The following is a 72,089-nucleotide window of genomic DNA, read 5'->3' as shown; positions in this document are numbered from 1 at the left end:
TCATCTTGCTACCATCACATCTATTCCTACCTTCATAATCAAACCATTCCGAAAGGTCTAACTCGAAATGAAAAATGTTACCTAATCTGTAATGCTTCACATTATGTCATTATTGCTGACGATCTATATAGGAGAGGTCTCGATAGAACACTTCTTAGGTGTTTAGAACCTAAAGAGTCCAAATGTGCACTAATTGACATTCATGAGGACATTTGTGGATCCCATTCTAATGGCCTGACACTAGCTCGCAAACTCCTTTGTGCTAGTTACTACTGACCCAAAATGGAGCAAGAAGCTATCTAGTATGCTAGGTCCTACAGTAGTGTCAATTACATGAGAATCTCATCCATGCTCTAGCTAGAGAGCTGATTCCCTCTACTACAACATGGCCATTTCAACAATGGGCCTTTGATTTTGTGGGATAGATCCACCCTACCTCCTCTAATGAACATAAGTTCATTATCATGGCTACAAATTATTTCACGAAGTGGGTAGAGGCAATACCTCTCACAGTTGCTAATGGAAAAATTGTAGCACTTTTCATCACAAAATACATCATCTATAGATATGGTGTATCGTCCTCAATCATTACTGACAATGGAGGAAAATTCAAGAATAAATACCTCAAGGAACTATGCAAGAAATTCAAAATCACACAACATTGGTCTTTCATTTATTACCCCTAGGGTAATGGCCAAGCTGAGGAATCCAATAAAGTGATCCTCAAAATTATTTATTGCATAGCCAAAAAATTAGGGAGAGACTGACACCTCCAGATTAATCCAGCTCTGTGTGCATATAGGACAAGCATTAGAACTCCAACGAGCACAACTCCCTTTGTATTGGTGTATGGGGCAGATGATGTGCTTCCAATAGAGGTTGAGATTCCTACCTTGAGAATCTCTATGAAGGGCCTTATCACTGATGATGACTACAGGATAGCTCGGCTTCAACAACTTGTGTTACTAGATGAATTTCGGCAAGTGGCATGTGATCATCTGTGAGCATATCAACAAAGAATGGCACAAAGCTACAATCGAAGGGTCAAGCCATGTGACTTCCAACTGGGTGATCTCGTCCTAAGAGAGAACCCCAAGAATCAACAAGAGTGAGTAGAAAAGGGAAAGTTTGAACCAAACTGACTTGATCCATACATCATTACTGTAGTATATGGATCTGGCACCTATCATCTTTCCACAACTGAGGGAGAAGTACTAAAAGAACCTGTCAACACTCTACACCTGAAGCGGTTTTATAGTTAATCTAATATTAGTAAGATCTTTGTACATATTTATATGTCCTGAAAAAAAAATTAAAAATAAAAAAAAGTCCTAAAAAAAATTGTTACCCTAGTGAAAACCTAGCAATAGGTGCCTTGGTAACACCAAAAAAAGTGAGAAATCTCAAAAAAACAAAAAAATCAAAAAAAGAAGAAGAAGAAAAGTGCCATTGGTGAAAACTTAGAAATAGGCATCATGGTAGCAAAAAAAAAGAGAAGCTCTGCCAAGAAGGTGAAAATCTAGTAAATAGGCACCTCTTGTTCCCAATGCTCTATCCTACAACACATCTTTTGGCTATTGTATACACTCGCTTTCATGCTTTCACTTTCTTGCTTTTCCTTCTTTCCACTCATGTATCCATGGATTGAGTCTTGTCATAGGTCGGGGGCATTCCCCCGTAGTGTCACTCTTTTTGAGATTCTCCTCATAGGATCTCCTTCACGACAGTCACCAGTGGTCCTCACTATGTCTGCCTACTGTCGCCAGTGTCCCTCATTTTAAAAGATTCTCCTCATAGAATCTCTTTCACAACAATCACCAGTTGTTTCAACTATGTCTACCTACTGTTTCTTGGGTTATGTCTCCAGATTCCTTTATGGGAGATCTCTCTTGCGTCAGTCACCAGTCATCCTGGCTGTGTCTGTCTACTGTTGCTCAGTCCCTCTTAGGTTCTTCATCATGAAGATCCCTCTTTGACCTCAGTCACCATTCATTCTGATTGCGTCTGCCACTATTGTCACCCTATTGAAGAGATTTCTTTCAAACATGTTCTAGATACTGACACTTGACATCAATCCCAAAAACATTGAACTTAAAAATGATATACTTGTTTGGGTATGTTGAGCATTTTCCTTTTTTACTTTGTTTTTTTTTATCATATCTCCTTGAGAAACTCAATGATGTCATCTTCGACTAGAGAAGTAATGACTAGGAGCATGATCTTTTCTTTGCTTTCTATTTGTGGTTTAGTTCCAATAAGTTGATCTATTCCTATAAAAGGGTTGTCCACTATAAGAGCCTCCATCTCATATTGGATGGTCGTGTGTACCTCCACTCCTTTATATGGATGTGTCACTAATGTTGGTTCTTCTCCTTGTTTGTTGGAGTGAACTCTTCATGCTATAGTAAATATTGATACTCGTCCTGCTAAGTGAATGTACGGGTCACTGCGAGTATACCTAGCACACTTCTGTCTTAAGTTACAAATGCAAGGGTCATTGTGGATAGAATACTTATTGAATACTGAGCATGAGATGAATCTCTCATATGTTTGGTGTGCCTGTCATGTAAGAAATATTCTAGTCATCTTAGCATTTATGCTTTGATGCTTATGTTAACTTGCTATATTAAAAGGGACAAATGTTATGGTCATTCTGGCTTCTTGTGCCTCGAATGCTTACATTTAATCTTGACAAACCTATAAAATATGTTCTATTCATATTCTCATGATTGCAATGTTAGTGGGAACTGTATAACATACAAGCTTTGTTCTATGTCTAGTGATGATAAATTGTCGAGGCTCAGTAACCAGACCTAGGGTTGCATTTAACATAGTCTTGCATTACATAATTCACTTGCATATGCACACAATTTAGTTGTGATTCTATTTCTCCCTTGTGTGATGAAGTATTGGGGGCATCTTCAAACATGTCAGGTTTCTTCACGGCTGCACAAGTGTTTGGTTCATCGATTTGCGCTCCTCAATGGAATACCTATCACTATAAAAAAACAAACACACAACACTACATGAGATGTCAGTCCATTTCCATGTGCATTGCATCCATATAAATCATGATATCTATGCTACATAATCACATCATGTCACATCAACATACATATGCATTCTATCAAAGTACAACATGTATCTCATCATCATCATATTGACATCCCATGTACATCAAAGTAAAGAAACATAGACAATGACATGTACATAGGGATACTCATCTCAAGATCTCGTATATATATATCCAAAGAATGGATCAGTACAAAAATGGGTGTTACTCAAGCGCAATTGATTAGAAATGATACATGTGGTGCTAGCACACTAGTCGATACATATCCAGAGATCAAAATCAACATTAAGCATAGAGCATCTAACTCGATCCTGTACCCTCACCTCTAGGAGGAGGAGGAGCAGTAGGTGGCGAAGGTGGCGGTGGCATATCTAGTCTGGCAGGAGGTCGTGTGCCTCTAGACTCTCATGCATAATGAGAAAAGTGTTGAACCTAAAGTGTCTCATTTGGTACTACACTCGTATATACAACATAACAGTAAGCTACCTGAGCTAACTGAAAGTGGATCTCATCTTGCACCAACTCCAATCTCTGCTTTGTAGTCTCAGCATGCTCTCTCCATCGATCTATCTCCCACTGTTTCTCCACTAGCTATGCATCCTAGACTGCCACTGAAATTTGTAGGTCCCGAAACTGCTGGGAGGCTTGACGAATCTACTCTCAGTACTGCCATACTGTATCTTGTACCCCAGCTGTAGGCTAATCCAACATGTCCTCATCCAGCATCTTAGTGCCTGCCGTTGTGGTGGTGCCTCCTATTGTGGTGGTGCCTACTATTGTGGAACTTCTTACTAAGGGGCCTGCTCCTCTATCCTCTATCATTTTTCATTGACTATGTCCTATCCCATTGCCCTCGGCACCTGGGTTTGATCCCATCTGATGTGGAGGAATTTACATTTGCTATAGCTAGTGTCAGACCTATGTCAAAATTTATGGCTACACCTGTGGCTGTAGTTGTGCCTACTGCTACTGGGGCACCTGCCTTTGTGCCTATCCTACCATCCCCAGTGGATCTGTAAAGCTTGGGAATAGATGGATGATAAAAAATGCCTGATACATAGGCATCAACCCTGCATCTACTACCTCTGGCAGGTAGTCCCACTGAATTGCAGCTAGGCTATGAATATCTATCATGGACCACCCTAGATCCATCCATGGTGGCCATCCCTGCTTAACATCCTTCTGCAACCTAGCATAGGTGCAGTACTCATGGGAAATGTCTTGTGATTGGCCATACTGCCATCACACTCATGAAATCACAAATCTCTCTATAACTGATGTGGTCTTTCCCACTAGCGGTCGAGAACTAAACATCCATGGTAGCTCTCTAGGGGCATCATCCCAGTCCTCTGTCTCTCGCCAGGGTCGCCATACAATGGAGACTAGGTCATCAAGACGTATCCTCCAATTCTTAGTCTTACCTAGGTGGACCTAGTAATGTGCCCTTGATAGCTACATATATAGGGCTCCATGGGCTCTCAGGCATCCTCATAAATGGGCCTGCATACGGGAAGATGCTCCCATGCCCATTTCTATAAGACATATAGTCCAGCTGCCATCATCTTCTTCTCATGGAAGACTACCTTGTGCATCTCATCAAAAAGGTGGGCCAACATGCACTAACCCCACCCAAAGATCTCTAGTGCCTCCAACATCCTGTGGAGCATGACTCCCCACCCACACTCCAAACCATGTTGTCCTCTACTAGGACATAAGAAACAGCTCAAAAATATAGCCAGCATAGATGCCAGCCTATGCGTCGATCCATAGGTGTGCATCAGCTCATCCCAACTGATGGCCCTACCCCTCAGTAGCTCTCTCCCAAACACAAAGGATAGTGCCTCTGTCCCTACTCGGGGCACTGTATCATAAATGATCCGGGCACCATGAAATGGGATCTTTAGTATCCTTCATATATCCTCTGAGGTGATCGTCATCTCACCCATTGACAAATGAAAAGTGTTCATCTCCGAATGGAAATGCTCCACCAAAGTAGTAAGAAGGTTGTGATTCACCATCAGGACTAGAATCTGGCACAAAGAAGATAAACCCAACCGCTCAATATGTGCCAAATCGGCAGCATCGAGACTCTCGAGTAACTTATCGTAAGGTGGGTAATGTGATCTAAATGCAACATCACCAAAGACCTCCTGCATGCACAACAAAAATGACAAATGAAACAATTAGTATCAAGTCGAAATGATACACCAAAACAAATTAAAATGCAATTTTTGAGCATGAAAGTGAAACTTTTAAACATGACTGTCACAGGATTTCGCATGAAGTTCGTGAAATCTAGCGCAAAGTTCTCAAAGTATCATGTGAAGACCTTAGATCTCGTGTGAAGAATCACATTGTCGCATGAGAAAAGATCCTTATGCATGAGAAATGAATTGGCTTCACGCGAAGAATCTTGTTCTTCGCGCGATAGATGAGTGCCTCCTGCATGAAGATCCTCCCCATCGTACACAAAGAAACATCACACCTTGTTTCTTCACGTGAAGAAAGAAGATCTTCACGTGAAAGACAATAGGTTTTGCACGAAGATCAATTGGACCTCCTAAAAAATGCTAATAAATGTAATAAATGACCTAAAAATGCATGAAAGCAAAAGTAGGAAGGCAAGGAATCAACGACTCACTGGTGGTCTGTAGTCAACTGGCCGACTGTGATGTTTGGAGCGCTCGAATTGATGATATCTCACATTAACTGTCATGTCTCTCTCAGAGCTCAAAATCACTAGAAGACAAGCACAAATGAATTTGAAAATGATACCTTGGACCCTGATATAGGGGTGGACCTAATTTTTGAAAGTGCTCGAATTTGCGCAAAAATCACCTCCCTAGCTAATTGGATCATTCTGGATCCATTTTCGAGATCGAATAAAAAATTTGACACACCTAAATGCCTCAAAAACATGTTTTAAAATTTTGGGGACCGACACGATCAAACACTTGTGCAGCTCACATCTTTCTGATACTTTACAATTCTTGGAATTCTTCAACTCTGCATTCTTCATATTTTCAAAACTCATTTTCAAAATATTCAACTAAAGTCAACTTTGGTCAAATATGGGTCAAACTTGGTCTTTTGGACCTTAGAAATATGATAAATTGACTCTGAATCATCTTCTAATCATTCTGATCTCTTTCATTTTCTACTAAATCTTGAATTTCTTTCCTATATCTCATTTCTAGTGTGTCATCTTTCGATTTCGCTCTCGAGGGGACAAGATGATTACATCATTGAATACTTATTGCTTGGGGCTTCTCATTCCTATCTTATGTCCTCGTCACTTGGGGCATTTCATCACTCAGGACATCTTGCTCCCTCCTATCTAGCGTCTTTGCTATCTATCTTATCTTTTCATCAACTGATCAATCTTATAACACCTCTTCTTAGAGTTCGATGGACAGGTATTGGGACAATCTAAACCCTAACTCCTAAGGATCAAGCCTCATTCTGGGGATGATTCTATGTCTCATAATTCAATTTTGTTATTTGTAATCAATTTCAGGTATCTAGGTGTTCTATCTGGATCCTTGAAGGTTAAGCTCCGTTCTGGAGATAATCTTCTAAATTCTTTCAATTTTAGGTATCTAGAAGTTCTGTCTAGATCCTTAAAGATTATGCTCCATTTTGAAGATAATCTTCTAAATGCTTTCAATTTTAGGTATCTAGACATTCTGTTTGGATCTTTAAAGATTATGCTTCATTCTAGAGATAGTATTTTAAATGCTTATCAATCTCAGGTATCTAGGTGTTCTATTTGGATCCTTAAAGGTTAAGCTCCGTTCTGGAGATAATCTTTTAAATGATTATCAATCTCGGGTATCTAGGTGTTCTATCTGGATCCTTGAAGGTTAAGCTTTGTTCTAGAGATAATCTTCTAAATACTTTCAATCTCAGGTATCTAGGTGTTCTATCTGGATCCTTAAAGGTTAAGCTCTGTTCTGGAGATGATCTTTTAAATGCTATCAATCTTGGGTATCTAGGTGTTCTATCTGGATCCTTATAGGTCAAAATTTGTTATGAAGAAACCTTTTAAATGCTTATCAATTTTGGGTATCTAGGTATTCTGCTTGGATTCCTTAGGATTAAACTCTATTCTAGAGATGGTCCTTAAAAGCTTATCAATTGGTCTTCATATCATCAACTTCGAAACCAATCTCATCTTTGCATCATGCTTTTTGATTTTCTTTGAATTGAATGTGTTGCTCGCACATTCATTCAAAGAGGGGCAAAATGTAATACCCCAAAATTGGCTCATTGCCATGATACCAATTCTGGTCTATTTTGATCAATCCTAATAGGCAATTCTTATTCTACTACTCGCTACTTGACTTAATTGTCAGTTAAAAAAAACCCTAATTTTTATTCATCATACTCATTATTTAATCTATATAGTACGCACTCATATTAGCCATATTAAACCTGTTTGATTTCGATTTAATTTAATCTAAAGTGTCTATACTTTATTAAATTAAATTATCTCCTAAGGATAATGTATTATGGAATTAAATTTATTTAATTTAATAAATATGCCTATTTTAATTAATTAAACAAAATTATTTAATTAAATGGAGAAGCTACTTCTAATTAATTAAGCAAAGTTATTTAATTAAATGGGAAGTCATTCCTAATTAATTAAATGAAGTTATTTAATTAAATAAGAATTATTTAATTAATAAGAAAATATATTTATGAGAGCATATCTCATTTTATTAAATTAAATATCTCTCCAAACTCTCTCTTCAATTTAAAAAAGGGAAATTCCTAGTTCACTACTGATCAAATTGGAAATGACTTAGATCACTTACTCTGACACTAAAGTCTATCTTAGTTGACTGAATCTTACACTCAGATCTGAGCTAGTTAACTCCCTTTGATTTGGGAATCTTCCTTTATGATTGAACTTCATCTTCAATCCTGACCGTTGATTGAAATCGATCTCAACCGTCAGAGGTTTTTAGGTAAGTCTATTTAAGAGACCCTCATCTCTTCATTTTCAGAAGATGAATTATAATTTGAATCGAATTACTGCCAAAATTTCATACTCATTTAAGCTTATTACATTCCCATAGATTTTCACTATTGACTTAATTCTCATCTAGATCTAATATGCATACATCTTTAGCTTAGTTTCTTTTATATGTTCTTAGACTAGTTTGCATATCTCATTTTTAGATTAATTTGCATATTCACATAGATTAGTTGGATCTTATTTTCAAATCCTTCATTCTTAGAGGGTCCGGTTGCTAGCACCTTGATTTTGAGGATATCAATGGGAAAAATCCCTTTAGATAGAAGGCAACATGTCAACTTGTTGGATGATTTTCAGATGAACAATCTAATGTTCATTCTGGGATGAATCCTCATATAAAGACTATGTTGAAGTGTGTGTGTGAAGTGTAAGGCCACATTCCACATATACAAGTAATGCCAAAGATTTATTCTAATATATTGACATGGAGACACCAAAATGAGATAAGAATTTAGAGTGTACCTTGAGGATGATTGCCAATGTTTTATCCCAGTTTTCTTGCAATACCTTACATGTATGAATGGCAATTTGAACTTCTGCTGAAAGTTCAATCATGCGATAAGTTTGTATCATGGATAAGAGTCTTTGAATATACAATTTTTTTTGCATATCATCCATGATTGAAAGGATCATATTTTGTAGATCAATCAATGTTGAACGGATCCTTGCTTCTTCTCTTAACAATTCAGTTTGCAATTCTGACAAAAATTTGATCTTCTTGAAATGTGCAAAGCTTGAAATGGGATCAATTTGCAACTTCTGAGCACTTTCTTTAAGATCAATATCAATTTTTGACAATTTTTCCTTTACTTCCTTAGTATATTTAGTGACATCACATAGTTTGCCAAAAAGTGATCACACATGTGAATACGACACCTCAAGATTGACCAAAATTGTTGAAATCTCAACTTTATAAATGGCTATTTGCTTATCAATGTGCTTGAGCACTTTATTATTGAATTTCTTTTCAGCCTTTTCAACCATCTTTTCTTGTCCTTCAATGTCCTCATGGAAATTTTGGACTGCCTCTCCAAGCTGAAAAAAAATAGGTTGAGAAGAATCAACCTCAATTCCAATTGCCTTGGTCAAGATATTCTTGGCATCATCTATTATCGTGTACTCTCTATCTCCTTTGCTCTCTCAATCTTTGTTGTTTGGCCTTTTTTTGAAGGATTTCACCAAATCTCTTCATTTGGTCTAGAGTAAGCTTGAAGATATTCCAATTGGGGATTACCATTTCTTCATCTAAATCTAAATCTTCCTCCATCTCTTTTCCTTTCCCCAAATTTTTTTTACTCAATTGAACCTTAGGTTCAACTATTCTTGTACTTATTGCCTTTGTATCCAGAATGGAAACAATAGTAGACATACTCAGGCTTGCAGTAAAAACTAATATAGTACTGACTAATGGAATACTTATAGAAATGCTAGAAGAATACAAAATTGATGAAGTCAAAACTAAAGTATCCAAAACTAAAGTAGACAAAATTGGTGTGCTTACCACTAATGTATTCAAAACTGAAATATAAAAAATTAGTGAAGTGAAGACTAAAGAAATCAACTTGGTAGACAAGGGAGGAATCTATAGCTTGGTGGATGAAGTGGAAGTCACTTTTGTAAATAATGTACTGAGTTGAGATGGGGCAAATAGTGATTGGACATTTGATGTATCACTAGTAGGCACAATCAAACCTGCTAAAGCTATCTCCATACATGATGTAGTCAATGGTTTTCTCAGGGAGTGAGGAAGTGAGGCAATGATTATTGTAGCTATCTTGACTAGGTCAGTCTCCTCATCATCTTTTTCTTCCTCAGTAGCTTCTGGACCTTGATCCTCTTCATCTTCCTCATTATCAAAGTGAGTCACTTCTTCAACATTTTCTTCCTTATCTTCTTCATCATCATCATCCTTTACATCAACTAGAAATTCACTCAATTTATGAAGATGATAAATATTTTTCCAAGTATTTGTAGCATTTCTAACAACATTCTCAATGTCTTTCATCAAAACCAAGCATGTATTAAACCTTAGAGTCAATTTTTCTTCATTTTTCTTTAATGACTCTTTCACCTTAACATCTGATATGCTCAGTAGTAACTACCTCAAGGTTTGTGCATATATATCTTTGACTATTTGCATAGCATAATCCTATCTTGGCTTTAACTTCTCTAGTAATTCACTGGAGATTTGAGACACAATTTGATCTGGTGAGTATTTCCACTTACCCATTTTACTCAGTAGCAAGTTTTCAACTTGCTTCTGCTCAACCTTAGTTCTCATCTCATATTTCAATGCTTTGAAGTTTGTTATTCATGTTGCTTCTTCCAATAGCTTTAATCTTTCTTGGAAGGTTGATGGAGGTTTTTTGAATACCATGTCACTTCCTTTCTTTCATGACCTCCTTGTGAAGACTATAGTGGATGAATTTGTAGGCTTGCTGATGATCACCTTACCCTTTTTCTTCAAAGGTTCTTCTTCTTTCTCATCCTCTTCTTCTTGCAAATCCTCACCTTGGCCCTCAGTTAACAAGAGAGGTGCACTTGATTTCAACTTGTTTGTCCTTCTCTTCCCCTTGTTAACCATCTACGAGACCTTTATTTCTATCTCAATTTTGGCCTTAGCTTCATCATAAGTTCCAAAATAAGAGACCTTGGGATCAATAGGTTCATTGACAAGGGCTTCAATGATATCCTTTGTCTTGTCAATGTTCACCTCATAGCCAAGAGGTTTCACCCACACAACTCTGGGCTTAACTACTTGGATATAAACTTTGTCACTATCCACCATGAAGAACACATCATCCTTATAGTCTTCAACTAAGTTCTTTAGTATCCTAAACCCATTATTCATTTTTTCTTTGAACACATTGAATTACTTGTCCATGATGTTGCCATAGTTCTCACCCATTTCTGCAATATATTCATTTATTTGGTAAAGCACAGGCACATCTTTTCTCCAGACTATAGTGCCTTTAGAAGGGAAGAACTTTTGAACAAAGAAGAATATGCAGGTTAATAGTGAACCACATTTGCAAGGGTTGTTCTTTGATGTTTGAATACTTTCCATGTTCTTATTGAACTTCCTTAATAATAGGTTAGCAAGGTCATAAGATAAGTTGTTCTTCACCACTTTATACACCAAGTCCATGGCTTCACATGATACACTGTTAAGATGACATGAACTGTATATCTTATGAGCAATAATATGAATTCCAAATTTTAACTCTACATCTATAACACTGCTTATTTTCATACCTCTACCATCCCACTTGGCTAGGTTTTTCTTCTCCAACTCTACCTGACCTAGGGTTTTTGTTGTTTTGGCTTTGGCAAGCATGGAGAGGCCAATGATTTGATGAATCATCTTCTTAGTTATCAAAATTTGCTACTCTAACCACAACTAACCTCTATGCACCTAACTAAGGATAAACTAAATCCATTTAATTTGAAATCCCTAGGGCATATGAGGAATATGTGTCAACCCTTTTGCTTCTAGATGTCAATGCTCAAGTTTTAGGGTTCCATCAACAGATAACTAACCTGAGGTATCATCCATTTCTAGAGTACCAATTTCTTGAATAGCACATTTAAAATGAGTATGAATGTCATTAACAAGAAGTACTATGAGAAGGATTTGGGATTGAGTTCCGCTTGGGTCCAGGGTTTAGGAAACTATAGGTGTGAGGTTGAAATCTAGTGCTTCCCATTCAATTCCCCGAACCAACATGTCATAACCTTTCTTGACCTTGTTGCTATTGGATGCCATTTTCACTTGGTAGCTTGAGAGAACTTCAAAAAAAAACTTTTGCAAGAAATTTTCTCAAGTTGCTTGATTGCATAGAAAATATCTCTTCGCAATATTACTTAAAAATTCATTATAAGAGATGAATTTTATTTCATGCCTTTTAAAAAAAATTTTCCATTAATGCTCGAGTACAAAAGTAGATGTGTCAGTAGACTATCATCCACTATATAGCATTGATTGCTCGGTGGCATCTCCATGATTTGATAATCATAAGTGCCTTTGTTATTCCCGACCTTGCTTGGTAGAGTCTATGACTTGACCTAAATCAATAGAGAAGTTAACTCGGTAGTAACTAATACTAACCTTGCTTAATAATCCCTTTTTATCTTGTATATGGATTTGGATCTTTGTAACCTTTCAACTAGAACTATTTTAGATGTCTTCTTTGATAGCCTAGTTCTAGTTCTTCCTTGAGACCTTAATTAGAAATGGTAGAGTCACCCAATAAGACTTGGGTGACTTGACCATCATTTCTCATATCAGTATCCTCAGTAGACTTAGGAATCCATTACTATCTCATCTACTTTTAGATGTTATTAGCCTTTGCCTTCTTTTTATCTTCAATACTACTAGTATTCATACAATTCTTGGCAAGATGAGAAAGTTTTGTACAAATGAAACATCTTTTAGTGGTATCTCTTTTCCTCATATGATGTTTAACAAAATTCATAGCAATGTGTCCATATTCACCATAGTAATGAAATCTACACCAGGTATTGTAGTCCCAACCAAATATTGCTTTCACAATTTGTTCTATAGGATTCAATGTCTTTTACGTTCTGATGCCTTGTGTCCATGTTTCTTGCATTTATGATAGTTGCCTTCAAATTTTGGTTTCTCTTTTCATTTATTAGCTCAATGACCATGCTGATTGTAATTGTAGCATTTTCCATTGAATTTTTCTTTTCCATTGCTCTAACATTTGTTTGATGTATGACCTATCTTACCACAATCATTGCAAATAGGTCTTTGATTCTTTTGAGCACCTGCTTTGGAGGATTCAACTTCTTCTTTGTATCCAATTCTTGCTTTTCCTTTTTTCCTATAGAGGTTTTTCTCATTCAGTTGATCCATGTCTACTTGAGATTTTATCATTCTCTCATTGATTTGCTTCTTAGAGTTTAGATCTTTCCTCAATCTTTAATTGATTTGTCTTTCAGATTTTAGATCATTTTTCATTCTTTCATTGATTTTCCTTTTAGAATTTAGATCATTCCTCATTCTTTCATTTTCAAATCTTAGGCTCATGATTTCCTCATTCGCATTGGAGAGCTGATCAATAAGGTCTGTTTGTTGAAGGAATTGATTCTAAATTTCATTATTCTTTCCATCTATTTCTTCTTTCATCTTTTTTCTCTATTCTAAGACTTCATATAACCTTACTAATTGAATTTCTTGTACTCTTTTTATCTTTCTTACTTCTTCTTGTAGGGAACTATTCTTCTCTAGGAGTTCCTTGATTGCTTCATTTGCTTCATTTGAACTACTTTAAGGGTGAAGATCTTCAATTCTTTCTTCAATGTAGAGATGATCATTGATTTGATTTGCAAGATCCTTTCTTCTTTTCAAAGACTAGGAAAGTTGCTCCTTAGCTTTCTTGAGTTGGGCAATGGCCATTTTCAAATCCAACTTTTCATTATCAATAGCTTTGTCAAGTCTAAATATCTTCATATCCTTGATCTTTTCTCAAGCTATTAAACTTTCTCCTGAGAACTACAAGGCTCTGATACAAATTGTTGGAAATATTTAGGACTATGCTAAGTTACTAAGAGGGGAGGGGTGAATCAGTAACTTCTAAAACTTTAAAAAATCCAATTCTTAATGTAGTAAACCAATTATCACATAATTCAACATATCTAATCTAATTGCATGCATGAGAAACTAGGAAAAAAAGCATCCATAACACTTGAACACAATGATTTGGTGACCCAAAAACCTTCCAAATAGAAAGTAAAACTAGGGTGGGGATGATACCCACAAACTTTAGTACTGCAACATAAATTTGTCCTATTAAGGCTTACATTGATAACTTCTGATGATCTACCCTATTAGGAGCAATTAGGACTACTAGGTCTACCTTGTGAGAGGATTTACAAACATACAATGAATTATGCACTTGGTAAAGAGATTTATGAAAGACTATTAGGTCTACCTTGTTAAAGGATTTGGACTAGACCACCTATTAGGATGGAGCAATACATCTATGATTTGCAACTGAGTTTTCTGATAGAGATTCCTTGTTGTATTGATCACCTTTCTATGATAGATATGTCTCTTCTTCTCCTTATACTATTATGGCCTTCATCATTTGCTCTTTATCTATTGCATTCATAACTTGAATATTTCACTTTCAAAATCACATTTCATATGCTTACACTTTCATACATTCCTTATTTGATATGGTACAATACATTACATACATGTACCAATCCAAATATACAAATTAAAAAGTCAGCCATGATACAAGTTAACACAAATATTAGAAAGTTGGCTCACATGAAGACACTTAGGTTTTGAAAACTAACTCGGTGAGGTTCTGATACTTGACATCTACTATTGGTACTCAGCATTGTCATGCACTCAATAGACATAGAAACCTGGTCCATACTGGTCACTTCTAAGTAGTCTTGAACTCAATTTGCACTAGTGACTCAGTAAACATTGTGCAACTTGACAAATACTATATCACTTGGCTAGCATAAACTAGCTCAGTTAACACTGGCTTCACATCACATGAACTATGAACTCAATAGATACTACAATGCTCAATTAACATTTTTTTCAAACTCAATAACCACTTATAAACTTGGTATACAGTAAAATGTATAGTTTGAAATAGTGATTGAATCAACTCAATAACCACTGAGATTAGTCCAAAAGAACCAATAGCAACCGAAGAACTTGGTGGCTACTAAATTACATGAAAAACACTATAAACTGTTCAATGAGCTTAGTAGCTATACAAAATTTGAATAAGTGTGTGTCACTAATAAAAACCTTAACTAATATGTCAACATAGATACCCCTATTTCACCAAATAAAATATGAGAAAGGTTACCAATTTCTTATAAAAATAGGTTATCATGGCCAAGGACCTTTGAGTGATATCAAGAATGCTCACATAGTGAGTCACAATAAGGGGGAAAAAATAGAGATACTATAGGCTTAAGGTACAATATTGATGATGAATTTCTATGGTTTGATAAAGAAATAGATATAGCTAGTGGATCCAAAGACGTTATTCAACCCGCTATCTTCTTTTTAACACATGAAGAGGATCTCACCCCTTCTACTTCCCTTCTTTGGGTTGAAGAGATATTATTCAATAATTACATAGCTTAAGCATCTTCTTTGAGACAGCCCAAAATGGATGAATTTGATATTCACAATCCTAATGTAGAAAGAATTAGGAGAACTATTGTCGACTTGTGGCTTGAGACAAAAGCACTAATTCTTGAGAAAATGAGTGGGTATCACTTTCTAATGCCTCTTGTAAATTTGGTGTAGATGTGGTACATTCTTATATTACTAAACCCAACATAGTTGATGAGTCTAATTTTGATGGAGGAGCATCCTAGGCTTTCTTGCAATCCTCAATGTTTGGAGGAATTTTTTTGCTTAAAGTTGTGGAGTTTAGTAGATACTAATGTTTGATATACACTATGGAGCTCAACATAGTCTTGGAGCTCAGCATGGTCTATGAAGCTTGGCATGGTCTAGGAGCTTAGCAATGCTTGGGAATTTTCTGATGCTTGGCTTGGACTTTCTAACACTTGGCTTGGTCTTGGTTCCTATTGGTGCCAAGTTGTTTGTGAGCTGACTTTTGACATTTAATTTATGTATGGGTATTTAATTTGTTTTGGGTATTTATGTATGGATATTTAATATATGTATGGCTCAACATATATTTAATGTACAAGATTTAATTTAGTTTCTAATGAATTGGGATGACTTGTGGCTTAGTTGGGTATAAGTAGGTGGTTTTGTGGAGTCTTGAGAAAGGGGCATGATTCATCCAACTTGGGGAAGAGGATGAATGGTAGATGCAAACATTGAATATAGTAGCTATGACTTGAGAATTAAAGGATTGCTTAGTGGAAATGAAGGTACAAGTGTGGATTCTTCTTACTATTCTTATCCAATTATGTATCTGGACTAGCTGAGATTAGGCATGTAAGTTGGATCTTGATGGATCTTGCAGAACTATTATTGTAATTATTGTTGTATTTGGCCCTAACTTGGAAGGCCTTATAGCAGAGCATATTGAATGTAACTAGTTATTTTATGAATAAAGAGCTACATTTGGTATTAGATCATGTATCTTGTGTTGTGTTTCCACTATGTGGTTATTTTTTGGGGGCTAAGAACATCTCCTTTGGGGATTCTCCTTCCTTGCACTACATCAGGTGGTATTAGATCCTAGTTATTCCTAAGTTTATAGGCTAAGAGCCAAAGTTCAAGCACTTTGCACCAAGATCTTGGGTTGGAGAAGTTTAATCTTATGGCTAATTGATCTTCTAAATTTTTGGATCTAGAGTTTACGAAAATTTTGGATGATGCCTCCAAGAATATTGGACCCTAGGATGATTGATGATCTTAGTGATGTTGCGAAAGAAAGGATTTCAGAGAAGGTTAGGTCATATTTTAGATCTAAAATGGAGGATGTTAAACCAAGTTTCATATCTCAAATTGCATTGATGAAGAGTGATATGATTACTAAAATTGTGAGTGCTTTAGGTGGTGTACCTAGACATGTGGGTACTAAACATGGTTAGGAGGAAATTTCTAAAGACTTTGAAGTTATTGGATCTAGTGGTGAGGATAGTACTAATCACGTGGAAAGACCTATTGGAACTAGAACCAGTCAATTTGCCAAAACTAGATCTAAGTTAAATTTGAAGCATAAGATGGAGGTGTTGCCTCCTGATTTAACAGATTTATATATAACCAAGAGACCAAACCAATACATCTAAGGCTAGAAAATTCCTATGATGGATGCACTTGACTACAATCTTGGGCCAACTATAAGGCAAAATTCCTTCTTCTTCTTTAGGCTTTGCAAGACCTAGCTAGGTGGACCTCAAATTCTTTATATCATACAAGTGTAAGGCATACAACTGAATCTAAATAACAGATAAAATTCCTTAATCTTCTATGTTTATGCAAGAATTCATGTTCATGAAATAGCTAATAACAGAGCACATGAACCTGATAAACCAAGTGAAAGAAAACATTTAATTCCTTAAACATAAAAAGAAAAGGCATTGAATTAAAGATTTGGATTTCAACATAACCCAACTATGCAACAATAGAGAACATGCAATATCTAAGCTATCCAGTCCCTTATACATTGGGCATTAGTTAAACATTAACATACACATTGACACTTGAAGTATACTCGTATATCCAGACATCTAATCTATCTATTTAACTTGCAAATAGACATTTGATCTATCTATGAACTCTCATACTTATTGTAATATCCTCTTGGTGAAAATTGCACCCTTGTCAATGTAAACAAGCATTTACTTGGTCATTTGTTCCAATAGAAAATTTATCCAGACATACAACCTTAAGGGACTAAAATTGAGTTTAAGCTCTTATTTCTTAAACATAAAACATTGTAGATAATAGAACAAGGAGATGAGAATTAGAATGAAACTAAGAAAAATGAAGCTCTTGTATTAATTTTATTGAAACTAATACATCATATATATATCAAAACTTAGAAAATACACCAAGGAATGATTGTGTAGTATAAAATGCTTCAAAATAAATACACTACTACTATTCATAACTTAGGAATACTAAGAATGGCATCATAGCAATCAGGAAACTCTCCAACTTTGGAACCTACCTAGTCTTACAATAATGAGAAAATCTCAAAAAGTGGAACCCCCACAAAGAGTAGAGAAGAAAGATATATAGAAGAGAAGATATTTCAGAATCTAGAATCTAAAATTGACATGTGCCCCATTGAAATTATCTTTAATCTAATCTTGTTGAAACTGAACTTCTTCATCTACCTATAACCAAAAACCATAAATGATACAACAAAATATCTGATATATCCCTTGAAGTAATCAAAAAAATATCCTATGAAGAAAATATCAGATACACATCATAAATTGTGTTGGAGCTTCAAATCCAAGTTTGGCTTGTCACTTTTTCTTTTGCCGTGAAATTCAACTATATTGTTGGCACAAAATTCATTTGCAACTACCTTTAAAATAATCAAACCATCCTTAAAGTTGTCAATGAAATGAAATTTGATGAAAATGTGGTTATATTTGATTTCAATTTCATCTGCAACAATAAATCTGCATTTTTCACTAAGGATGCCCTAAAATCACAAAGCCTCTTATAGCTGCTTCTAGAGAATACCTATGTAAAAATAAACTGTAGAAATGAAAAATCATCTCTGCTTGGTTCAATTGGTATATTACACTACTTGTTTCAGATAAAAATCATGCCCCTGAGATTGATTCAAAATTCTAGCCCCCAGGCCATGAATAGTCATTAAAATGATTTTTTAAAAAAACTGCATACTGAAAACTATATAAAATCAAATTTATCAAATCTTTGAATTTTAAAAATTCATGTGTTGAATAATTCTCTAAATTTTATTTCCTATTCCTTTTCCATTTTCCTTCCCCTTATCTCTTCAATCCACTAATGTCACTTATCCATTTTTTATTGGCCAACTATACCTGGGTGGACCCCACATCTCCTTATACATTTGAAATACATGAGTCTTTTGAAATTTATGCAACTAAAATATTAAAATTAAATCAAATTGTATTATGTTAACATTTTAATTATCTTACCTTGATCCCACGATAAAGTCATCATTTTCATTTTTGTAATATTTTGCATCTTCATATTTGTGCCTTTCGATCTCCTGACCATATCCTAGTCATAGCATCTTATCTCCATATGCTAATCTTCCCAACCCCATGATAGTGCCATACTTTTTAATATCTTAATAATTTGAAATTTATCTCCCAACTATACAATTTGATTGTAGCAATGTTCAACTTCAAATTGAGCCTCCCGATCTTACAGCCTCCGTGTAACATCAGAGCTCATCAAATTTTTCTTTGTGATCTTACACCAAGCCTTTACAAATTCACCACATGGCACTCCATTTTGGCTTTGAAATGTCAAAATATGTTGACTTCTCCATTCAAGTAGTTGGGTGGGCTCCATCACATAAGAAGCGGATTCCATAAGCCCTACATCCCTTAAGACACTAAAATCTTATTGGACAGGTGATTTAAATATATTTTAAATTAATTTCATTCCAAATTTTGGATTAAAACCTTATACCTCTATCTCTTTTTTTCCTAATGTTGTGCCATGGAAGCTCTATTACGTGCCCCAAGTGGGCTCTCTACACTTTTCTTTCTACAATTGAAACTCCTCCTCATCTGGCATAGAGTGTTTTTGTACTTGTAATTCATTTGCTTGTTGTGAAATTCACTTGCCATCTTCTAACTTCTCCAGGCATGGATGTACTTTCTTGCACCTTCCATGGATTGTATCCTAATGGCATCTCCAACCATAGGATGGTTTGCTGTTATTCATGGTGGTCTTCTTGTTGGCATGGGGTGTTTCCCTACTTCAAACCATGGCTTGCTTTTTTCCCCTATTGCCATGAGATTCTTATGCCTCCTTTGGATGCCTTAGCGCTACCTTTGGCCTGCAAGTGGATCTTATTCCTTGCTTCAATATGGACTTTGCTTCACTATGATCTAAGACTTGCTTAATATCATTTTCCTCCAATGATTTTCACAACTTCATTTTAGGGTGTTAAAGCTGGAGGTATTTATGAGCACACCCAAAGAAAAGGAGGCATCAAAAGATGCCTTTCCAGAGACTTCAACTTGGTTTAGAAAGGGGAGCATGATGATCTTTGAAAAAAGTTTTTAAAAAAGTTTATAAACCAAACAACAATGACAATTTTTTGCATTAAGACAACTTAGATCTAATCTAAAATATCTATAAGAAATTCCTACCATCGATGCATGGGCAACTTCAAAAGTTTATATGATTGAAGAGGTGGGCTTTAAGTTTCCATTCCAACATCAACAGTTGGTCTATCCCAAAATGTCATTGTATTCTTGATCATGACCCCAACTTTAAATCATCTTCCACTCTTACACAACCGGCCTTGATTTTAGAATTTGAAAAATCCTTGGCAAAAAATAACTTATCCAATCCATTTCATATTTGGCTAAATGGCACCATTGAACAACATTTTACTTTCATATAATTGGAGTAATGATGCTCAAAACCCTATGCAAACAACTTCTTTAGGTAGATACACATGTCTCTGCAAAAAAACTCTCTGGTCTTAGAAACGCCATCATCATATTGATTAAAATCATTATGACATTCCTTGAAACACTAACTTCTTATCAATTTTTTGAAGTCAGTCAGGCCCCTAAGGTGGGTCTAGCTTAAAAAAAAAATTGAAATTGAAACAACTAACCTCCCAAAATGACTAAATGAACCTCTAGCATTGATTGAAATCAAAATTTACCACTGATTGATCATTAAAACACATTTCATCATTTATCTACAAACTATGACTTACTGATAGGAAGGCCTATTGGTTGGCTTTAAAAAATGACCTAAGCAAATAACTAGGTTCTAAAAATTGATATGTTGGTTCTCTGTTGCACTTTCTTGTATCTTGTAAGATTTCATCTCATGATAATCATTCAATCAAAAGATTTTGATGTTTGAAGTTGTCCAGTTAAAACTGCCTATAGATACACTTGTCAAAAAACCATAAAATGTGTTTGGTTTTAGCCTCGAAAACTAGGTAAATAGATGCTTGAAGGAATGAAAACAAGCGAATTGGTTCATTTCTATGAGGAGAAAATAATTCTATGATTTGGGCTCATGAAAAATAATAGGACACATTTCACAAGCGTGTGAAGTGAGGTACTTAGAATTACAAGATAATGAACATCAGTATAAAAGTGTTTTTTGCAAATGGAAAGGGCCTGGAAAAAGTATGCAAATGGATTCATCAAGACATGAAAATTGGCATAATTGAAATATTTTTAGAGTAGAAAGAAGTGGCACAAACCATTTAATCACATCTATTATAGATTGAAAGTTATAACATCCCGAACAAGGGTATCAACCAATCTATATTTTATGACACCAGCAACAGTTATAAATTGCATTTGGAATCACATTTGAAAATTGATCAAATGGATTTTTTATAAGCTTAAGTCTACTGTGTAGTAGGTGTGTGACCTCTAGAATTCAATACAAAATAAATTTTCTCAGTATGGTCAACTGGGTCAAAGTTATAGTAGGTCAAACAGGGCCTTCTAGAATTGTGCACAATTACACAAATGAACGAAAATAGTAAATCACCAACTTTGAAGGGTTTGAAACCTAGTCAAATGTATTTAAAATGAGCTGAAAACTGAAACATAGGCTCTTTGATATGCATATTAAACATCCCCAAAGTGGTGGGTCATGAAACATTACCAGGTACAAGATATTTGAAAGTAAACTTAGCCTCCTATCACTATTTGACACTCAGGCAAAAATATGACATGAGCTCAAAACAGGACTTCACCGAATCAATCGAGGTGACAAACTAACAATACAAAATACATGAATATGCCAAATGAAGGATGTTAAACAATTGAAACAAAACCTAGGCCTTGAAATGATAGTCAATTACATATGCATGAAAGACATTCATAGGAGCTAGATCTCAAATTTTCAACTTGTGATTCATAATGAGCATGCAATTTTGAGTCCCAACAGTGGATCTATCTGGGATGTGTGCCCCTTGCTAGCATGGTATGGATTTAGATTTCTAGAGGAAGAAGACCACTCCCAAAAACTTTGTTGAACAACTTACTAAAAACAAAGAATTTATTCTAACTATAGAAGATGGTAGCCCTGGGCCACCAAGGCTTCTCAAAACTTATTACCTCTGTCAAATACATGATTCTCATTTACATCTCTCTAAGGTAAGCTGGAAAAAAAATTCCATTAGTTTTACCAAACACAAAAAAATTCTCAATTAGCTCAGTCGACAAAACAAAATAACTTTCTTGACTTTCATAGTGCATACTAGGGACATCTTTAACATAATGCTCACTATGAAAAAAGGGGTTAGCATGCTCAAATATACAAGGATCAAACTAATAACTATCTTCAATAGATGAGTTATGCATGCTATCAATTTTGAAAGTGAAAGACTCAAACTCAGCTTGGGGGTAAAAATGAGAGCCACCTTGAAATTGTGTATCTTTATATATAGTTGGTTGGTATTCAAATGAGTATTCAAATTTATATTAACCAATATTATCTTTTTTAATGACTAGAACTAATCTAGGGCTCTCCATTGATTCTTCACAATTAACAAATGGATCAATCATATTAGAGCATGCATCATAAAAATCCTTGCAAGGTGCATGCAAATTTTCAATAACAATTTCATCTAACACCTCGCCATCATAATCACAATTGAAATGTTGATTAGTTTTTACCTCATATGAATCATCGCAAAACTTACTATGAAGTGCTGTCTTATTTTCAAAGACAACTCCATCAAGAAACTCATCTTCAAGCTTACAAAATGCAACATAATTATAATAGTCACTATCACATGTGGAAGAACAATATTCTGATTTGTTACAGTAGTATGACAGTGTGTCACCATTTGCATCTAGCTCAACTAAATCTAAAACTTCCATGTTTTCTTCAAACAGTGTATTGATAACTCCATGCAAGGATCCTCTTTGAACATTTTGACAAAAGATAGAATGATCATCATCAAAATCTTCATCATATAAAGCATTAGTATACACTTTAAACTCACTACCCATATCATCTTCATGGAGACTCAGTATATGAAAAAAATCAGAACTAGATGAAGACTCACTTTCTATTTCTCCTACCAAGCATATAGTATCCATAATTACATTCTCTTCATTATTTTTTTTAGGATAACCATTACGGATAGACAATGAGTCATTCATAAACCCTTCACTACATGCTACAACTTTATTGTCTAATGTAGAAACATTTGACAACCCTTCCTTGAGATCTTTGTAGTCAAATTCATTAGCATTAATTGGATTCACCATTTCTTTATCTTGATACCTTGAGAACAAATCACTCTAAAATTCTTCATCGACTAGCTGATTTGTATAATGCAAAAACTAAGATGCATTTTCACTTTTAGATGCAGAAAAAGAATTCATACCTTCACTTTCATATGAATATTCACTTCCATCATTGCTTTTTTTTTTTCTTGTTGCATCCAACTTATATGAAGACATCTCAACATCACTTCCTTCATCATTCTCAGTTATACCATCACTTTCAACATTCTGTTCTTTTAACTATGACTGAGATAAATATGATTCACATTCTTCATCTTGTGTTACCTTTCCATAGAGTGTTGGATCAGCAACATCAAACTCATCATCAAAGACATAACTCTCAGCCTTCTCACTTGCACAAGACTAAGATCTAGATGTAGCAACTTCATGTCTAGAAACATTAGCAACATCATCATGTACATAATCAGCTCTACAAGAAGACACTGCTATGGCTAATCCTTGATCTATAATATCATCACATTTCTCATTTCTATCAAAGTCTAAAATATATCTTACTACTGTAACAACATGAACATATGTGTCTTCATTTTCAATAGAATCGTTCTTCTCTACACAGACATTTTAATTTGAATTTTCAATCTAATTATATATTAGAGTAGGGATTTTGATATTTTGATTTGGAATTAAAGTGTCAACACTATGTTCAACTTTTATTTCATAACCATTATACCGGCAGTCAGTCATAGAAAATGACCTCTAGTAAATCCATACTTCAAATTGTTTTCAATATCTATAGCAGTTATAAAAGCCTAATATAAAGTCTTGGGCTCTTTATTCCTTAACCAATAACTATTTTCTTATCAAATGCATCAAGATAAACTATTAGACATACTTGATCATCCAATTTACATTTCTCAGGGATCTCATTCAAGGTTCTTGCAAATCTAATATTAAATTGAGGAACAACTTCACCATTCTCAATATGAATCCTTAAAAAATTACCATATGAATCAGATATGCTTACCCCTTCTCCAAATTGTTCCATGAAGGTTGAATGCAACTCACTCCAAGATGAAACATAACATGCTAGTAAAAAGGAAAACCAATATCTAGCATCACCTTCTAAAGTTTGAACAAACAATTTCATGTGCACATCCTCATGAGCAATCTCATAGTCACCCATCAAGTCACTGAACATCTGAACATGATGACTAGCTGAAATAGTATGGTTCCCATTAAATTTAGTCAAAAATTTTTTAATATCATTAGGAATGACATTTGGGAAACCATAGATATTATCAAAACATAATGGTATGTATCTCTTGGTAGAAAAAGATCTACAAACATCACTAACAGGATGCACACTTGATGAAAAGAAACTTGTCATTTTTCAAAGCCTTGACACTCATCAATAATAATTCTGATTTGTAATTTGTAGTAGGGCTATAACCTTCTATCAAATGAATCCCTTCAAACACTTCACAAAACTTTATACAACAAGGTAAAACTTACTACAATGAAGTGTATAAAACTTATCACACTATTATCCCCCTGCTAGTGTTGAAAATCACTTGATGGAGAACACATATGTATACCACTTTATTTCATGACAAGAACAACAACATGAAAAATAAAATACCTCAAGTGCTAATGGAAACACTTTTATTTGTTGATTTTGGCACAAGTGCGGACTGATACTTTTTCACACACTAATCAAATCCTTGTAGAGTTTCCACCTCCTTAAAGAGGAAAATTAAATCATAGTAGTGCTTTACTTTGAACATTTAGACTTCTTTCAATAGTAGAAGAGACAACACTGAACCTTAATCAAGAAACACTTATTTTCTAGGAAACTATCAAGAGCTTCAAATTTTCCCATACAACTAAAATTCCTTCAACTTTTAAAAGATGAAATCAAATAGGATACACTGGTATAGAAACAAAGTCATCACTCATAAACATGAGAAATAAAACAAGATTTGTCACTCAACAAAATTTGAACCAAACTTTTAATGGAAAGAGAAAACACAGATCATCAAACCACTCTTATAGCATTACAATCTTGAAAAACAAAAAACAAACCATTCTTATTCATTCTTGACTCTGAACACTACAACACCTTGAAAATATTTCCCAAATGAACTTTTTAATGATGGAAACACTAGTAACAATACAATCTTTATTCAACCTTCAAAGCTACTATTGTCCTAGATAAAACATCACTGGGAGGCATGAAACTTTAGCATGACCTTGTTATTGATAAAAAAACTTTGCACATGCCTTTCTCATAATTGTATTGAATCACCTTTTAGATTGCAATACTCCCCAATAGAGTCTCCATTTTGTTGGCAACTCAAATGGGAAAAACCATGTCAAAATACAAGACTGAAATATATAAGTTTATGCCAAAGATTCTTGTCCTTTTAACAATGAATTACTTCACATAGTCCCAGTAGATTCACCATTTTTTTGGCAACTTGTATTGGTAAAACCAAACTGAAAAAAAGGACTAAAATATTTAATTTGCACCAGAGATTCTTGTCCTTTTAACAAGGTTTATTTGCCATCATCTCCCTAGAAAAGTCACCATTTTGTTGGCTCTTGATTTAATAGATTTTAAAATAACCAAGAGATTAGACCAATACATCTAAGGCTAGAAAATTCCTATGATGGATGCACTTAACTATAATCTTGGGCCAACTATAAAGAAAAATTCCTTCTTCTTCTTCTTTAGGCTCTGCAAGACCTAAGCGAGTGGACCTTAAATTCTTTATATGGTACCAATGTAAGGCATACAACTGAATCTAGATAAAGATAGAATCCCTTAATCTTCTATGCTTGTGCAAGCATTCATGTTCATGAAATAGCTAATAATAGAGCACGTGAACCTAATAAACCAAGTGAGGGAAAAAGATTTTGATTCCTGAAACATAAAGGGAAAAGATATTCAATTAAAGATTTGGATCTCAACATAACCTAGGTATGCAACAATAGAGAACATGCAATCTCTAAGATGACTAGTCCCTTATCCATTGAGCATCAACTAAACCTTAGCATACACATGGGCACCTAAAGTATACTCCTATATCCAAAAATTTGATCTATCTATTTAACTTGCAAATAGACATATGTTTTGATAACAACTCTCATAATTGTTGTAATATCCTCCTAGTGAAAACTACAACCTTGTCAATGTAAACAAGCATTTACTTGGTCCTTTACTCTAATAGAAAATTTATCTAGACATACAACCTTAAGGGATTGTAATTGATTTTAAGCTCTTAGTTCTTAAAAACAAAACAATGCAAATAAGAGAGGAAGTAGATGAGAATTAGAATGAGACTAAGAAAAATGAAGCTCTTGTATTAATTTCTTTGAAACTAATACATCATATGTCTATCAAACTTAGAAAATACACGAAGGAATGACTATGTAGTATAGAATGCTTCAAAAGAAATACAATAATACTAACCATAACGGAGGAATATTGAGAATGGTATTACAGCAGTAAAAAAACTCTCCAACTTTGGAACCTTTCTGGTCTCGCAATAATGAGAAAATCTCAAAAATTGGAACCCCCACAAAGAGTAGAGAAGAAAGATATATAGAAGAGAAGATATTTCAAAATGTGGAATCTGAAATTGACATGTGCCCCACTGAAATTGTCTTCAATCTGATGTTGGTGAAAATGAACTTCTTTATTTCCCTGTAACCAAAAACCATAAATGATGCAACAAAATATCTAATATATCGCTTTAAAGTAATCAACAAAATATCCTGTAAAGAAAATATTAGATACACATTATAAACTATGCTAGAGCTTCAAAACCAAGTTTGGCTTGTCACTTTTGCTTTTACCATGAAATTCAACTATATTGTTGGCAAAAACTTCATTTGCAACCAACTACCTTTAAAAAAAACAAATCATCCTTAAAGTTGTCAATGAAATCAAATTTGATGAAAATGTGGTAATATCTGATTTCAATTTCATCTGCAACAATAAATCTATATTGTCATCGAGAATGCCCCAAAATCAAAAAACCTTTTGTAGTTGCTTATGGAGAATACCTGTGCAAAAAGCAACTACAAAAATGGAAAATTCACCTCTTCCCAGTTCTATTAGTATATTACATTGCATGTTTTGGACAAAAATTGTGCCCCTAAGATTGATTCAAAATTCTAACCCCCAGGCCATGAACAATCATTAAAATGAAATTTTTTTACAATTACATAGTTGAAACTATATAAAATCAAATTTATCAAATCTTTGAATTTTATAAATTCATACATTGAATACTTCTCTTAATTTTATTTTTTATTCCTTTTCCATTTGTCTTCCCCTTATTTCTCCAATCCATTGATGTCACTTATCCATTTCTTATCGATCAATTGTATCTATGCAGACCCCACATCTCCTTATGCATTTGAAATACATGATTCTTTTGAAATTTATGCAACTAAAATATTACAATTAAATTAAATCATATTATCTTAACATTTTAATTATCTTACCTTGATCCCGTGACAAACTCATCATTTTTATTTTTTTAATATCTTGCATCTTCATATTTGGGCCTCCAATCTCGCGACCATATCCTAGTCATAGCATCTTACCTTCATATGCAAATCTTCTCTACCCCACGATAATGCCACACTTCATAATATCTTAATACTTTGAAATTTATTGCATGACTATACGATTTGATCGTAGTAGTATTCAACTTCAAAATGAGCCTCCTAATCTTACAAGCTTCGTGTAACATCAGAGCTTCTCAAACTTTGCTTTGTGATCCTACACCAGGCCTCTATGAATTCACCACGTGGAACTCCATTTCGGCATTGAAATGTCAAAATATGTTGATTTCTCCATTCAAGTAGTTGGGCAGGCTCCATAAGCCCTACATACCTTAAGACACTAATATTCTGCGGGACATACCATTTAAATATCTTTTTAATCAATTGCATCCCAAATGTGGGATTAAAACCTTACACCTCTGTTGCTTTTTAGCTTAATGTTGCACCATGGAAGCTCTATTGCATGCCCGAAGTGCGCTCTTTGCACTTTTCTTTGTGCAATTCAAACTCTTCCTCATTTTGCGTGAGAGTGTTCCTACAATTCCAATTCATTTCCTTGCTATGAGATTCACTTGTCATCTTTTAATTTATCCAGTTGTGGATGTGCCTTCTTACACCTATCATGGATTGTATCTTGATGGTGTCTCCAACCATGGGATGGTTTACTATTATGCTATGGTGGTCCTCACCTTGGCATGGGGTGCTAGCCTACTTCAAACCATGAGTTGCTATGTTTCCCTTCCACCATGAGTTGCTTATGCCTCCTTTGGATATCTTAGTGCTACCTTTGGCCTATGGGTGGATGCTATTCCTTGCTTTGATATGGAATTTTCTTCACTATGATCTAAGGCTCCCTCAATGTCATTTTCCTCCAATGATTTTTATAACTTCATTTCAAGGTGTTAAAGCTAGAGGTATTTATGAGCACACCTAAAGAAAAGGAGGCATTAGAAGATGCCTTGCTAGAGAATTCAACTTGACTTAGATCATGAGCATGATGATCTTTGAAATTTTTTTAAAAAAATGTTTATAAACCAAAAGGAAATGCCTATTTTCACATTAAGACAACTTAGATCTGATCTAAAAGCTCTATAAGCAATGCTTACCATCAATGCGGGGACAACATCAAAAGTTGATATGATTGAAGAGGTAGGCTTTAAGATTCCATTCTAACATCAACAACTACTCAATCACAAAATGTCATTATATTCTTGATCATGACCCCAACTTTACATCATCTTCCACTCTTACACAATTGATGTTGATTTTAGAATTTAAAAAATCCTTGGCAGAAAATAACTTATCCAATCCATTTCATTTTTGTCCAAATGGAACCCTTTAACAATATTTTACTCTCATATAATTGGAGTAATGATGCTCAAAACTTGAGGTAAACAAATTCTTTAGGTAGATACACTTTTCTTCTCAAACAAACCTTTTGGTCTTAGAAACACCATCATCATAGCAATTTAAAATCATTATGACATTCATTGACACAACTTGAAACACTAACTTCTTATCAATTTGTTGAAGTCAGTTGGGCCCCAAAAGTGGGTCTGGCTAAAAAATATTTTGAATCTGAAATAACTGACCTCCCAAAATGATCAAATGAACCTTTGGCATTGATTGAAATCAAAATTTACCACTAATTGATCATTAAAACTCATTTCATCATTTATCTACAAACTATGATTTGTTGACAAGAAGCCCTATCAGTTGGCTTTAAAAACTGACCCAAATAGATAACTAGGTTCTTAAAATTGACATGTTGGTTCTTTGTTGTGCTTTCTTGCATCCTGTCATATTTTTTCTCATGACAATCATTCAATCAAAAGATTTTGATGTTCGAAATTGCCCAGTTAAAACTACCTATACATAAACTTGTCAAAAAACCATAAAATGTGTTTGGTTTTAACCTCAAGAACTGGGCAAACAGATGCTTGAAGACTTGAAAATTGGGGAATTGGTTCATTTCCATGAGGAGAAAATAATTCTATTTTTTTGGCTCATGACAAATAATGGGACGCATTTGGAAAACATGCAAAGTGGGGTACTTAGGATTATAGGACAATGAACATCAATAGAAATGCATTTTTTGCAAATGGAAAGGGCTTAGAAAAAGTATGCAGATTGATTCATCAAGACAAGAAAATTGGTATACTTGAAGTATTTTTAGAGTAGAAAGCATTGGTATAAACCATTTGATCGCATTTATTATAGATTTAAAGTTATAACATCTCGAATAGGGGTATTGACCAATCTGCATTTTATGACACTAGTAAAAGTTATAAATTACATTCGAAATTGTGTTTGAAAACTAATCCAACGAATTTCTTGTAAGCTCAAATCTAGAGTGTAGCATGTGACCCCTAGAATGCAATGCAAAAGGAATTTTCTTAGTATGGTCAACTGGGTCTAAGTTATAGTAGGTCAAATAGGGCCTTCTAGAATTGTGCACAATTACACAAATGTAAAAAAATAGTAAATCACCAACTTTGAGGGGTTTGAAACCTTGTCAAATAGATTTATAATTAGCTAAAAATAAGAACATAGGTTCTCTGATATGCATATAAAACATCCCCAAAGTGGTGGGTCATAAAACATTACTAGGTACAAGATATTTGAAAGCAAACTAGGCTTCCTATTATTGTTTAACACTTGGGTAGAATTGTGAAATATGACACAAGCTCAAAATAGGACTTCACTGAATCAATCAGGGTAACAAACTAACAATATGAAACATATGCATATTCAAAATGAAGGATGTTAAACAATTGAAACACCACCTAGCCTTTGAAATGACAACCGGTTAGATATGCAGGAAAAACATTGATAGGAACTAGATCTTAAAATTTCTTCAACTTGTGACCCAAAATGTGCATGCAATTTTGAATCCCAATAGAAGGTTTCTAATTTATTAGGTACTTTGACTCTTTAAGACTTGATTGATTGGATTGGTGAATTAGAAGACTACTTTGAGCTTGAGGATGTTGAGGATCCACTCAGAGTAAGGTTGGCATGAACTAAGTTGAAAGGACATGTTTCTCTTTGGTTGAAAGAACTACAAAGAGAGAGAGAGAGAGAGAGAGAGAGAGAGAGAGAGAGAGAGAGAGAGAGAGAGAGAGAGAGAGAGAAGGGGAAATGGAGATCACTAGATAGAGGTTGATGTTGACTAAATTGAAGGCTAATTTCATTCCTTCTGATTATGAACTTGAGTTATTTAAGAGGTTGTAGAACCTAATGCAGAAGAATATGTATATGAAATATTATACTAATGAGTTCTAAAAGTTGAATATTTGGTCTAGGCATAGAGAATTATCAAAGTAAAAGGTAGCTCGATACACTAATGGTTTTGGATTCAATATTTAAGATGAGATTGGTATGCTAAATATTTCTTTAGTTGAGGATACTTATTAGTATGCCCTAAAGGAAGAAGATAAGTTGAAAAGGAAAAGTCAAGGTAATGCTAGAGGGAAGGAGAAGTGGGATAGCTTGACAAAAGCTAAATTGAGTTTAGAAGGTGAACCAAAATTTGTTGATAAGAAAAGAAGGACAAGTGGAAGTGTTTTTAAAGGTAATTGTTTCAGATGTGGTCAAGAAGGGTATAGATATTTTGAGTGTCCACATGGTAGGATACCTCTTGTTGTGAGTGAGGTTGCAGGCCAAGATAGTCAACCTGATCAAGGAGAGAGTTTTCTAGCTCAAAGAGTGATGTTTGGTGAGAAGACATTGGATTTTTGTTAGAGGACTAGTTTGTTTAGGACTTGTTGTAAGTCTGGTAGTAAATTTTGCAAGGTAATTGTGGATGGTGGTAGTACTGATAACCTTGTTGCTGACGAGATAGTTTATAAACTTGGTTGAAGAGAGTGAGACATCCTTATCCTTATAGGATTGGCTGGTTACAAGGTGAGCATGATTTAGATATGAGGGAACAATCCCTGGTTGATTTCTAGAATGGGAAATATAAGGATCAAGTGTTGTGTGATATTGTGGACATGAACAGTTGTCATGTATTGTTTGGTAGGCCTTGGCAACATGATTGTAGGGTTGTGCATGATTGTGTCAAGAATGCATTTATTTTTGAGAAAGGTGGTAGGAATTTTTCCCTAATTCCTTTAGAGAATGAAGATCTTGGTAGGAGGAACCTAAGTATTGGTAACCGAGTTGAGTTGGAAAATTCTAAGAAGGTTGGAGATCAGCATCAAAAGGATGCTTGTAAACACCTAGGATGGATGTAAAGAAGCATAATAAGAACAAAGGAAAGAGTGTACAAGTTGAAGACTTAGAGGATATGTATATGAAGAACCAATTTGGGATTTATTTGTTGAATCCTAGAAGATGTTCTTCTAGCTACTGAGAAAATCTTTTCAAGCTTAGGGTGTCTAATTTAGGAGCATCCTGGGCTTTCCTACAATCTTGCATGTTTGGAGGGATTTTTGTCTTAAAATTGTGTATTTCAATAGATACTAGTGTTTGACATACAATATGGAGCTTGACATGGTCTTGGAGCTCAAGATGGTATTATGAAGCTTGACATGGTCTGGGAGCTCAACATGCTCCAAAATCTTAGAAATTATTTAGAATTTGTTGATGTCTAGCTTGTTCTTTCTAACACTTGGCTTGGTCTTGGTTCCTATTGGTGTTGAGCTGTTTGTAAACCAAATTTTGGCATTTAATTTATGTATGGGTATTTAAATTGTGTTTTATCTAACTTGTGGCTCAACATATATTTAATGTAAGTGATTTAATTTAGTTTATAATGAACTAGGCTGACTTTTGGCTTAGTTGGATATAAGTAGGGGATTTTTATGGAATCTTGAGAGAGGGGCATTATTTATCTAGCTTGGGGAAGAGGATGAAGGGTAGATGTGAACTTTGAAGAGCTAGTAGCTAGGGCTTGAGAACTAGATGATTGCTTGGTGGAACTAAGGGTACAAGAGTGGATTCTTCTTGGTGTTCTTATTCAATTGTGTATCTGGACTAGCTATGATTGGGTTTATAAGTTGGATCTTGCAAAACTATTATTGTAAAAAATAATTTGTATTTGGCCCTAACCTAGAAGACCTTATAGCAAGCCATATTGCATGTAATAAATTATTTTATAAATAAAGAGTTGTATTTGGTATGAGATTGTGTATCTTGTGTTGTGTTTTCATTGTATGGTTTTTCACTAGGGGCTAGGACATCTCCTTTGGGGATTCTCCTACCTTACACTACATCAAATTTAGAGTTAGATGAATTGATTTCACAACTTGCCTTAGTGGATTATACTAATTCCTTTAGGACTTAACTTGATTTAGATTCCTTTGGAGCCTTCCCTATAGGCTTTAATTTTTTCATCACCAAAGACAATTCCTTTCACATTTATAACCTTGAAGCCTCCACTTCTCTTTTTCTTGTGCACCCTAATCTCATAGACTGGTCTATTCAAAACCAAAGACCTAAGCTACCTTTGTTTTAAAATTACTATGATATCACATGCTACATGAGTGTCATAAAACCTATTGTATCTTCTACCAGTAAGCTGACAGATAACATTATGAAAATAGACATCAACTATCTCTATCATAAATTGGAAATAAAAATGAAAAATAAGAGTTTAGATGGTGAAAACCTTTTTTTAGTAGTGTCTAAGCCAAAAAAGAGTAAAATTAAAGATGTTTCCTAGGGTGAGGTACTTGTTAGTCTTCCAAGTTATTTTTTAGGATAGATCATTAATTTTGACACAAATGACATGGCCTATCAACTTGGGTATGGATGAATCTCCCAAGCTTATACAATTTTCTTAGTCTTAATCATCAGAAGAAGAGAAAAATTCACACGATTCTTCAAAGAAAAAAGATCAACTTCTCATGGACCTATAATAATATGCCTAACCTTAATATAAAGCTCATTATGCATCACCTCTCCATTGCTCCTTGTGTTAAAATTTTCAAGCAAAAATTAAGATAAATGGACCCTGTTGTTGCCTTATTAGTGAAAGCTAAGCTAGAAAAATTCCCCCAAGTGTTAGGATCATCAGAGCTATCAAGTATGTAGAGTGGATATTTAATATAGTGTCTATTTCCAAACATGAGGATTCCATTCACATATGTAAAAATTTTAGGAGTTAAACAAGTTGTGCCCAAAGGATGATTTACATTACCAAAAATTGATATGAAATGAATTCTCTAATAGATGGCTTCTTAGGGTAAAACTAGGTTAAGATAGCTCCCAAAGACCAAGAGAAAATAACTTTCACTTGTGCATTGGGAAGAATCTATTGGAACATCATACCCTTTCGGCTCAAAAATACAAGTGCTACATACCAAAGAGCCATGACTACAAGATTTCACAATATGATGCATAAACATGGAGGATTATATTAATGATACACTTGCAAAGTCTAATTTAAATACCTATTTAGCTAACTTGTGTCTGATTTTGGACTGTATGGAATAGTTTGAACTTTGGCTAAATCCAAAAAAGTGTGTTTAGTGTTCACATAATTTATCCCAAAATTGGATATTATTAATTATCTTATAGCTTACATATGAAAGGAGACTAATTAAGTTGAATAGTAAACATAACCATGCAATAAGAGAGTTCATAACATCATATTTTATTAAGTAGGGAAACCCTAGCCAGGGCAAAACCCTAGTGGGGATGGTACACACAAAATGATCCACTAATCAAAAGTATTTGGGTAAAGATATTGACCATGTTAGTAGTCTATTACATGTGTATAGTATCTCAGTTCTTGTTGGAGGACTAAAACCTATTAAAATCCTCAATCATGTTAAGAGTTATTTAAACCCTATTAGGATTTGATATATAAAAATACAAAATGTATACGAGATGATCCCACTTCCCAAACATGCAGTATACAATATAGTTCCTTGATACAAAGTGATAGATACAAAAACCTCTTTAGTTGCTACTGATATCTTCAATATCTAATATGGCTTTGACTTCTCTTCCAAAAAATCACTTACCTATGATCATAAATTAGAATTCACATCTCATAACATTATCACATCACATTACACAACTTAACAAATCTTTGCATATTAAATTCTCCTTATATACCTTTACAATCATAATAGTCATGCCAAGTCAACTTTCAACATTTTATACACTTAAAAAAATACATACTTAACTCTTTCCCATTTAAGGTCAACATCTAGGATGTTGTCCTTAATTAGTCAATTAATTATTTTGCTAAACAAAATAATTCCTTAACTCTTAATATCCATTTTTTTGTTATTCTTTGTTCTGTCTATACTCTGTCTTTACTAGTAATTTATTCATGACTAGTTTCATACTGTCCATACTAAATAGTGCTCTTGCATAAATAACTATCATGATGTCAAGCAACTATAACTAACTTTTTATATATCTAGTGTTCCTTAGTAAACCTCACTACCCAAAACTCTATCTATGTTGCTAGATAAATTGTGTGATATTTAGGCAATCTTCTAAGTATGATTGTCATAACTACATCTTCATGATCTACCCTCTTCACATAGCTGATATGTTTCCATAAATGAAAATATCAAATGATTATCATATGTAAATTATCCACAATCTCCCCCTTTTCCATTGATAGAAATATTATGGAAAATTTGCTAAGTCCCAAAACTTCTAACTTTAAAACTTTACAATCTTTAGCTTTATCAAAATTTTGAAAATTTAAAACTTTTGGATCATCATGTTTGAACCATCATTCCTTAAATCTCCTAAATACATTATAAATCTTCCCCTTTAATTATAGTTCAAGTTATTATATTACTCCTCCTATATTATATCCTTTATACATATACAATGTACTTTACCTTTCTCTTAGTTTTTCAAATTCTATACATTTTTCCTTAGTTTTCTCTCCCCCTTTGACATCAATGGAAAAGGTGTCAAAACTTATATATAGGTCAAAATTGTACTCTATGAACTATTTGAGACTTTAGATAAATAGTCCATGAATATTTTCTTCAAGCTCTCATATTCTTTTTCCAAGTTTTCCTTACTTCCTCTGATATACTCAATAACATGCATAGGCCATAGGATGCCACCTCAACTGAATTCAAGTCTATCTTTACAAACTTGTCATAGGATGTCTTAGCTACAAGAAACTCTTTAGTATAAGATGTTTTCTTAGTAAAATATGACCTCTTAATCACTCTCTCTTTCCTTACCTCAATGATTCTTATCTCATCATGTACTTGTGCAACTTCTATCTTTAAGTTTTCTATGTTTGTGTACAACTATTGCAATCTAAATGCTAGAACTTAAGATTCATTCAGTTTGGCATTGAATTCATCATTCATATCCTTGATGTAGTTGTATGATAGGGTGCATTGCCCATACAAGTTTCTTCCTTCTTTTGCACATCTTCTCAACTCATTGATACAAACATTAACTAATTATAGGTCATTCCTCACATTTGTATAACTAGTATCAAATAATTATGCATCACATTTAATAAATACTTAACTGGTTGCAACATATATCAACTTATTAAACTCATTATCCACTAAACTTGGCATTTTTCCTGCCCTTGTTTGAGGATTAGTATTTGTTATTGTAACATAAATAATTTCTTGATATTCCTCAGATACCTCACTTAAGGTCTTTTCCAAACTCTTTAATTTCTTGTTCTTCTCACACAACTTACTTAATGATGAGATTAATTCTTGATGATCATCACCATATATTAAGCACCTTAATGTGGTTATCAGGAGAATTTTTCCTTTCCTCTCTTTCTCTACTTCTTTTTCTCTTCTCTTCTCTTCTTCTTCTTTTCTCTTATTTTCATCCTCTTCTTTTCTCTTATATTCATCTTTGTTCCTCTTTCTCTCTTCCTTAGATTTCTTCTTCTCTTCTTCTTCTCTTCTTCTTTTTTCCTTCTCTTCACTACATCTTCTTTCTTCTTTTTTTCCTCTTCTTTTCTTTTTTTCTCTTGTGCTTTCTTCTTCTCCTCTTTTTATTTATCCTATTCTTCTCTCTTCTTATCATCTTCTTCTTTCCTCCTTTTTTCTACTTCTTCCTTATTTTCATGTTCCTTTTATTTTTTCTTTTTCTCTTCTTCTTGTTCTTCTTCTTCAAAACTTTGATATCTAATCAAATTGTCAACCTTGGTACCAAAATCCTTCAAAGGATTTGCTTTAGTATCTAGAGTAACATTTTTTCTATCCATCTAGATAAGTATCAGTTCCTATTGTTACTTGTGGTTCTTTTGTTGTGTTTATTGTGGTTTGATAGCTAGTAGGTATGTATCTCTTCATCATTTTCATAATGGCTTCTTGAGTTTCTTCATTTACCTCCTCATAGATTGCACCCATAATTATTACAGACCTAGTCTTATTTCTTAAGAAGGGCTCATGACTTTGTAACAAGTTCTATAGGTCTCTTACTTTCTACAACACATAACTTTCCAATCATGTTTTCTCTTATCTATTTATCTTCCTCTTGAACTCTTCTATTTATATTTATCAACCTCTAATATAGATCATTATGAATCTAATTTTTTAATGCCCTCAAACTTCTTCTAATTCAAAGTCATGTACCTTATAGTGGAATTTCCTAATTGTAAATTATCCAAATTTTTGTACAATCCATAAAACTTATCCAATTGAGAAAATTGACCTTCATTGGAAATTTCATTGTTTACTTTATCAAATTTAGGTTTCCATGGTTTTCTATCCATACTTATTGACTTGCATTTAGTCTACTTTGATTGTTTAGATTCATTTTCTTTCGTAGGTGATTCTACATGTCCTCACAACTTAGTTCCTTCAGTAGTTATTAGAGTATTCTATCTCTTACTAGGTCTTCTTGCCATTCATTTGACTCTTCTATTATTTTGATCTTTGTCTTCCTCTTTCTTTACTTTAGCTAATCTAGTTGATTTCTCTTTGTTTCCAATGTATTCACTTCTTCTTCTTCACTACTAGACTCAACTAATTGAATGATTTGTGTTCCTAGTAGGTTGCTCATGTGACACATTCGTATAAGTAATAAGTGATGTTGTTGCATGGGATTCTATTATTGTTATCCCTTATGATGGTCCTATTATTGCAAGTGGTTGTGCATACATAATACCTTGTTTCCCACTTTATTTCATTCTAAAATTAGCATGTCTTACTATTGCAATATCATCAAGTGTCATATTTTTTTCCTCCATTATTTTCCTCATACTTGTTTCAACTTGTTTCTTTAATGTTTTCTTAGGTTGAGCTTGAGATAAAACTTGCATGATTTCTTCATAGGTTCCAAACCTATTAAAATTAATCATCCCTAGATGAATTCAAAATTATTTCTACATAGCCTTCAATCTATTCCTTGGTAATCTCATAGCCAAGGGGTTCAACATAGTTCATTCTTGGCTATATAGGTAAAATTTGTATCTATCATAAAACATATATCATCCTTAATTTTCTCACAATATAGGGTGGGATTGTGTACCTCTATTTTATCTTTTCTTGAAAGGTTTTCATAATGATATTTGCAATTCTATCAACCTTATCAACTGAATATCTTACATACATATCAGCTATCTTCTTAATTGTGCACTTGTCACTATTAAGTAGGTTAGTAACTGACAAGAATGGAAATCTCATTATCAAGTGGAAGAACATATAAACAATAAATGACTTGAATCTAAACTAACTATTCCTCATTTTCTTTATTGGCTCCAAGTTTTCTACTAACTGTGCTCATGGGATTTCACACATGTTTACCTTTTCTTTCTCCATGCACATCATATAGGCTACTATAGACAACAAAATAATTGACAAATACCTAAAACAATGCAAGTTTTGATCAAAAGATGTAAATTAAGAATAAAATTAGAAGAAAAGAACAAACTTTCAAATCAATTATTACATCAAGTCATTAATTGATCAAATCATCTATCAAATCAAAAGGGACTTAAATCAACTTTAAAAGAGGAGAAAAACCATTCAAAATCATAAATGGAAATTTTTAAAAAAGAAAAGAAAAAGGAAAAGACAAAAAGTTGAAAATAAATGGAACATTTATTAAATCAATAAATCCATTTATCCTCACAAAACTAAAAATCCTCCTTTTGCATTTAAAAGAATTAGCAAAATCCTCATTTTATCCTCACAAAACTAAGTCTGTTGGACTTTTCCTCTTGGTACTTTATGAGATATTTATAGTTTCACCATAATCCCCAGTCAAAAGTAAAGCCCTAATTCTTACCCCAACCCTTTCTAAATTCCTATAAATAGTAGGAGAATTCAAGAGAAAAGGGACCCGAGCTTTAGGCATCTTCACTATAGGCACATTTTTAGTTATCATCTTTTAGCATTGTCATTATAGCAAGTTCATGTCATTTTGATAACATTTTAGCATTTATTTTCATGTTATTTAGTATCATTTAGAACATATTTATCTTATTGCATATTCATATCATAACATTCTAGGGTTATTATACTTGTATAATCTGTATTCTCACATAAATCTTGCATACATATTTGTAGATTTGCATTCATGGTATACTTCCATTCTAAAATTGTCACTAAGATGTTGGTCTAAGAGAAATCTTAGTGGTTGTAGTTAGGGAAACATGGGATGTTCGTAGAGTCTCTATTTAACAATAAATTCTTGGGTTTAGATTAGTTTGTTGTCATTCTATTTGCACTCTACTCTAAGGTATTTTGAATACGTGAATCCACTATATAAAATTTGGAACCCATCATAAAGAAGCTAGAACTATTAGAAGAACATCAACAGACAACGCATGAGCACCTCAAAGTTTATCAAAATAGGTTATCAAAACTATACAACAAAACAGTCAAATCCCATGTCTTGCAGATTCGTGATTTAGTCCTCAGAGAAAACCCTAAGAATCAGGTAGCTAGGGAAAAGAAAGGAAAATGGGAGGCCAATTGAATTGGTCCTTACATTATCACATAATCCTTTGGGATTGGTACTTACAAATTTTTAGATTGTGATAGAGAAGAACTAGAAGAGGTCATCAACAACATCCATCTCAAAAGGTTTTATGTCTAAAGCTTTGAGGAAACACCTCATTGCTGAAAATACCAAAAAAATAAAAGACACTAGAAAACATTCAAAAAAAACTTGTGCTAAAGGAATGGGAAATACCACCATTGGTTTAAAGAGCGAGATATAATAGATTTAGACTTCCCTAAACAACACAAGTCCTTCAATGTAGAAAGAAAGCCGAGCCATGACTCAAGCATATCTCTTTGAACATTTTTTTCTTATTTGTGGCTTATCTAGCACAATTGAGTTAATTTCACACATACCCAATTAAGGAACACTTGTGGGTTATAGTTCAGTAGTTTCTTAGCATCAAATATAGTTCACACTAGCAAAGACATCTAAGAACACAGTGACAAAGGGATGACAAGAATATCAGAGGAAACATGGGGTCTAATTATGTTCTAAGATATCATAGACATGAATTATAGGAAAATTAGTGCACATCTCAAATATCTGTCATGGCCAATAGCTCATGATATCTATTTTTAGCCTTCATAAATTCCATTTGAGGTCTCAAAATCTCATTTTCACCTCCATTGTCTTGAATGTAGCCCTCTAAGCCTACTTTTTGACTTTTAGCCCACTTTAGGCCTCCTTGCCTCTTTATGTGCTCCAATATGGTCCCAGTTATCTCCCTATTCTGACAAATCTTAATCACATCCTCATTCCACTCCCACCAATTCAAAAAATTGTCAAAAGCATTCAAAACTTGTCAAAATTTGTCAAAAATTAGTAAAAATATAAAAAAATTGTCAAAAACATTCAAACATTGTCAAGCACTATAAAAAACATTAAAAAATGTCAAATATTCTAAAAAACATTAAAAAATTGTCAAAAATTTATCAAAAACATTTTTAAAATGTCAAAAAATAATCAAAAATATTAACAAGTTGTCAAAAAAATTCAAAAATTATCAAATATTCTGAAAAAATTCAAAAATTGTCAAAAATTATCAAAAACATTAAAAATTTGTCAAAAATTATAAAAAAATTCAAAAATTTAAAAAATTATTTAAAATATTCAAATATTGTTAAAATTTATCAAAAACATTCAAAATTTGTTTAAAATTATCAAAAACATTTAAAACTTGTTAAAAATTATCAAAAATATTCAAAAATTGTAAAAAATTATCAAAAACATTAAAAATTTGTTAAAAAATATCAAAAACATTCAAAGATTGTCAAAAAAATTTAAAAACATTCAAAAATTGTCAAAAATTATAAAAAACATTAAAAATTAATAAAAAATTATCAAAAACATTCGAAAGTTGTCAAAAATTACCAAAAACATTTAAAAATGGCTAATAATTGCCAAAAATAGCTGAAAAATCCCCTAAAATTAACAACCCAAAATTCCAGTCAAACATGGCCTACCTTAATTCAAATAGGCTATTTAATTATGCATAAATTATTGTTTTATTTTTAAACCAATGATCCATTGATTTCATGTCGAACTCGTGTCCGTCTATAATTGTTGCTCCTTCAGGACAGGTTTGTGTACCTCGATCAGTTTTATATGAAATCAATGGTGAGGCCCAATATATTGAAAAATATTTAAATATTTTATGGCATGTTTTATGGCCCTATTATCTCTAGAAAATAATTTTAAAAAATGCCTCAATGCATTAAGAAGCAACATAGTTATGTCTTGAAACATTTTCCTAAGCTTTGGAAAATTTGGCACAACACGAATAGCTAAAGAAGTCCCATTTGTGTCCCTTTTCTCTCCTCCTCTTAAGAATAAAAATTCCTAATAGATTTCCAGTCTTATTTATATTGTAGAGACCACAATCGATCTAATACCTTTCAACAAATATATCAATGTTATCTCAAATGGCCCAGATATCTTTTAGACTCTTTCATCATCACCTCACATGGGAGCATATAATAAGTAAGCGTATGTTTGAGAGACTGCAAGCTCCTTGAGTGCCCTTTTTAGACCCCATGATGCCTTTTTGGGCCCAAAACACCTTTTTCAAGGCTCTACAATGCCTTCTTAAGGCCCAAGTGCCTTTTTCAAGGCCCTATTTTGCCTTGTCAAGCCCTCAAGTAGCTTTTTCAAGGCCCAAGCACCTTTTTAGGCCCTTAAGCACCCTTGCCGAGTGCTCACACATGTTTTTGGGCCCCCTAAATGTCATTTTAGGCCCAAACACTTTTTCATAAGCCTTATAAATATTAGTCTTGACACACACCTAGAGAAAGATCTAAACATTGGCTTTTAGCTTGTCTACAAAGGCTATCAATATATATAGAATTGTGCCTTATAATTTTTGGTTAGCACTTCCTACTTTTTTCCACCTTGAACACCACATCTCTTCAAATGTTACACAAGTTTGTACTCATCTTTCATTGAGAGCCCATACTACCATTCAGTTACCACACATAAGTGAATGTCAATCTTCCTCTACATATCTTATCATCCCCACTTTTATGAAGATTAACAACCTTTCAAATATTTTCAAAAATTCCAAAAACATCCACAGATTCCCAATATTCCAAAAAACATCCAAAACATATCTAACATTGTTTATTTGACATTTTCAACATCACTGATCATTAGCATGTGCAATAGTAACCATTTTTGCTACAAAAACACATGTTGTCATTCTATTACAATGACAACGACAACATTACATTCAAATAACATTAGGCAAATCATTTATTTTGGCCTCCCTTGTAGAGGTGGCAAGACATGGTGTCCAATCAAGGGCCTTTATATAGACCTAGTCCCAGAGAATGAGGCCCCTAGCATCAATCATCCTCACACCCACACAACATTTATGGGAATCAAAAATCTCCCACTACACTTGAGCATTTAGCAGTTGTGTTAATTCCTTATCTATAAACTAAGTCTCTCATTACTTCTCCTTGGGGATTGACTAATGATAAAACCCCATATAAGAAACATCTTCCCGGTACACTTTTGTAATTCATTGCATTTCCACAAACACATTATCTACTAGCTTGTTTATCCCTAGTACAATGATCATTCGTTGGGCCACATCCCACTCCTGTTGCATTTGATCAGTCATCATTCTCTAGTGCTCCACATCCACTTTTGCTTCACTCAATCACTGTTGTAACTACCTCACCTTTGACTCACTCAATGCTAACCCCTCTTGCAATTGCAACAACAAGGTGTTCAATTTTGTAATTGCCTCCCTAAAAAACTTAGACTAAGCTTGCAATAATACTAGTTCATTTTGTGCACTCTCCAACCCACATGTGCCATTCTCAAAGACTCCTATAGTCTTTATGCCCATGATCACTTTGGCCACAAACCTACATCATTTCCCTCTCCTCACAACTGTTCCACTCATAGTTCTACTTCCAAAGGCCACACCCAATCTCACTTTGAATTGACCACCACCTAGAGTCGCTTTGCCTCTATTTTGTGCTCCATCCTCGAAAGCTTTCTCCATAAATCCTAGAAAAAATGATACTTCATGCTTTGTACTATCCCCTTAGACTCTCTCTATGGCCAACATTTTCTATAAATCCTCCACCTCACTTGTCTCCTATGCTTTGCCCTTCACCTCTGGTAGTGGCTCCACTACACCCAGTCTACCCCCCTCCTCCTTCATTGACTTTTGCCCCATAATGCTAAGGCTAATCAACTGACTCACTACACATGACATTACCTCACTCATGTTGATGTGATCCATCACTCTCTAAGCTATTCACATAGTCTTCTCTAAAGATTCTATCTCCCCCACCTTCATCACTACTTCTGACATGTTGTTCATCACCTCGAGTAGACTATTCTCCACCTGCATCATTAGTTCATTATCCAATAACACCTACAATTCCTATTGTGTCATGCTCCCTGACAACATCATTAATGTTGACAAGGGTGTTTCTTCCACCCTGACTCTCAAACCCTCTAGTTGTGCTTGCACCATCCTCGCATGACTTGATCTACCCTGCTCATGTACTAATACTTGCAGTTTAGGCTAATACACCAGTTCCCTAGAGGTCTATCAACTACATTTTTCCCTTTGTCCTTGCCTCATCCATCCTCCTTGGCTAACATCGCCCTCCTACTACAATTGATCTAGTGAGCCTGACATGCTTTCACTCATACACTTCCTTGGATTTCCTAATAAGCTCAATGGTTATGATCTTCTCTACACTATGCTTCATTTTGTCTGCATATTATCCACCTATTTATGGTTGTCACTCACCATGCCTCACACTTCACCATCCTTTCTACACATCCACTCTCTACATCTTGCCACACCAAACACCCTGATCCTCATCAACATGTATCTTCCAATACAATTACCAAATCATGTTGTTGAATCACCATTAGCACATCCCACACTTTATTACCAGACTTGTACAATAGTTGCTTCTAGAAAGAATTGAACAAACTTGACACTATTGCACACAACTTTCAGTACTATTGGTCTGCAAATTATGGTTTTCCTACTATTATGAGATTCTATTACCTTGATGATGTACTTGACTAGAGGTACTAGGATGAGATCATGATATTTTATTTGAGTTTTTTTTTTTCACTATTTTGCTCCAGTGACCCTCTAATTTTGTACATTATTGGTGTCCACTTGTAAGTGTCTCCTCTCATCTGGAAGGCCATGTGTACCTTGACCAATTTGTATGATATCTTAGGTGAGCTTCTTTATTTGACATGTGACTATTTGTATGCCTATTTTCATTTTTTACAGTTGTAATTTTTGTTCTTAAATGGTTGTCTTATCTTTCATGTGCATTGCTTGTGTTTGATTGTACTTCTCAGTGTGATACAATATTCATATCACCATAGCTGAGCTAGTGGTGGTTGTACTAGGTTACTATTCACTAAATGCTTAATGATGAGATTTAATTCGCATCTCCTTACAAAAAGTGATAGTTAGTTTCATTCATCTAGTTTGTATTTCATCTTGGGTACCTTAAAAACAAATGGTGAACACATGAATCAAGATTACACAAACAAGCCTAAACAACATCATTCAACAAATCAGAAACACAATTGAGGACTAGTTATCAAATGAAAGACAACAACATCAACATCAAAGCGATCTTTTAACACTCACTATGTGGACTTTGTCTCATCACAACACCACCACCATGTATTACACTTCATTATCCCATAATATTCTTTCCACCTATTACATTGCATGACATTCAAATCTCAAACAATTTTAGTCACTATTTCCCCTTATCACATTTCATTCCCTCATTATGCCACATTCCTCATATCATCCATTGCATTACATAACCTTCGAATTTCAAAAAATTTCATTTCATTACATTTATTTTCTACATTTCATTTCATCATATTTCATTCATTACATTTCATGCATCCCTTTCATTTCATCACATTTCATTTATCTACTTCATTTCTACATTCATTATCCACATATCACATTATTTTGTTAAGCATTTATACACTACATTAATCATTCACATTACATCAACATCTACAACTATCATATAAATTTAATCACAACATTACATACATGCATCCATCCATAACATCAAACAAGTCCATGAAACAACAAGTGCAAAGTCAGAATATCAAAATGCTTGAATACTCATATATCAAAAAGATCATCCAAAGGTCCAAAGGTCGTCAACATTAATATCCAAAGGTCATCATAAATGACATACATGATAAGATAATAAAGTGCAATAAAAGATTATACACATAATCAACCCTATGTCTCTAAACCTGCATTATCTATATGTGTCTGATCCATAGATCCCTACTCACTGGGGGCACTCACCCATCTCAAATAATCAAACACTAAACAATGACATCAGTTTTTCATCACAAGTGATCATCCTACATCAATCAAATATCAACATCTAGCTATTTAGCTAATGGTTCTATCTTGAACCTGTTATTTGTCCTACTCTCTATCCTGAGATAGACATGTTAGTTTTTCCTACTCTATATCCTAAGGGGGCACTTTTTTCTATCTATATAACATCACATGATTGATTTTACACTTTACTTTTTTGAAACACATTGTTGAACATGTTATTTGTTCCACTTTGTATCTAGAGATAGACACTATAGTTTTCCCTAGTTTGTATCTTGAGAAGGGGGCAATTGCTCTATCTATCTAATATCATCAGATTGATTCTACACATTACTTTGTGCCTACACATTCCCTATCAACTATTCTCATCCTCATCCACTAGTTATCTACATTATTAGAAATAAAATTGGAATATTCCTATTTCGAACATTCACTTTTCCAATTTTATTTCTATGAGGGCAGTATACCAAGGCATCAAAAAATTTCAAATATAAAAATCATTCTACTTGAGCAAAATTTTTAACATTAAATCAAACTAGGGCAACTAACCAAGTCATCCTAAACGAAGAATCTTAAAACATCAACATTGAATCAAATATCAAAATTAGACATCAAACCACTAATGATTAGATGACAAATTATCAATAATTAGGCATCATATCAACCTCGAATCAATCAAACATCATCAATTAAACATTCAATTATCAGCATTTGACCTAAAATCACAAAATTAGATAGTCTTTGAGCCAATACTCTTCTCATATTAGCTCAAAGAGGGGCATTTGTAGACACCCAAAAATGGGCAAAGATCTAAAACAATGTAATTTTCAATCAAACGATGCAAATTAAGAATAAAATTAGAGGAAGATAATTGACTTTCAAATAAATTGTTACATCAAGTCATTAATTTGTCAAATCATCAAGCAAATAAAAAAGGACTTAAATCAACTTTAAAAGAGGAGAAAAACAATTCAAAATCATAAAATGAAATTTAAAAAAAAGGAAAAAGGAAAAGACAAAAAGTTGAAAATAAATGGAACATTTATTAAATTAATAAATCCATTTATCCTCACAAAAGTGAAAATCCTCCTTTTACATTTAAAAGAATTGGAAAAATCCTCATTTTATCCTCACAAACTAAGTCTATCAGACTCTTCCTTTTAGTACCTTATGAGATATTTATAGTTTCACCATTACCCCCAATCAAAACTAAAACCCTAATTCTTACCCCAACCCCTTCTAAAATCCTATAAATAGGAGGAGACTTCAAGAGCAAAGGAACCCAAGTTTTAGGCATCTATACTATAGGCACATTTTGAGTTATCACCTTTTAGCATTGTCATTATAGCAAGTTCATGTCATTTTGATAGCATATTAGAATTTCTTTTCATGTTATTTAGTATCATTTAGCACATGTTTAGCTTATTTCATACTTATATCATAATATTCTAGGGTTGTTATACTCATATAATCTACATTCTCACATAGATCTTGCATACATCTTTGTAGATCTACATTCATGGCATACTCTCATTCTAGAACTATCACTAAGATGCTAGTCTAAGAACAATCTTAGCAGTTGTAGTTAGAGAAACATGGGATGTTCATAAAGTCTCTATTTGACAATGATTTCTTGGATTTAGATTAGTTCATTATCATTCTATTTTCACTTTGCTCTAAGGTCTCATGAATATGTGGATCCACCATGTATAGCTACATTGATAAACCCTCCTACCATAACGTCATCTTTGGAGCTAGCACATATCTTAGATGCCATAATTCTTCATATAAACCTTACATCATGTTTTTAAATCTTTTTTATAACCATACCTTTTTCAAATTTTGTGTTCTCTAGTACAAGATTCTTCACATTTTTCTCATTCCTGGGAATAGATCCTCTATTACATATTCTAGTTACCTCATGAATTAGGTTGGAAGAGATATTAAATACATTATCTCCTAACAAGAATTATCCATCATTATTTTTTCTCAATATAATCTTCACCCAATCTTCATTATCAAACTCATGTGAGAAGAAAAATTTTATGATTTTGTTTTTCTCTAGGTTGTACAAATAACCAATTTTGAAACTCATATCTTGTTTATATATTTTTTCAAACTCCTTTGATATCCTAGTTTCAACTACTATCTCAAACTTTCTTCTAAGATAACTTCCAGTATACTCTAGATATAGAGTTCCATTTGGAGTTATGGAGAAAACTACGATAGGGTTTTCTTCTAACAACAAAATACAGTTTAACTTCAATTTTTTTTTCCCTCATCCTCAACATTATGTATCAAACTCCTATCCATGATTACTTCAAATTTCTAATTCAAATTCACAGATAAACTTCTTAAATTTCAATAAATACCTCAATTATGTGGAATGTTGGATATTTTTTATGAACTTGCTTGAATTCTTCTCAGATTACTCTAGATTCATTCTCAATTTTCTACTTAACTCTACATGCACTCAAATGATGCTCAAAATATTGATTCTAACCCTTTCAATATTTTCATTTACAAACTTCATTAATTATGTAAGTATGCATTCCATGAAAAGTTGTATGTTCTTTACTAGTAACTTGTTTCAATTCATGTAACATTATGTAATCTTTAAATCATCTATGCACTTAGCCATGTCTTCAACCTATCTTAACTTCACTCCAACTTCACAACTCTTAACTTACTCTCTTCAACTACTTTTATCTTTTTGATACTTGATTTCTAATAGAAATTACTTAAGTCAAATAGGATGAATTGTTTAAAATTCTTGATATCAATCTTTAATTAGGTGCATCAAATATTTGTTCTTCTAATACTACATTTGAACTAGATGGATCTTTTTCTTTGATAAATACTTCTCTGAATTCTTCTTTATGCTCTCTAATTTCTTCTTTCTAGATATCATTATTACTATCACTTTTTCTAAAATATCTATTTGTATTCCTTCTAATATTTGGTTTCCTCATGTTTCTAATGTTTATTCTGGAAAATATTGCCATGTGACCAAAGTTATTACACAACTGATATACTAGTGCATTATTTCTGTAACTAAGTCCGATCTAGTTAATAGGCACTCTATGATTTTAAACTAATTGTCAAAGTTATTTCACTTATATCATATAATGTTGTTTCTTGCTCCATTAGTTCCTTAATTGGATACCCTTCTTTCTCCTATAAGTTTAGTACCTCTAAATGTTCTAATATGGCTTGTATTATTACCAAATTTAGGTTTCTTAAAACCAACTACTTTATGACCCAAATTATGACAATTATAACAATAGAAATTAGAAATAGGTTTGAATAAATTACCTGTACAACCCCTTTTCATATGACCAATTTCATTGTAGGCATAACATCTACCTTTGAATTCATGTCTCACTTCTTTAGGTGATTCAATTTCTTAGGTTTCTTAGGTTCATCAATTTTATCAGTTTGATTTTCTTACTCAACTTCCTTTGATGCATCTTTAGATTGACTCAATTCAATATTATTCTAGTCATATTTCTTAGGTTTAGGATGCTCAAAAACTTGATTTTGTTCCTTTCTAACTTGAAGTTTCCTTTCTAAAGAGAGGTATCCAAGACCAATTTTGTCATAAGTAATTCTACCAATCAATATTTGACTATCAAGCTTATCAGTACTAGTATATAACTTCTTAAGTTGTTTCTTAGATTGTTTCAACTCCTCTTTCACAATAATCTTGTACTTCTCAAGTTCAACATACTCTAACTTAGTAGATTCAAGTTTAGATGTAACCTTTCAAAGCTGGGATCTTAGAACCACATTCTCAAATTTAGATCTGACTCAATTTTGCTATAATGTTTCTTTAAACTCAGCTTTAGTTTAGTGATCTTCAATTCATGTTTCAGGATCTCATTTTCTTTCTTCAATCTTGACAATTCATCACTATATTTTTTCTAATCTTTGGAATCCTTCTTGGATTTGAGTTATTCAATCTTGTCTTTTAGTTTATCAATTTAGTCTTTTGCATCTTCATATCTTTCTTCTAAAATATCTCTTTCTACATTAAGAATGTCAATCTCCTCAAGAGCTTCTTTTGGGTTCTTCTATAACTATTCCATAGCCACAGGGCTCTTAATCAAGCTATTAAGCATCTTCTAAGTAACTATTCTCTAATACCAATTATTAGAAATAGGGAATATTGAGGGGGTTCGGGAATCAATATTTACAAACTTTAGCCTAGAACTAGATATTATTAATTTCCTTATAAGTTTCATATGAAGGAAAAGTAATTAAAATTAACAATAAATATAATGATGCAATAAGAGAACTCATAACACCATAGGTTGTTAACTAGGGAGACCCTAGCCAAGGGAAAAACCTGGTGGGGATGGTACCCACAAAATGATCCACTAATCAAAAGTATTTTATTAAAGATATTTACCCTGTTAGGAGTCTATTACATGCATATAGTGTCTCAATCCTTATTAGAGGACTAGGCTCTATTAAAAGCCTCAACCCTATTAGGAGTTGATATATAAAAATACAATATTTATGCAATATGAGACCACTACCCAAACATGCAATACATAATATAGTTTCTTGATACAAAGACATATATATATATATATATAAACCTCTTTACTTGATGGTTATATCTTCAATATCTCATATGGCTTTGACTTCTCTTCACAAAAATCATATGCTTCTAATCATACATCATAATTTTCATCTCATAAATTTATCATATCACATTAAACAACCACAAAAAAATTCACATACTGCATTCTCCTTATGTACCTTTAAAATTATTATATTCTTATCCAGTCAACTTTTAATCTTTTATACACTACAAAATACATACTTAACTCTTTCCCACTTATGGTTAACATCTAGGATGTCACCCCTAATTATTCAAGTCTTTATTTTGGTAAAAATAACAATTCATTAATTCTTAATATCCAATTTTATTTTATGATTTGTTGTGCATGTACTATACCTTTACTGGTAATTTATTCATAACTAGTTATGTATTGCCTATACTAACTAGCGCACGTGCATACACCATCATCAACATTTTAGGTAGCCATATCTAACTCTACACATGTCCATTTTTCCTTAGTAAACTTTGTTGACCAAAACTCTATCTATGTTTTAGATAAATTGTATGTTATCTAGTGTGGAGTTGATTAGTCCCCAAGTGGCAGATTGTTAGATTGTGGTGACTAATCAAGGAAGTATTGTACATACTTCATAATTATTTGGAGTAATTAATTATAACCCTAAAGTAGAAAAAATATTGTATAAAAGGCTTAGGGCTAGGAATTTTATAATGTGTGATGTGATAATTGCTTCTTGTGATGATATTGAGCTGTAAGGGATTACATATTGTAATTAGGTTGTAATCACTGGATCGCAATAATATTGGACTTTCTATTTGGTGGATGTCGCCCAAAAATTAGGTGAAATGCATTAAATCTTGGTATCTTCTATTCTCTTATGTGTGATTTATTAGTTTCTGATATTATTTATATTTGCATGTACTTGTTATTTCTATCTGAGGTTAATCCTAACATTGTATAATACTTAGAAAATTTTCTTAGTATAAATTTCATAACTACATCTTCATAAATTTCCCTCTTCACATAACTAAAATATTTCCATAAATGACAACATCAAATGATTAGCTTAGTCAAATTGTCAAAAATTTCTTAGCTACATAATACTAGCTAAAGGAACTAAGGTTTATCTAGAAAAAAGTACAAGCTATTATGGAAATATCAACTTCCAAAAACATTAGTCAAATAAGGAGTCTATAATAATACCTTTAGTACATGATGAGGTTCATATCTCAACTATTTGATAGATTCCAACCATTTAATGACAATCTACATAAAGGGTCTTCATGCATATAGAACAAAGAGTATGAGAAGATTTTGGTCCAAGTCAAAGAATACCTAGAAAATACAACTATTCCTATATCTCTAATTTAGGGGAAGCCTTTGATACTTTACATCTCAACTACTATAAATTATCTTGGATCTTTCTTAGCACAACATCATGAGAATGGGAAGGAAAGAGCTATATATTACACCAATTGTACATTGCATGCCTACGAGATCAATGACAAAAATATTGAGAAATATTTTCTTGATGTGGTGTTTGAATCCCAAGAGCTTCACCACTATATGTTTGCATGTACCACATAGCTTGTTGCTAAAATTGATCCCTTGAAAAATCTCTTGAATAAAGATGAACTTATGGAAAGACTAGAAGAAGGAATGATGATTATTTCTAAATTCAACATTCAATACATCAAATATGTTAGCATGGATGTTGATGGTGCTAAATTGGGTGAATATCATGATCATTGGAGAGTATTGACATGTTGCATTCATGACTATGTTTGTCATTGATGTCAACATAGTAGTAGGTTTGTGAAGACTAGAAGAGTAGCAGAAAAAGATCTTAGTTGTACAGACAAGGTTTTTATTGTTTGATGATGTGTGGATAAGGACATTTTCTAGAGTGTGTCTTGATGATGAGGTTCAATGCACATAAAGTAAGTCAATGATGTACAAAACATATGCCTGAGTTATAGAGAGAAGTATAGAAACAAAGTACTTAAGAAGTAGTTTTTGGCTATTGCATTCTATCTTCTAACAATGATATAATCTAGAGATGTGTGGTCATTCAGTGATAGAAGATAGTCTAATGGTGATGTCAAAGAATGTGGAATACCAAAAGTCGTATGTGTAAAGTTTTGTTAAGACTATGAGCCAACAGTGCTTTGTAAATGCAAATTAATTATCACATTATCATTAATGAGAAAAGTCTCAAGGCTAAATCAAGGAATTATTTTGAAGATATGTGATGCAAGGAAAGATAGGGAAAACTAGGGTCAATGGCACACCCAGCTCTTTGAACCACCTTGAAAGAGTTAGCACAAAAGAAGTAAACACAAAGAACAACAACCAAAGGAGGAAGAAGAGCAATTTAATTTCATTGATTCTTCAAATATCCAACATACATGCCCAATTGTAAGGCCTTCTGGGTCATGGGTAGATAAAGCATTCAATTTCAAGATCTAGCAGTAAATTCACACTTTCTAGTTCTACTCTGCAAACCCCTTCAAAAATTGCTTAACTCTAAGCATAAAACACCCTATTTATACTTGCCAACATATTTCTTATAGATTATTCTAGAGCATTATATAAGAGGAAGGCTGACTCAATAATGGTCTGGACACATCCCAAGAAAGGATCTTAACATAAATATTGCGATCAAAATAAATACTACAAGTTAGCTCATAGAAATCATGTCCAAATGCTAACACTCAACATAAATAGGAAAACTCAACACATGAAGGGTCACTCAGCATACACTAGGTAACTTAGCACATGAAGGGTCACTCGGCATACACTGGGTAACTTGGTACATGAAGGCTCACTCAAAATACATTGGGTAACTCAGCAACAACTAGAACTTGATAGCAATTGGAACTCGATAACAATTGGAAACTAGAATAACTGGAACTTAGCAGTAACTGGCACTTGACAGTAACTAGCACTCAGCATTATTGGAACTTGGTAGCAACTGAAAGAATGAAAAAAAGTGCAGGATTACAAGGAAATCTAGGATGATCCTACATTAGACAACCAGGGTTGGAAGAAATGATTCTCTTGAATCATTGAGATGTCACAACCTAAGCTAAATCCAACTCAGATTGAGAAATCCATGAAACATCTTCAATAGATCTATTCTTCCACTTCACCAAATATTCATAGTAATCTTTTCCTCTTGTGCTCTTGTCAACTCTCTAATCTAATATATGCTCAACTTCTTCAATCAGCTTCTTAGGATAATCATCTAATACAACAACTTCATCATCTGACTCATGATGCTTATATAAATCAGTAACATTGAATATAGGAGATATATCCATGTCATCAAGTAAGTCAACTTCATAAGCATTACCACTGTCAAATTTCTTTAAGATCTTACAAGGTCCAATTTTCTTCATCTTCATCTTATTGTATGTTCCAACTAGAAATCTTTCTTTCTTTAAATGAACCATAACCTCATCACCAACTTGAAAATTATGATGTCTGTTAGACTTATCAGCATTCTCTTTATACTTCTGATTACTTTGTTCCAACCTCAACTTCACTTCCTTATGCAAAGACTCCATAAAATCAACAAATTCTTCTCCTGCAACACTTTTCTTTTCTTCATCAACAACATCTCTCAAATCTAATACTCCTCTAGGATTCATTTCAGTAACAATCTTAAAAAAAAATTTCCCTGTACTTCTATTCATAGAATTATTATATGAAAATTAAGCTTGTGTCAATACCATCTCCCAATTACTTGGCTAATTCCCAACTAAACTTCTCAACAAATTACCCAAGCTTCTATTCGCAACCTCTATTTATAAATCTATCTGTAGATTGAATCTAGAACTAAATTTCAACTCAGTACCCATCTTCTTTCGTAAAGTCTTCCAAAAATAACCAAAAAACTTACTATCTCTATAAGAAATAATACTTCTTGGTAATCCATGCAATCTCACAATCTCTTTAAGGAAAAGTTCAACAACATGCTTTGCATCTAATGTCTTCTTACATGATATGAAATGAGCCATCTTAGAAAATCTATCCACTCCAACAAATATGGAATCATACTCCCTCACTTTCTTAGGTAATCCAAGAATAAAATCCATACTAATGTCACTCCAAGGTTTATTAAGAACAGTAATAAGTGTATACAAACCAGTATTTTGACTTGCTCCTTTTGTAATTTGACAAACTTCGCAACTCTTTACAAATTTTTGAACATCCTTATACATTTGAGACCAATAATACTTCTCTTTCAGTAAACTCAATGTCTTATCAATTCCAAAATGTCTAACCAATCCACCATTATGCTTTTCCTTAATCAGATTCAACCTCATAGAACTTCTAGGAATACATAATTGAATGCTTTTGAATAACATACCTTCTTGAATTAAATACTCATCATACTTACTTATGTGATTTTTTAGATTTTGTGCTCTACACTCTCTCCATGCCTCAAAAAATCAGGATCAACATAATACAACTCTTTCATTTCATCAAAACCAAGAACTTCAACATTCATTTCAATCAATAAAGAACGTCTTCTACTCAATACATTGGCAACTCTATTTGTAACTCCATGCTTATGCTTAGTAAAAAATGTGAAACTCTACAAGTACTCAACCCACTTCATATGTCTTTGATTTAATTTATGTTGACTTCCCAAGTATTATAAAGTTTTATGATCAATATATAGCACAATTTCCTTAGGAATCAAATAATGTCTCCACTTCTTCAATGCTTGAACAATAGCATAAAATTTTTGATCATACACATAGTACTTCCTTTTAACATAATTCAACTTGTCACTAAAGAAAGCAACAGACTTACTTTCTTGACTTAATACAACTCCTATTGCATTACCACTTGCATCACATTCAACCTAAAATACTTTGTTGAAATTAGGCAAAGCCAATACAAGTAATTCAACAACCTTTTGTTTCAAAGTCTCAAAACTATTATCAGCTTCATGTGTCCACTTGAATTCCTTTTAATCTCCCCTCATTATCTAAGTCATAGCATTACAAACAATACTGAGATTCCTTATAAACTTTTTGTGAAAACTAGCCAAACCATGAAATAATCTTACCTCACCCACATTCTCAAGTGTAGGCCATTCCAAAATTTCTTTAACCTTCTCAAGATCCATCTTCAATCTATTAGCTAAAATCACAAATCACAAATACACAATCTCCTCTTGCATAAAAGAAGACTTTTTCAAATTAATCAACAACTTTTCCTCTTTCAACCTTTGCAATATTTGTCTAATATGCTCAAGATGTTCTTCCTTATTCTTACTAAATATTAGAATATCATCCAAATAAATAATCACAAACTTACGCAAGAATCTTTTCAAAACTTATTTCATCAACCTCATGAAGGTACTAGGTACATTAGTCAAACCAAAAGGCATAACCAACCACTCATACAAGCCATCTTTTGTCTTGAAAGCAGTCTTCTAGTCATCACCTTCTATGATTCTGATCTAATGATAGCCACTCTTCAAATAAATCTTGGTAAAATAATTTTCTCCACTCAAACAATCCATTATGTCATCCATCCTCGGCATAAGAAACTAATATTTCATTGTTATCTTGTTAATAGATCTAGAATCAATATACATTATCCATTCTCCATTCTTTTTAGGTGCTAATACAGTAGGTAGAGCACATGGACTCAAGCTTTCTCTAATCAAACCTTTCTACAATAACTCATGTACTTGTATATTAAGTTCTTCATTCTCTATAGGTGTTAATCTATATAGTGCTTTGTTCGAAAAACTAGCTCTAGGAATCAGATCCATAAAATGACTTATACTTCTCATTGATGATAAACCATTGGGAATATCTTTAGTGAAAATCTCTTTATACTCCTTTAGCGATTCAGCAATTTCTTCTAGTACTCGGCTATCAGTATCTATTGTCACTTGGTCATTACTAACAACACTTAGTCCTCTAGGAACTATGGCAAAATAGGCTTGATTATTCTTCACTTCTTTTTCAAATTTTTTCCTGTTAACCATGCAAATTTGTATTATAGTATAACTAACCTCATCTAGACTTTCAATCAAAGGAAACAATATTTGCTTCTTCCCATTCACCCAAAGAGTATATTGATTCAATCTTCCATCATGTAGAACATATCTATCATATTGCCAAGGTCTACCCAACAAAATATGACAATAATTCATAGGCATAATATCACACAAAACTTCATCAAATTAATGTCCAATATTAAACTTCATAAGGCATTGCTCACTTACCAATACCTTATGCTCATCTTTGATCCATGAAACATGATAAGGTTTGGGATGTTTTAGCCTCTACAAATACAAATTTGTAACCATCTCTTCTGATGCCAAATTTGTAGAACTTCCATTGTTAATGATCACCTTGTAGCATTTTTCAGCCATCTTACATCTTGTCTTGAAAAGACTTCTCCTTAAATAGGTTCCTCATCACTTCCCTTATTACATAAGGTTCTTCTCACCATCAAATTTTCTCTAGCCTCAAGTTGACTTGGTTAACCCTCATCATCTCCTTGAATCACAACATTTTTGCTACCTTTCCCACTCTTAGAGGATCTACATTCAAAAGATCTATGTCCCTTTTTACCACATCTGAAATAATTAGCATGAAATCTACCTCTAGAATAAGAATTACCTCTTCCTCAATAAGAATTAGTACCTCCTTGATAATAATTACCACTTTTACATTTGGTCTTGCCTTTTTCATCATTCTTCCATTTAGATTTTCCCTTATCCTATACAAAATTGTCAGATCTGCCACCTTCACCATAAGATCTACCTCTACCTCTCTAGAATCTACCACCTCTACCTCTTTGTCTTTGTTCATGATTCTTTGTCAAGATCTCCTTTCCTTTTAAGGAATATTGATATGCTTCTTCAACACTTTCCAACTTCACAAAAATTATTTCATCTTGAATTCCAAATCTTAATCCATTTATGTACCTTACAATTTTCTCAATATCATCATCCACATGTCCAGATCTGATGTCCAATCTATAGAATTCCTTAGTGTACTCTTTCATAGTAATGTCCTTTTGTTTCAAATTTTTCATATTTCTCATCAAGATAACTTGGTAATCAGTAAGAAGGAATTTTTTCTTTACCTTGTTCACCATCTTTGGCCAAGTTCTGATCTTCTCCTTTCCTCTCCTTTGTCTATTAGTTTGCAAATGTTCCCACCATAGCGATGCATTACCTTTCAAACTAGTGACTGCAATCTTCATCTTTCTATTGTTAGGAGTGTTTTCATACTCAAATAACTTCTTCATATATGAGATCCAATCCAACACAACATTGGTGTCCAATTTCCCATCATAAGGAACAACTTCCACAACAAGCTTTGAATTTTCCCTTGACAACATGCGCGACAATCTTTCCTCATCTTGATCTTCTTCAAGTTCTGGATTATGGTTTGGTGTTATTGCTTTATCATAACTTACATCATCAAGATGTTCTCCTCTCCTCTGGGTTGTCTCCATGGCATCTAATCTTGTTGCAATTTGTCTCGACTAATCCAATACGACATTAACAACATTTTCTTTACCACAATCCATCTTTCCAAATCAGGTTCCTGCAAGATTGTAACCCTCTACAAGTTATAGGTCAAATCCATAGATTAGCCACCCTACAACCCAATTGACTTAGGGTTCTATAGGATCCAATCACCACAAGGACAAACCTCAAGCTCTAATACCACCTGATGCAAGGATGGATAGGGAAAACTAAAGCCAATGGCACACCTAGCTCTCTAAACCACCCTGCAAGAGTTAGCACAACAAAAGAAGACACAAAGAACAAAAAACAAAAGAAGAAGAAGAGAAACTTAATTTCATTAATTATTCAAATATCCAATATACATGCCCAGCTATAAGGTCTTCTAGGTCACATCCAAATATAAAAACATTCAAATCCAACATCTAGCAATAAATTCACACTTTCCAGTTATGCTCTGCAATCCCCTTCAAAAGATGCTTAACTCTAAGCCTAAAACACCCTATTTATACTTGCAAAAATGTCTTATAGATCATTCTAGAAAATTACATAAGAGGAAGGTTGACCCAACAATGATCTAGACACATCCTAAGAAAGGATCTTAACATAAATATCACAATCAAAATAAATACCACAAGTTAGCTCACAAAAATCACATCCAAATACTAACACTCGACATAAATAGGAAAACTTGGCACATGAATGGTCACTCAGCATACACTAGGTAACTTAGCACATGAAGGGTCACTCAACATATACTAGGTAACTTGGCACATGAAGGGTCACTCAACATACACTGGGTAACTCAGTAGCAACTAGAACTCAATTGCAACTAGTACTCACTATCAACTAGAACTCGGTAGCAATTGGAACTCGCTAACAACTAGAAACTAGAACTTGGTAATAACTTGAACTTAGCAGCAATTGGCACTCAACAGTAACTAGCACTCAACAGTACTAGAACTCAATAGCAACTGGCAGAATGAACAAAAGTGCAAGATTACAAGGAAACCCAAGATGCTTCTATATCAATATGGTATAAAGGAAAGATGTTTTCCTTGTTTTTAATATATGGGACATAATTAAGCATACAAAGTGATCAAGGAAGTGTGAAAAGGAGGGGAGTGTTTGGACAATGGAAGTAAGAAATCCAAGGAATTATTGGATGTGATTTTTGTGATCTGGTTACAAGATCTGAAGGAGAAGAGGTCATGTTGATAGGATAGAGAAATAGAAAGAATGTAAAATTCATTTCTATTATTCTAGATGGAATAATATAGAGATCATTTAGATATTGGGTTCATTGATCTATCCCTTGAAGTTATTTGTACAGTGGGTCAATCTACCTTCCACATCTCCTAAGAGGGTTCACACAACTCCTAATAAGTTTGGAATCTCCTAACAGGGAATGATATGTACTAAATATATTTCATAGACTCCTAACACAATCCATCCTCTAACAAGGAATACTTATCTTAGTACATCATCTTGTGGGTACCATCCCCACTATGGTATTCCCTCTAATCAAGGATTTCCCTAGTTAACATATCTGGTGTTATTGTGTATGAGTATCTTGTTGTGATTTCTAATTATATTTCTTAAATGGTTAATAATTATTAAGGTTGATAACTGTGATTACATTTGTAGAACTAATTCACCCCCCTCTTAGTTATATTGTTGGACTATATATTCTAACAATTGGTATCAGAGCCACAGATCCTTGAAGAGAAATATTAACAACTTTGGGAGATCCATGATGATTCTTTTTAGAAAAGATAGTCTTAGATTTTATGGGGTCAACTATAAAAGTTGGGAGGAGAAGATGAAAAACTATGTATGGGTCTAGGATATTGGCTTTTAACAAATAAGGATAAGGAATTATTGAAGAAGAAAAGCTTGAATAATGAAGTGAAGTAGAGAAATATTTGTTCATGTGTAACATGAGAGCTAGATAAGCTTTACTATTAGCTCTTCCTAAGAATGAATATAGTCAGGTAAAGTCACCCCAAATATCCTATGAAATTTGGAAGGCATTGGAATCTACTTTTGAAGGTGATAGACATGTAAAGAGAATAAGATTGCAAACATGAATATGTTCTTTTCAAGATGCTAAAATGATGGATGATAAATTAGTAAGAAGCTATGTTGGTAGGATATCTAATATTGATGTAGGAATCAAATCTTATGGTGGATCCAAGGACGAAGATGAAATTTTGTAGAAGATCTTGAAAACTTTGACTTCAAGAATATAGCATAGATGATTGGGATACTAATACCATGTACTAAGAAAATTGCCAAAGAGATTTTTCTTGGAAGATTGGAATCATCAGAAGCAGGTCTGAGATAATCTAGAGATATGACAAGAGTGGAGACAACTTTCAATTCCTTAAATGTTCATCCGAGTTTGTCTAGAAGCACAAGCACACATGGATATTTTTCTAGCAACATCAAGACCAAATATGATGAAGATAGAAATATTGAAGGAGTTTCCCTAATTATGAGAAGAGAACAAGATGATAAGAATATCTTTAGATGTTAGAATTGTAATGAATTTGGTCATTATGCATCTAAATGTCCTAAAAGAGAGAAAACATAAAAAGGGAAGTTTAAACTTAGAAGACCTAGAAATTGTTTGTATGCAAATTAAGAAGAGGAATCTGATGAAAGAGTCCAAAGTGAAAGTGATTTTGAGTTAGGATTTGTATCTATTAAAGAAGATGATCTTGATAAAGAAATTAGAGAAGAAAGAGCTCTAGTTTTCGAAGTTGAAAATAAATTTGATTGGATAATAGACAATGGATGTTCACATCATATGACTTATGATATGAACAAGTTTTTTATGTTTAGAAATCATGATGGAGGTAATGCCAGAGTTGACAATAATGCAACCTATCACATCACAAGGATACAATCCATTACTATTGATGGAAAAACTAATATTGATGATGTTTATTTTTTTGATGGTTCAAAGCATAACTTGTTGAGTGTTGGACAGTTGGTGGACAAAGGATATTAGTTACAATTCATAGAGAAGACTTGCATTATCAAAGATAAAGATGGTAAACTAATTGTAATTGGAACAAGATCTAGAGGTAATGTATTTCAATTGAATCCTACTAAAATGACATGTTTAGTTGCAAAAGTGGATAACAGTTGGTTATGGCGTAGACAATTTTTTCAAATAAAATTTGATAATATTGTGAAGGTTAGTAGCAAATTTGGAGTTAGAGACTTACCTAAAATAATGAAGCCTACTAACATTATTTACAAAGAATCTATTTTGGTTAAGAAGAAGAAAGTATCATTTTCCAGCAAGAAATTCACTACTACAGAGAAGATGGAGACCGTTCACATAGATTTGAGTGGTCCCTCAAGAATAAGAGGATTGTATGGTGAAAGGTATTTCATGATTTTTGTTGATGATTTCACTAGAATACTATCGGTATAATTTCTTAAAGAGAAGTATGAAGCATTTCAGAAGTTCAAGATTTTTAATAATAGAGTTGAGAATGAATGTGGTGTTAAGATAAAATGTTTGAGATCAGATAGAGGAGGAGAATTCACCTCTAGAGAATTTAACATATTTTGTGAAGAGAATGGAATCAAGAGACAATTATCTTCACCTAGTAACCTAAGTAGAATAGGACTACAGAAAGAAGAAATAGATCAATAATAGGGGCAACACAAGTAATGATGTTTCTAAGACATTTTGTAGAGAAGTAATCAATACAACAATATACACTATGAATTGAGTACAAATCAGAAAAGGTATAGATAAAACACCTTATGAATTATGGTTTGGTCATTCACCATTAGTAAAATATTTCAAAATATTTGGAAGTAAGTGTTACATTAAGAGAGATGATGACAATGGTAAGTTTGATCTAAGAAGTGATGAAGGTATGCTTCTTGGTTATTCATTGAAAAGAAAAGCATATATATGTTTTAATCGTAGAACTAAGACAATAGTTGAATGTGTAAATGTTAAGATTGATGAAAAGTTCAAAATTAAGGAAAAGATGATAGACTACAATTCTAATGAAGAAGAAGATAATCTGAAATTGTTAGGAAAAATGTTTTTCTTGAGACTAACAATAATATGTAGAATGATGTGCAAATTGTTGAGAAAAGAGGAGAATAGAGATATGAACCAAGAGAAGAGATAAGATTCAAGATAGAAACTCCTACCTCTAACAAGAACATGAAAAGGAATCACCCCCCAAAGTAGATAATTGGAAGAAAAGACAAAGAAGTGATGAAAAGAAACATAGTTAATGAGGAATTATGTTTGGTTTCTCAAGTTGAACCCAAATGTGTGGATGAAGCATGTAAAGATGATCATTGGATCCAAAAAAATGAAGGAATAACTAGATTAGATTATGAATAATGACACTTGGAAGATAATTCCAAGGCCTAACAATAAGAATTTTATTGGAGCTAAATGGGTATTCAGAAACAAGATGAATGAACAAGGTGAAGTTATGAGAAATAAGGCTAGATTTGTGTGCAAAGGATATTCATAGCAAGAAGGAATAGACTATGAGGAGACATATGTCCCTATACTGAGAATGGAAATAGTAAGAATGTTCTTATAAGAAAGAAGTTCAAAGAATATCAGAAGGATGTTAAATCATCTTTCCCGAATGGAGAACTTGAAGAAGAGGTATACATTGAGTAGCCTAAAGGTTTCCCTCTAATAGAAGACAAAGATATGGTATGCAGTGTGAATAAAGCTCTATATGATTTGAAGCAATCACCTAGAACCTAGTATGCAAGGTTGGATAAGCATTTGGAAAATCTTGGATTTACTAAAGGTATGACATATAGTAACTTGTATTTGAAAGCAATTGAGTGGTTTTCTAATAATAGTAATATTTGTTGATAACATCATATTTGGAGGCAACGATGAAGTAAGTGATAAGTTTTCTAAAGAAATGAAGAATGAGTTTAAAATGGGTATGATAGGCGGAATGAATTTCTTTTTAAGATTGTAGGTTGTGTAAAAAAGCAATGGTATTTTCATTTCACAAGCTCAGTAATTGAGAGATTTGGCATTGAAAACTAAAAGCTTGTTGGTACACCAATGATAACTGATCACAATTTATCTAGAAAAGATGAGACACCTATAGTTGAATATAAGAAGTATAGATCCATGATTAGAGGTTTACAATATCTGATTCGCACAAGACCAGATATAGAAAATGTAGTTGGGATTGTAGCTATATTTTGTGCTAATCCTAAGGACTATCATTATGTAACAATAAATAGGATATTTAGATATTTGAATGGAACATCTGACTATGGGATATGGTATGATAGATCAAGTGATTTCACTCTATGTGCTTATACTAATGTAGATTGGCTAGGTAGTATGGATGATAGAAAAAGAACTAGTAGTGGAGCATTCTTTCTTGGAGGAAGATTTGTTTCTTGGAGAGAAAGAAACAAGATTAAATATCACAAAGTATAGTTGAGGCAGAGTATGTAACAGCAACAAATAATTGTAATCAAGTTGTGTGAATGAAATAGATGTTGAAAGATATTGCGATTTATTTTCTAGAACCTATTATCATACATCATGATAACACAAGTACATTGAGTATGTCTAAGAATCATGTATTGCGTTCCTAGACTAAGCATATATCTACTAAGTAGCATGCCTTGAAAGAGAAGGCAATAGAAAAAGAAATCAAATTAGAATATGTGAGTACTAAAGATCAAATTGCTAATATTTTATGAAGCCCTTTCTTAAAGATACATTTGAGTACTTGAGAGGTATGCTTGGGGTTATGCCCCTACCTACTTCAAAGTAGATGATGCAATAAGTGTATCAATCTAGTGGTACATAGCACTATTATAAAACTAGACTAAATTTTGATGCTTCCTATATGCAGGAGTATCTGTAATGGATAGAGTCATTAAGGACTCTTGGTATTTGGTCTTGAACAATGTCTTTGGACACTTGAGCTAGTTGAAGACATGGAGCAGTAAATTGACATAATGAGACCTTGGTCATTGATGTCGATGGGGGAGAATATGCATGAAAAAATCTCATAAGTATAAATGGGGGAGATATGTACATGAATTGGGGAGAAATATCTTATTAGGGAGATTTAGAAAGATTCATGTAAGAAAAGGAGAAATGTCTCTATGGGGGAGATATAAAGCATGAAGATACTGAACAGAGAAATGTTCCTAAAGATTTAAGATTTGATTGATGAAGAGGATTTCAAAAGATGAGAACATCATTGTTTGGTTATCATGACAACAACTAAATAGTTCACTATGTGGTTCAAAGTTGTTTCTCTTTATGCTATTATAGGCAAACATGTTTCCTTGTCTATATTGAATCACATTATTTTTTCTATGACATTCTTGCCTCCATATTTACTAACAATGCAAGGAAATTTAGAAACAATAACTTTAGGATACTTTGTAAGAAAATTAAAATCAAGAAATAGTGATCCTCTATCTACTATCACAAATAGAATGGCCATGCTAAGGTCTTGAATTAAATATTGCTGAAAATTTTTCATAGGACAATTGAAAAATTAGGAAGGGATTGGCACCTATAGATTAATCATGTAATATGGTCCTATACGACTACCATATGTACTCCCACTTGGGATATCCCTTTTTGTTGGTCTACTATTTTGAGGTTGTCCTCCCATTATAAGTTGAGATTCCCTCTATATCAGACTTTTTCCAAGGATTGATCACTGATGAGGAATATACAACTATGAAGATTCATCAGATTGAGACTCTTGAGGAAAACTAAATGGCTTCTTTTGATCACATAAGAGATTACAATAGATGTATGTCAAAAAGTTATAAAAAGAAATTTCACCCTTGCAACTTTCAAGTTGGTGCCCTTGTTCTTAGAGAAAACCTAAAAATCAACAAAATTGGGAATAAAAGGGGATATTTAAACCTAACTAGTTGGGTCCCTACATTGTTATTTCCACTTTTGGATCTTGTTTTTATTAGCTATCTACATCTAAGGGAGAAAAAATCACAAAGCCTATCAGTACTCTTCATCTAAAAAATTTATATTCTTAAGGTCCTCTTAGTTAGCTCTTTGTGTTAGAAATAGATAATAATGAAGGGGGTGGGGGGAGGGGGGCAATGTTGTGAATCAATATTTTACAAACCTTTTACTAAAACTGGAAATTATTAATTACTTTACAACATGCATATGAAAGTCAACCAATAATACTAAATAGTAAATAAATCCATGCATAAGGAGAAATCATAACACCATATTTTGTTAACTAGGGAAAACCCTAGTGAGGATAGTACCCACAAAATGATCCACTAATTGAAAGAATCATGTTAAGGATATTAACCCCGTTAGGAGTTTATGAAATACATATAGTGTATCATTCCTTGTTAGAGGAATAGGCCCTATTAAAACCGTCAACCCTTTTAGGACTTGCTTTAACCCTATTATGAGTTGATAATGCAATTACAAGTGTATCCAAGAAGAGCCCACTACCCTAACATGCAATTATACAATATAGTGCCTTTGAACAAAAGAGATAGATACAAAAACCTATTTACTATTCACTATTGTACTTCAAATATCTCTAATCTTTAATTAGTATTCACATTATATAGCCTTCACGTAAGATCACATATTATATACATAATTCTCATATCCATCACAATCTTTACAAATAATAATTTTTTACTTATACCTTTCCTTTTTACAAAACTCTATCTATTCATCTTTGATGCTCTCACACATTTTGCTAAATAAATAATTAGCTCATGTTAAGTTAGGGTTAACATCTAGGAATCATCCAATGATTAATTAATTATTTCACAAACAAAATAATTTGTTAACCTATTATATATCTTTTACTATTGTGTATTGTTCTTCTCTATTCATTACTTTTAGTGGTAAATCTGATATAAATGACATTATAGTGACTCTACCATACTGTGTACTAAGTCACATCATTACGACTATTTGTACTACTTTCCTTAACTAGGCATGTGCAAAATATCATTGTAGACTTTGTAATATCAAAAACTATCTATGTACTAATATTAAATGTCTAACACTTAAGACAATTTTATGTCTCTGATTATGGAATCTTCAACCATATGTTCTTCCTTCCATCCCAGAATGATATGTTTTGATAAATAATAACCCTTAATCATTCTACTTATCCATATTTCAAATAATATCCCCATTTGGAATTGATGGAAACATATGGGAAAAATTGGTTAAGTCCCAAAATATTACCTAAAAACTTCTTCAAAATTTCGCCTTCAAAACTTTACAAAATTTCTAAATTACAAAAATGCATGGAATATTACATTATAACCATCTTCCCTTATATCTCCTCATAATATTTTACTACTCCCCCTTAGTATATAATTGTTACTATTTATATTATACAATGTGATCTATAACATTTCTATAATCTTGTCCCCATGAAATTTTCTTGTATTCTTCTCCCCCTTTGACATCAATGAAAAAAGTGTCAAAACTTATATAAATGTCAAAATTTTGGTTCATTTCCTCTTCTTAGGTTGTAAAGAGAGAAATGTAGTCTACAAAGTTGACTTCCAAACTCTTCATGTTCTTTTCCCATGAATCTTTTACTCCTTCTGATATGCTGAGGAAAGAACATAATCCATGAGATACAATGTCCACTACATTTAATTATGAGTAGATGAATTTATCAAATGATTTATTTTATGTTAGACATTCTTCTATCTTTTTCTTAATTGTGCTTCTCTTCACACATAGGTGTTCTCTCAGAAGTGAGAACTATAAGGAAACTTGCAACAATAAATATAATTGTTTCCACATAACCCATAATAGATCTTAAATAAATATGTAATTGAAATATACATGCAAGAGAATAGACAAAAAACCTATAAAAATGTGACTTGAGATATACCTTGGGAAACCCTCATTGAGAAAAAAAAAAACTAGCTTTAAAAATCATCCATCACCATGTATTATTCAGCAAAAACACCATTGTAATACAACCATGGAAGCCTTCAAATCCATAGCCAGAACCAATCAATCCATGTGAACAAGCATGAATCCACACATCCCATGTCATGCTTCCAATCTCCACAAATGTTCCCTTAGATAACTTGTCATACCTTATTTTTCTCAACTTTCTCTTTTTCCTTTTTCCTTTCTCTTGTCTCTACAACTACCCTTGTGGCTTCTTATATAGTAGCAAGTCCCAAAAAACCACCAACTGGTATTACATAAAGTATGTGTAAAATCCATGTGCTACCTAACCCATTAACCCCACATTTAATATTGGAAATATAATTCTTTTCTCCCATATTAAATAATAACATCATATATTATCACAATCTTACAATACAACTCATCAAATATATCACAAGGGAATATTTCCATGTTGCACACCCATCTAGGTGGTCCTAGGTTCAACATTACATGATAAAATTAAATAATAAAATATAAAAATATTATGCAGTGTGTACAACACCCATTATCTCAACAATCTCCCACTTGTTGTATATATTGCATAGGGTCAATCTGTAGCCACATAAATGATCAATGGAATAATCCCTCCTACCACATCCACTATCATGGATCAAAGTATACCATGTGCTCCATCTTGGTACCCACAAAAAAATCAAAGTATCTAGCATCTCGAACATTAATTATACCACCTCCTATTATGCCACTATCACCAAACATACACAAAAGCTATCCAAAGAGAAAGCCACCCAACCTGTCACTTAAGAAGATCATAAAATTCTATACCGAGTGTAGTGACAAGTACAAACACCTGATCCAAAGGAAATTAAATGTATTTGTAGTTTTCAAATATCCATAGTGGAAATAGTACCCATAGCAAGTGCCAACCCATCCAACTATCCAAACCTCCAAAGATATACCAAGTGAATTTCACATCATCAACATACTCAATCTATAATCTACAATCATAAGCCTCAAGAGCAATATGTACCACATTTATACAAAGAAGTTCCCACTACAAAAGATAATGTAAAATTAATAACCAATTCACTTACAACATCTCAAAGAAGTGAATCCATGTAGTATTAAGGACATCCACAACACATAAACCAATAACTTGCAAGAGCAACTCCCATTACAAGTCTCCAAAACTCTCCAAAGTTTTAAAAAACAAAAAAAAGAAAAGAGATAAAGGAATAATCATGCCATCTCTCACATGACATACATGAACACAAAATAGTGATCACAATCCCCCAACCAAACTCAAATCAAATGTAAGTAAAACTGAACATCCAAGAAGATAACCAAGACCAAAGAGAAACTATAGAAATCATAACCTATATCATGTCCTTCTATACACACCTCTAGATATAAGCTATGAAATTATGATCTCCTTCACAAAACCCCAAACAAGAAGCCATAAAAATACCCAAACTATACCATATAAATAACCATGGATGTAAGCCTCTCACAAGAAGATCAAACTCATAAACCATTTCAAAACCAAGGAATAACTATTCCTAATCCAAGGAATATGACCAAAATAATACCATCTCCCAAACTCAACCAACATAATAACATATGCACATGGAGATAAAAAAATTTTAAACCATCTCTCCAATGAATCCTCTAGAGCTAATTCATTTACCATAGTTCAAGATCTATATCATGAAAGATAAGAATAAACATTTTGCATTTGAGAGAAAAAATGTACTATACCTCTCAAGTAGTAAACCACTTAGTAGACCAAGAGTTAAGAATGATAATACTCATCAAGATATCCAAGTCTCCAACCAATACTCATCTAAGAAAAATCTCCTCTCAAGTCCATATAAGGTGAACGTCCCTCAGACTTCCTATTGAAACCATCAACTATTCCAAAAAATGCTTCTCTAATTCAAGAGAAATCAGCATCACCACCATCTCTAAGTATCCATGAGAAATTATAACTAATCAATCCATGCCAACTAAAAATGCAACATAAAAATATCATGAAGTACCCAGCAAATTATCAATGTACTCAATATAAAGAAACTAAACCAAGATCAATGTCAAAGTTCCAACCATGGCCCTAGGAAAATAAACATGACAACATGATCTAAACCATCTCAAACAAATAAATAACATGCTCCATATGAACATACTATAACATGTCAAAACTCTAAATGTGTATCAAGAGTATACTATGACATAATAATGAAATTATCCTATGATGTATTGCAAGGTAGGAGAATCCCCAAAGGAGATGTGCTAGCCCCTAAAAAAAACCAAACAATGGGAGACAAATAATAATGCAAGATCTGATACCAAATCACAACTCTTTATTCATAAAATAACTAATTACATACAATGTGTTGGGTTGTAAGGCCTTCCTGGTTATAGCCAAATACAATAGAAATTATAATAACAATTCTGCAAGATCCCTCAAGATCCTATCCAAACCTTAGCTAGTCCAAATCTACACTCTAGTAGAAACCTCCAAGGAAGATCCAACTGGTATCCATAAGCCCATCAAGAAATCTTCTTGTTTCGACAACCATCTTTATCTTCATGAAAGGATTCCACTCCAATAGAGAAAAGAAAACCAATATGCAAATCATCCACATCTGCATCATTCTATCAAACACCAGAATCTTAACAATCCAATCAACATGCTCACTCCCAAGAACAAACTAAATATAATGCTTCATTAGCAAACCCTCATCCATGTTAGCAACTAGTCAATCCACACCACTAGCAACAAACTCCATATCAACAACAATATATAGATTTCCATCAACACATTTCAAAATCATAATACTAGTGGTCTCATTGCTCACAACAAGATGCTCTACAACATACAAGTCACCACCAATAGCAACTAGATCATCCATGATTGAGTGTTATACAATATCCATGTTAGAGTTAACCAACTGATCATCAAAACCAATCTCCATCCCAACATCAATAAGATTAGGAATATCCTTAGCAATAGCCTCCAGTTGCTCTATAGGTTCTATATCAGGCTCAACAAACTAGTCAAAAAAACCAAACTCTTCCACCTTAACCTTGCAATCCCATCTTCTCTCTCAAAAAAATCTTCTAATTAGCCAAACAACTCTATTTAAGATTGGTAGACTCCAACTCCACAAACATCTACAAAACTCAACCATCTCTTCCTTAACTCGATCAACCAAAGTAGCTTCAAACTGAGAAGAAATCTCAAAAAACCTCTTCTCCACCATATCATAGAGATTCACAATCACCTTAGGGCTCAATCCTCTCAGAGCCATCTTCCAAGATCTTCACAAACCCTCTACAATAAATCACCAATAGATCAATCTTCCCAAACAATATCAACCTTCTATCTTCACAACCATAAATCCATTTACATGTCCTCCCAAGGTCCTGGTGCAAACTGCCTCAACTTTGGTGATCAATCTATATGCTCAAGAATAAACTTTTCTCTAATACCACTTGATATGGTGCAAGGTAGGAGAATCTCCAAAGGAGATGTCCTAGCCCCCAAAAAATAACCACAATGAAAGAAAAAAAAATGCAAAATCTAATACCAAATCATAACTCTTTATTCATAAAATAATTAATTACATGTAATGTCCCAAGTTGTAAGACCTTCCTAATTATGACCAAATACAATAGCAATTACAATAAAAGTTCTACAAGATCCCTTAAGATCCAATCCAAACCCTAGCTATTCTAAATCCACACTCTGGTAGGAACCTACAAGGAAGATCCAACTAATACTCACAAGCCCACCAAGAAATCTCCTTATTTCCCAAGCATCGGCTACTAGCCCTTCTCAAAATTTTCTCCCTTACCACCTCATCTTCCCCAAGATCGATGAATGATCACAATCCTATTGTAAACTACCTCACATTCGGTGCTCCATCCACAAACCTAGGAAAAAATCTCTCTTTAGCTATTACCTAGAATCACTCCTCCAAATTGATGAATAAATAATGACTAAAGACTTCACCTCAACTCCTACTTATACCAAACTAAGCCACAAATCATCCCAAGAAGCTACAAACTAAATATCCCATACATTAAATACTTGAAGAGCCACAAGTCACCCTCCAATAGAAATTAAATACCAAATGCCTTTAAAGGGTTACAATACCTATTAAATACATCAAAATTAATTAACCAAGACCCAAATAGGTCCACTTAACTCCACTAAAATCTCTTAACCCGGATCCAATGGTGAGTTATGTTTTTACATAGGAGGTAAATTTTGCAAGCTTCCCCCTAAAACCCTGAACGAAATGTCCAAAAAATTCTTTTCTCCAATAATTTTACATGCCCAAAATATGCCAACATCCCATAATAATAGAAAATTGAAAACACTTAGATCTACAATAAAAAGCCTATGAAACTCATATATCTTGCCCTTTCTTTTATCCTCTCATGCATTGCCATGGATTCAATCTAGGGTTACAAGAATAAAACCATAACTTTGATACCACTTGAAAGGAAACTTTCAACAAGAAAGATAATTATTTCCACATAATTCATAATAGATCTAAAATAAATATTTAATTTAAATCCACATGCAAGAGAATAGACAATATACCCACAAAAATGTAACATAAGATATACCATGGGAAACCCTCATTGAGGGAAAAACACCCAACTTCCAAAAGTATCCATCACCATGCAATATTTAACAAAATTACCAATGCCAAAAAACCATGGAAGCCTTCAAATCCATAGCCACAACCAAGAAATCCATAGCCACAAGTATGAATCCACACATCTCATGTCATGCTTCTAACCTTAACAAATTCTCTCTTGGCTAACCTATCAAGCCTTGTCTTTCTTGACTTTCCCTTTTGCCTTTTTCCTTTTTCTTGTCTCTACAAATATCCTTGTGGCTACTTATATAGTAGTAAGTCCCATAAAACCACCAAGTAGTATTAGATAAACCATGTGCTATCTAACCCAATAATCCCACATTTAATATTGGGCATTTAATTATTTTCCCCAATATTAAATAATTACATCAAATATTACTATAATGTTACAATAGAACTCATCAAGTATATCTTAAGGAAAACTTTCCATATTGCACACCCTTCTAGGTGGTCCTAGGTACAACATTACATAATCAAATCAAATCAAATAATACAATATAAAAATATTATGCAATGAGTGCAACACCCATTATCTCAAAAAGAACATTTTTGTAACCCTATCCTTGTTGACTTCTAATATACTTATTTCATCAAAAGTCTTACAAACCTATGTTTCAATTCCTATAATTCTAACACTGGGTTCGCTAAGCTAATCTGTCAATGCCTTGACTTCATCATGCTTTTCCTTTAGTTTCTCATCAATATCTTTGGTGAAATTTAAAGACATGACATATTTAGCATACAAGGTATTGCCTTCAAGTTCACACCTTCTGAATTCCTTGATGCAAGCATCAAGAGTTACCAAATGTTTTTTGATGTTCTTACATACAATGTCAAACATTTGTGCATTATTCTTCACTTGTAATTGAGTTGTAGCCACTTCTAAAAAATTGTGAATTCAGTATTAAATGATTGAATCATAGCTTTAGCTCTATCCTCTTGATTAGGATCTAGTACTTTCACTATAAATG

Source organism: Cupressus sempervirens, chromosome 7, assembly GCF_028749045.1.
Source record: "Cupressus sempervirens isolate cs-2001-9-10 chromosome 7, ASM2874904v1, whole genome shotgun sequence".
Taxonomy (NCBI): Eukaryota; Viridiplantae; Streptophyta; class Pinopsida; order Cupressales; family Cupressaceae; genus Cupressus; species Cupressus sempervirens.
The sequence above is the reverse complement of the archived record's forward strand: the minus strand, read 5'-3'. Positions refer to the sequence as shown.